Here is a 72,089-nt window from a genome sequence, read left to right on the forward strand (position 1 = left end):
CATGGACGTCAAACGTATTTTTCGATACTTGAAGGGGACTCAGAACTTAGCACTGTGGTATCCTCGTGACTCAGCATTTGAACTTTTTGGATACACTGATTCAGACTATGCAGGATGCAACTTAGACAAGAAGAGTACGTCAGGTGGATGTCATTTCCTTGGAAATCGTCTCATCAGCTGGTCTAGCAAAAAGCAAACATCAGTAGCCATCTCGACTGCAGAAGCTGAGTATGTTGTAGCTGGAAGATGTTGTGCTTAGCTCCTATGGATTCAGAATCAGCTTCTAGACTATGGGATCAAGTTCTCTAAGACTCCCATATACTGTGATAACACCAGTGCCATTCAGATCACACAAAACCCTGTTCAACACTCAAAGACAAAGCATATCGAAATCAGACATCACTTCATCAGAGATAATGTTGAGAAGGGCAAGGTTGTTCTTGAACATGTCAAGACTTCAGAACAACTAGCTGATATCTTCACCAAGGCACTGGATTCTCAATCAAATGCTTACATTATTGGAGAACTTGGAATGATCACTTTGTAATTAATTTTGCTAATGTTTGGTATTGTCTTATAAGCTGATGTACATTTTGCTGATGATGACATGCTGATGATATTTGCATACTAAGTACTTGGTTTGATCTCCTATCTCTATCTTTTCTTCAAATCTTCTAAACTAAAGTTGAATGATTCACTGTATTAAACCATACACTGATAACAACTTGACACTCTTTGCCGATGGTTAGATCAAAACACCAAGATCTATCACACGCAACTATCTCTTCTTACCAATCTTACAACTGATTCCGTGATTCAGTATGACAAAACACACACTGATGAGAATCTAACAATCGTTTCCGATGGTTAGATCAAAACACCAAGATCTATCACACGCAACAATCCTCTCTTTACCTTCTTCTCACTCAGCGTCTAATGATTCAGTAAGATAAACCACTCACTGATAAAGACACAACACTCTGTGCCGATGGTTAGATAATGTAACTAGTATCTATCACATGCACCAACCTCCTTGCTAGCCTAAATCAAGCGAGTTGTATCTTCAATTAACGGAGAACCATTCTCAGCATGTAACTCTTATGACACTGATTTCAGCGCTTCTGCAGACACTAATTGTTGTTTCATCTTCTATCCAACGGCTCTTTTTTTTACCCAACGGTTATTTTTCTGATTTGACAGGTTGTTACGATACGCAGTTATTTTTGAAGATGATAATCATGCCTTTTAAAAGCCCGTTTTATTCCATATTTAAACCTCTTTCCAACCCTATTTCAAGCATTCCTTCCACAATTCAAATTTCCTCCGCTTATTTTCAAAACCCTAGATTCCTAACATTCTTTAATGGCGACATCACTATTCACTTTCTTCTCTACTTCACGAAGGGTAATCCCTGCCCCAAACTCTCCTCCTCTTCCAATATACATCAAAGCCACCAACGTTGTCTTCAATCCTGACATTCCAAATGTTCATCGAGGTCTTGGACTTGATGACTTTGTTAACTTCTTAGCCTCGTGCCGACTCCGATACGCAATCAGCGACGTTCCATCAGAGTTCTTTCCTGAACAAGTCTGTGAGTTCTACTACACTGCAACAGTCAATGATGAAAACAATGTCATCACCGGGACTATTGGCCGTGGAAGACACTCAGTGTTTATTACCGCTGACCTCCTTAGTGCTGCACTCAGGTTACCAATCTTTGAACCTTTCTCTGAACTTCCTCCTATTGAACGCTGTCGACGTCTATTCGATCAACTGGGATATGATCACTCAAAGGCTGGTGCTCGATCAGCTCTTATTCTGCGTCAATGTATGACCCCAGGATGGAAATTCTTCACCGGTGCTCTGTGCAAATGTGTGGGTCATAAGTCTCGAAGTGGTGATCAACTGAGCACTTATGAACAACAAGTCGTATGCTCACTTCTTCTCAATAAAAGACTTGATTATGGAGCTTTCTTCTTTGATCAACTTGTTCAACTTCTTCGTGCGAATGTACGCGCTGATCACGTCCCCTTTCCACGCTGGATTGCTCTTGTGCTCGATAAATTTTTTTGTAGCACCTGGTTTCCGGTATGTGAATTTTATTTGAGCATTGCCCTAATTTAGCCTTAGACTCGGCGAGTCACAGGGTCCGACTCGCCGAGTAGGGACGAGACTCAGGACGCGTTTTAAGTAGGCGACTCGACGAGTCCATATCCTGGACTCGGCGAGTCACCGCTGCGGGATGAAACCCTAAGTTTCAAGGGTTTGCACCCTATTTAAACTCTCATTCCGCCCCAACTCGTCCCCATTCACCCCCAGAACTGCCCCTATATCGTTTTCCCTTGTTTCCTTGAGAGTTTGAGGTGTTCTTGGTGTGCTCTTGAAGGTTGTGAGGAGCAAGAGGAGTAGATCAAGAAGAGGAGAAGGAGATCAGCCATCTTTGTGTCATTTCAACATTTCCTTTGAGGTATAACCCGTTTTCCCCTTGACTCTATGCTTAAAACTTCATTTGGGTCCTTCTTAGTCAATTCCTCAAGTGTGTATGTGCTCATTATGGCGTAATAAGGCGTTTGGCCTTTAGATCTAGGCAATATTAAGCTCCAGGAGCTCAGATCTGTGAGCTTTATGGCCCCATGTGGCTTGTTAGCTCTAGATCTACCCCTTTTGAGACATTTTGAGCCTTATAATCCATTTTGGTGCATATCCACACGTAAAGTTGGAAACTTTACGTGTGATTCGTGTCCTAGAAGCCCAGATCTATGAATGGCATAGACTGGAATCGAGCAAATCGGTATATTTAGGGAGTGCATGGCGACGACTCGGCGAGTCGCATAGGTGACTCGGCGAGTCTGGTCGCGAGTCGTCGATTTGGTCCCTTCTTCATGTGTCGAGTTGAGCCTTGAGTCACAGGGGGTGACTCGGTGAGTTGGGAGCTGAACTCATCTATGTTAGGACTCGGCGAGTCAATGCCCTGACTCGGCGAGTCCAAGGCAATCTTCATAGCTCAAGAACAGGCTCGGCGAGTTGTTCATACAACTCGGCGAGTCGTAGCATAAAGTGTTCTTCGGATGAAGATGAACTCGACGAGTTGTTCATACAACTCGGCGAGTAGGATGAAGGTGTTGAATGACAGTTAGAAGGAGAACTCGTCGAGTCATAGCCCGACTCGACGAGTAGAACCAGGGTCCCAGGTCATTGGTTGGCTAGGGACTCGGCGAGTGGTGATCCACTCGGCGAGTCGGGTCAATTGAAAGTTGACCCTAGCATTGGCTTAGAGCTAAACCAGGGGTAAAATGGTCATTTTACCTAAAGGACAGTTAGCAGTGTTTGATTGAGTATGTCGTGGAAATTGCAGCCGGAGGACTCCCGGAGCAGCAGCAGTCAGTTAGTTCCCGATCAGTTCAGCAGCTACTTTGAGGTGAGTTACCTTCCAGTAGCGGTGGGTCTAAGTCCACAATGCCGGCCCACCAGTAGGAGATGCATGGTAGATGATTGTCTTTGTGATATCATCTAAGTTTGCTATTACCTGATACGTTATATGCTAGCATGATATGTGTATGTGACAGTAGTAGAGTTCGGTTGTTAGGACCGAAGGGTAGTCGGACACCCCAGATACGTCCGACAGTATGTGATGATATGTTTGCATGCTGGCTTGTTATGTTATATGTGATCGTAGTAGTAGGGGGTGAAATAGTCCCCGAGGATCGGTTGTTAGGACCGATGGGTAGTCAGCACCCCAGAATGGCTTGACATGGGTAGTCAGCACCCCAGAATGGCTTGACACGGGTAGTCAGCACCCCAGAATGGCTTGACACGGGTCAGACGGCACCCCGGAATGGCCGTACGGGTAGGTCGGCACCCCAGAATGGCCGCACCGGGTAGTCAGGCACCCCAGAATAGCCTGGCAGTACGTATGTTATGTGTTTGTATGGTATGTGGTACGTTGGGGGAACTCACTAAGCTTTGTGCTTACGTTTACAGTTTTGTTTTCAGGTACCTCTGCATCGAAGGGGAAGGAGCCGGCGCGGTAGCGGCACGTCATACACACACTTTTCGGTTTCCGCATTTATGGGATTTACTGGGACTGTACTCTGATATTTTGATGGGATGTATGGTGTGGCTTTTTAGAACATGGTTGAAATTTGTTATGGTGTGAACAAACAATGTTTTTATTTATTAATGTTTTCTAACGTAATACTCTAAAAATGAAATTTTCGGACGTAAAAATTGGGTCGTTACAAGTTGGTATCAGAGCCCTGGTTTGAGGGATTCGGACACACCTCCGGGAGTGTCTGAACTCAAATCGAGGGATTAAAAGATTTTCTAAAAGAAAATGTTTTCTAAAATTGAGAAAAGAGTTTTGAGAAAGAACGAAGTGTGTGATGTGCGCGACCGGCCGAGCTCAAGTAAGTATTTCCCATAGTACCCATACAAGTTTATGTTATGATTATCAGCTTATTGAATATTGCATGCTAGAGTAGGCTAAGGATCTAGGAGTGATGCCTTATGTGCCTGTTTATTTGCTACAGCTTATTGAATATTGCATGCTAGAATCGCGTAGACAGCAGTAGGATAGCCTGTTTAGGTTATGCCTGATAGTATGAGCTTAGCATCCTATGTTAAGTGTCGTTTCTTGTTCTAAGAACAGTTTTGGCTTGAGTCTGTTTTTCCTTATCCGAATGCTGCTTGCTTCGTGCTTGGTGGGATTCTGAGTAATGGGAGTGGGCCACTAGGTAAACACGTCACACCACATGTAATCAGGGTTGAATAATCCCAGAGTGTTGGAACTGGCCCTATTGCGCAGCTCTTGTTTGAGTCCAACCGTTGTAGGGACGGAACCTTTACTTGAAGGATTATCTAATCCTCATTACATGTGATGGTGTTTAGGTGGTGGCTAACTGGCATTATGAGGAGACCTACAGCAGCTGAGGACCGGTTGTGTTGAACTTGGGTTTCACCTAGGGCGAGCCTAGGATGAGAATAGCAGAGAGTAGCAGTAGTAAAGGGGAGCTGGTGGAGTCGAGGAATTCCTCGGAGACGGTACGGATAGATGTGGAAGGTAGTATGGGCCCGTACTACTGAAAGCAGAGGATCCGTACCCGAGCCGAGGAAGGCCAAGACGAAACCAAGGAACATGTAAGTAGTTGAGATCCCTCAACAAGTAGCAGTACCAGTAATGATTATTATGATGTTTTGCAGAATGGTGGTACTTCGACCGAGACCGACAGATGGCGGGTCAGGAGAGGGGTCAGGTTCGGGATCTGGAACCGAGCCGATTGAGGAGAGGCTACGTGAGTTCATCACGTCGGAGATCACTAGGGGCATCCTTGAGTCGACCCCCATCATCTTTGGGTCGATCAAGGAAGGGATCGTGGAGATGATGGAGGATCGCCTACGGGCATTCAGGAGCGACTTGGCCTCTAGCCAGTCAGGATCTCGCACACTGTCCTTCAAGGACTTCAGGAGCAGTGGTGCGCCGGATTTCCATGGGGTGAAGGACCCCATTGTCGCCAGGCGGTGGATTGCGGATATCGAATCCGCCCAGTTGATCAGCTTCTGCCCCGAGGGGTCGAAGGTAAGGTACGCAGCAGGGTGTTTACGGGACCGGGCCCGAGATTGGTGGGAGTCAGTGGGTGACTCGATGGGAGCCTCGGCTATCGAGGCAATGACCTGGTCGGACTTTGTGGCTAGGTGCAGGGCAGAGTTTGCACCAGCGGTCGAGCTTCAACAGCTGGCCAGGGAGTTCTTAGACATGAGGCAGACGACAGAGACCGTGGCGGAGATCACCGCCAAGTTTCGGGAGAGGGCTTTATTGGTGCCCCAGTATGCAGGTAACGAGGATATGAGGAAGACTCGTTACCATGATATGCTACGAGCTGACATTCGGGAGCATGTTAGTTTTTCGGCTTGCCCTACCCTGGACTCCATGATTGCCAGGGCTAGGGAGAGAGAGATAGATTTGGAGCACATCCGGAAACGGAAACTTGAGGATGGTCAGTCATCGGGGGCTTCGGGGAAGAAGCCCAAGGGATCAGATGGGAGGCCGAAAGGCCAGTCGGGACCGAGCCGCTGCAGGAGGTGCGGCAGGCCGCACGAGGGGGCGTGCAGGATGGGATCGTCAGGCTGCTACAAGTGCGGCAAGTTTGGGCATATCAGCAGGGATTGCACTGCTCCTGCGACCGTTATTCAGACATCGGAGTTGCTGTGTTTCCACTGCAACCAGAGGGGCCACAAGAAGGCCAATTGCCCCATGTTGACAGCTTCAGCGCCAGTGAAGGCGCCAGCTCCAGCGACCCTGCGGATCACGGATGGCCGTCAGGGCAAGGCAGAGGCTCCAGTGGTGAGGAGTCGGGCATTTCAGTTGACTGCCGAGGAGGCACGCGCCGCGCCCGATGTGGTGACGGGTATAATTCCTTCCTTCTATCTTTTATTTTACGTTGTTATGATATTGATATGTGCTCTGTGTGTATACATGTGTATTAGGATCGTTCCATGTGAACGGCATCCCGGTTCAGGTATTGTTCGACTCGGGTGCATCCCGATCGTTCGTTTCTCTTGCTCTTAGCAAGAGATTTCATGAGACTTCAGGCGAGTTAGATTGCCCGTTAGAGGTAGAGATTGCCGATGATCGATCGGTGCGAGCATCGACGGTGTTTCGAGATTGTGTCCTGCGACTGTTTGAGGAGTGTTACCTGGTAGACTTGGTCCCCATTCCATTGCGTGGGAACAAGGTGATTATTGGCATTGATTGGTTGAGCCCTAATGGGGCAGTGATAGATTGCGCACAGCAGCTAGTGCGAGTCAAGACCCCAAGCGGGGGAGAGTTAGTGATTCATGGAGAGCGGCCGCAGTGTGGACCCACTGTATGTTCAGCAGCGAGGGCTAGGCGCTACCTTCAGCAGGGATGCGCGGGCTATGTCGCGTACGTGATGGACACCCGGGAGGCGGGTAAGGCGACCGTGAGCGAGGTCCCGGTGGTTCGAGATTTTACTGATGTTTTTCCGGAGGAACTACCTGGGATACCTCCGGAGCGACAGGTGGAGTTCAGGATTGACCTCGTTCCCGGTGCGGCTCCGATAGCCAAAGCACCGTATCGGTTGGCTCCTCCCGAGATGCAGGAGTTGTCTACGCAGCTGCAGGAGCTGCTGGACAAGGGATTTATTCGGCCGAGCAGTTCGCCCTGGGGAGCCCCGATTCTGTTTGTGAAGAAGAAGGATGGGTCGCATCGGATGTGTATAGATTATCGGGAGCTGAACAAGGTAACGGTGAAGAACCGTTACCCGCTTCCGAGGATTGATGACCTCTTTGACCAGCTTCAGGGCGCATCTTGGTTCTCCAAGATTGATTTGCGTTCGGGTTATCATCAGATGAGGGTTAGGGAGGAGGATATGCAGAAGACCGCGTTTCGGACACGCTATGGCCATTACGAGTTTGTGGTGATGCCGTTTGGGCTCACCAATGCTCCTGCCGCGTTCATGGACCTCATGAACCGTGTATGCAGACCGATGCTGGACCGGTCTGTGATAGTCTTTATCGATGATATCTTGGTTTATTCCAAGACCCGGGAGGAACATGAGGAGCATTTGAGAGAGGTGTTAGAGACCCTGAGGAGGGAGAGCTTGTATGCCAAGTTCTCCAAGTGTGAGTTTTGGTTGCGCGAGGTGCAATTTCTGGGGCACCTCGTCAACCAGAACGAGATTCTGGTCGATCCGGCCAAGGTCGAGGCCGTGATGAGATGGGAGGTTCCGAAGTCCCCATCTGAGATTCGGAGCTTCCTAGGATTGGCAGGCTACTATCGGAGATTTATCCAGGATTTCTCCAAGATAGCCGTGCCCCTGACGCGGCTGACGAAGAAAGCCGTGGTCTTTCGGTGGGGACCCGAGCAGCAGGCTGCATTTGAGACGCTGAGACAGAGATTGTGTGAGGCGCCGATCTTAGCCCTGCCAGAGGGCGTAGAGGATTTCGTGGTTTATTGCGATGCGTCCATTTCTGGGTTGGGCGCGGTGCTGATGCAAAGGGGGCATGTCATTGCCTACGCTTCGAGGCAGCTCAAGCCTCACGAGGCGAACTACCCGACGCACGATTTGGAGTTGGGGGCGGTGGTATTTGCCCTCAAGATTTGGCGACATTACCTCTATGGGGTTCGGTGTACCATCTACACGGACCACAAGAGCTTGAGGTACCTCATGGACCAGCCGAATCTGAACATGAGGCAGCGTCGGTGGTTGGATGTGGTGAAGGATTATGATTGCGAGATCCTTTACCACCCGGGAAAGGCCAATGTGGTGGTCGATGCGCTTAGCCGCAAGACGGCGCCGATCAGAGACGCCTGTTTGAGGATGACTGTGGTGACTCCCCTGTTGGAGCAGATTCGGGAAGCTCAACAGGAGGCTATCAAGGAGGAGCATCGGAAGAACGAGCGCGTAGTAGGTCAGGTTTCCTCCTTCGATTATGATAGCCGAGGGTTATTGACACTACACCATAGGGTGTGGGTGCCGTATCGCGGGGGCGTGCGCCAGATTTTGATGGAGGAGGCGCACAAGTCCCGATTCTCTATTCATCCCGGGGCGACGAAGATGTATAGGGATCTTCGTCTAGACTATTGGTGGCCCTGCATGAAGCGGGATGTGGCATGGTACGTCGAGCGGTGCTTGACCTGCAGGAAGGTCAAGGCCGAACATCAGAGGCCGCATGGCAAGATGCAGCCGTTGGACATTCCACTGTGGAAGTGGGAAGATATCACGATGGATTTTATCACGAAGCTTCCCAGGACCGCGCATGGAGTGGATTCGATTTGGGTCATCGTGGATAGATTGACCAAGAGTGCTCACTTTATTCCGATTCCGGAGAGCATATCGGCCGAGAAATTGGCCGACATCTATATCAGGGAGATTGTGGTACGGCATGGGGTGCCGGTATCGGTGATCTCGGACAGGGACGTGCGTTTTACTTCCAGGTTTTGGAAGAGATTCCATGACGAGTTGGGCACTCGTCTGCATTTCAGCACCGCCTTTCACCCGCAGACCGATGGACAGAGCGAGCGGACCATCCAGACCTTGGAGGACATGTTGCGGGCGTGTGTTCTGGATTTTGGTGGTAGCTGGGATACCTATCTTCCTTTGGCTGAGTTCTCCTACAACAACAGCTATCACGCGAGTATCGACCGCCCTCCCTTCGAGATGTTGTACGGACGGAGGTGTAGGACCCCGATATGCTGGGGTGAGGTTGGTCAGAGGGTTATGGGGAGCACCGAAGTGGTGCTCAAGACGACTGAGAGGATCCAGCAGGTCCGGAGCAGGCTTCAGACTGCTCAGAGTCGGCAGAAAAGTTATGCCGACAAGCGTCGATCTGATTTAGAGTTCCAGGTCGGGGATATGGTCCTCCTGAAGGTGTCGCCGTGGAAAGGCGTCATCCGATTCAGGAAGCGGGGCAAGTTGGGCCCGCGATTCATCGGACCGTTCAGGGTCTTAGCCCGGGTGGGCAAGGTAGCGTATAGGCTGGATCTGCCAGCCGAGCTTAGCCAGATCCACAGCACTTTCCATGTTTCGCAGTTGCGGAAGTGCCTAGTGGACGATTCTGCAGTAGTACCTTTGGAGGATATTCAGGTTGATGACAGCCTGAACTACATCGAGCGCCCAGTCGCAATCCTCGACAGGAAGTCGAAGGATTTAAGGAACAAGAAGGTGGAGCTAGTGAAGGTGCAATGGCAGCACCGCAAGGGTTCAGAGTGGACTTGGGAGCCGGTAGACGAGATGATGGAGCACTACCCCGAGCTGTTTCAGGACCAGGCAGCAGACTTCGAGGACGAACTCTAAAATAAGTGGGGGAGATTTGTAGCACCTGGTTTCCGGTATGTGAATTTTATTTGAGCATTGCCCTAATTTAGCCTTAGACTCGGCGAGTCACAGGGTCCGACTCGCCGAGTAGGGACGAGACTCAGGACGCGTTTTAAGTAGGCGACTCGACGAGTCCATATCCTGGACTCGGCGAGTCACCGCTGCGGGATGAAACCCTAAGTTTCAAGGGTTTGCACCCTATTTAAACTCTCATTCCGCCCCAACTCGTCCCCATTCACCCCCAGAACTGCCCCTATATCGTTTTCCCTTGTTTCCTTGAGAGTTTGAGGTGTTCTTGGTGTGCTCTTGAAGGTTGTGAGGAGCAAGAGGAGTAGATCAAGAAGAGGAGAAGGAGATCAGCCATCTTTGTGTCATTTCAACATTTCCTTTGAGGTATAACCCGTTTTCCCCTTGACTCTATGCTTAAAACTTCATTTGGGTCCTTCTTAGTCAATTCCTCAAGTGTGTATGTGCTCATTATGGCGTAATAAGGCGTTTGGCCTTTAGATCTAGGCAATATTAAGCTCCAGGAGCTCAGATCTGTGAGCTTTATGGCCCCATGTGGCTTGTTAGCTCTAGATCTACCCCTTTTGAGACATTTTGAGCCTTATAATCCATTTTGGTGCATATCCACACGTAAAGTTGGAAACTTTACGTGTGATTCGTGTCCTAGAAGCCCAGATCTATGAATGGCATAGACTGGAATCGAGCAAATCGGTATATTTAGGGAGTGCATGGCGACGACTCGGCGAGTCGCATAGGTGACTCGGCGAGTCTGGTCGCGAGTCGTCGATTTGGTCCCTTCTTCATGTGTCGAGTTGAGCCTTGAGTCACAGGGGGTGACTCGGTGAGTTGGGAGCTGAACTCATCTATGTTAGGACTCGGCGAGTCAATGCCCTGACTCGGCGAGTCCAAGGCAATCTTCATAGCTCAAGAACAGGCTCGGCGAGTTGTTCATACAACTCGGCGAGTCGTAGCATAAAGTGTTCTTCGGATGAAGATGAACTCGACGAGTTGTTCATACAACTCGGCGAGTAGGATGAAGGTGTTGAATGACAGTTAGAAGGAGAACTCGTCGAGTCATAGCCCGACTCGACGAGTAGAACCAGGGTCCCAGGTCATTGGTTGGCTAGGGACTCGGCGAGTGGTGATCCACTCGGCGAGTCGGGTCAATTGAAAGTTGACCCTAGCATTGGCTTAGAGCTAAACCAGGGGTAAAATGGTCATTTTACCTAAAGGACAGTTAGCAGTGTTTGATTGAGTATGTCGTGGAAATTGCAGCCGGAGGACTCCCGGAGCAGCAGCAGTCAGTTAGTTCCCGATCAGTTCAGCAGCTACTTTGAGGTGAGTTACCTTCCAGTAGCGGTGGGTCTAAGGCCACAATGCCGGCCCACCAGTAGGAGATGCATGGTAGATGATTGTCTTTGTGATATCATCTAAGTTTGCTATTACCTGATACGTTATATGCTAGCATGATATGTGTATGTGATAGTAGTAGAGTTCGGTTGTTAGGACCGAAGGGTAGTCGGACACCCCAGATACGTCCGACAGTATGTGATGATATGTTTGCATGCTGGCTTGTTATGTTATATGTGATCGTAGTAGTAGGGGGTGAAATAGTCCCCGAGGATCGGTTGTTAGGACCGATGGGTAGTCAGCACCCCAGAATGGCTTGACATGGGTAGTCAGCACCCCAGAATGGCTTGACACGGGTAGTCAGCACCCCAGAATGGCTTGACACGGGTCAGACGGCACCCCGGAATGGCCGTACGGGTAGGTCGGCACCCCAGAATGGCCGCACCGGGTAGTCAGGCACCCCAGAATAGCCTGGCAGTACGTATGTTATGTGTTTGTATGGTATGTGGTACGTTGGGGGAACTCACTAAGCTTTGTGCTTACGTTTACAGTTTTGTTTTCAGGTACCTCTGCATCGAAGGGGAAGGAGCCGGCGCGGTAGCGGCACGTCATACACACACTTTTCGGTTTCCGCATTTATGGGATTTACTGGGACTGTACTCTGATATTTTGATGGGATGTATGGTGTGGCTTTTTAGAACATGGTTGAAATTTGTTATGGTGTGAACAAACAATGTTTTTATTTATTAATGTTTTCTAACGTAATACTCTAAAAATGAAATTTTCGGACGTAAAAATTGGGTCGTTACATTTTTGCTGCAGATTACTTCTCACACCCTGGAAATCCCATCCAATGCCCTCGCATGTCAATTCGAATGTATCAAGATGATCCGTTGGCAACTGACATCGACATCTCTGATAGGATGAGAGAATGGATTGCAAATCCATACACTGTTCCTTCACTCACCGCTGATACTGATGAAGGAGCTGATGGTAACCATGAAGATCATGCCGATCAAGAAGCTGAACCACAAGATAGTGGTCATTTCTCCCCTCAACTTTCTCATCATACTGTCTCTGTCACTGAGAAAGTTCACTCAGCTCAAGAGGAACCACTGATTCAGGGGGAGCAACCATTTCAGGGGGAGAAACCATCTCAGGGGGAGCATCCCTCCCAGGGGGATAATCTACCCCAGGGGGACCAACCTTCTCCGGGGATGCAACCACACTCACAAGCAGCTCCAGGTACTTCATTCCTTCATATTCCGGCCTCAACATTTAATGAACTTCTAACACTGACTCGGGACATGAGTCAGCGTCTTCTATGCATTGAGGCTGATGTTCATCAGCTAAAGGGAGTTCTCTTGCATACTCCTTCCTCTAGCCCCCAAACTGATGATGCTCAAAAAGGGGGAGATACTGATACTGATGATAATACTGATGATGATTCAAAAGAGAGAGACACTGAATATGTTGACAACACTTTAGTTTAGACTGAGTCACCTAAGCCGATGCACGAGTCTGATTCTACGGAGCCTAATAGTCCAGCAGATACTGAAAAGCTTGTTGAAGATGGTGAGCATGATGATGAACAAGATGATGAATGTCAAATACTAGATATGAACTTCATTGATCCCTTTATTCCAGTCCAAGAAGAAGTTTCAGATGAACTTGATAATGAATGTCAAAGGCCAGACATGAAATTCAGTGATCCCATTATTCCGGTCCAAGGAGAAGATTCAGACGTTGCTAGTGAAGATACTCACCCTCTATCTCGCAAGCGCAAGGCAACAGATACTGACTTGGCTCCTTCACACAATGATACTTCTCTGTCCTGCAAGAAACCCAAGTCCATAGTCAGTATATCAAATTTGGCGGCTGAATGGAACATGTCTCCTGATCAAGTTAAGAAAATTCTTGATGAAGCCAATCAAGCTCAGCTTCTAAAGAATATTGCTCAAGCTGATGAATCTCTCATTCAGCATAAGCTTCAGGCAAAAGGATCTTTTGAAGCTCAGATGCAGAAATTCTTAGAATTTCAGTCCAAATCTCAATCTTCTCAGCCTCCTCCTAGCAGCAGTAAGCCTAAGACTGATAGTGTTCCAGACAGGATTGATCGAAAGAGGTTTCAAGATGTTCTTAGACGACGAATGTGTAGTGATAAAATCATCAAAGTTAAAGCTTCCAAACCACGCAATGAGAAAATTCTTACGTTGCTGATCACTCGTCAAGGTCCACAACATCCATACACTGAAGTTGTCAAGAGGGATGAGCTGATCAAATATGGATATTCTGAATGGATGGAATTACTCGAATTAGCATCCAAGCAAACTTCAGCTCTCTCCTTTGAACTGACATGTGCTCTTCATCTGCTGATCAAGAAAGTTCAGCGTTTGGACCTTGTTCCTAAAGAACGACCACAACATTAAGGCCAAAGTTCATCTGTTCCTAGAATCCGAAGAACCAAATTTCAAGTTGATGATGAAGATGTGTTGGTTCTGAACTTTGGTGCTGGTGGAATAAACAACTCTCTTCCTATCGGTGTTGACCCGGTTCAACATAAATTTATCTCAGTTCCTGAACACGGGATGTTCTATCTCGACAAAAACAGAAAAATGTGTTTTCAGCGAACTGCTGAGATTCCAGGGGCTCCAACCACTCATCTCGTCGGCTTAAGGCAAATGTGCATGAGTCATCAAAATATCTCCAGAGATTTTCACATCTTTATTGCTATGGAGCTACTGAATAGAAGACAAGAGTTGCTGGATAGTCCTTACTGGCCAGTAAAAATAGAAGCTGAAGCTGAGTATGAGGAATTCTTGTCCAGAGGTGTTCTAATTTAGTTGGTTTTGAACATCATCATATTGGGGGAGATTGTAAGGTCAAACCTTGAAATATGATGTTGTTTGAAATTAATCTTTCAGCATCAGCGCATATCTCAGCATTAGCATCAGCATTTCAATAGCTCAGTGTATATAGCTTTATTCAGTGCATTGTAACAGATCTTGTATTTATCTTGTTTCCATAGTTAGCGTATATTAGTTTGCTTTATATCCCTGATTTGTAGGGATTGTCTAGAATAGTATTATATATTCTTTTGTATCAGTTTGTGTAGGTTCGACGCCCTTTACAAACCCTAATAGCCGCTTTGTGCAAACGATAATCTCTTTGTGAGATTATCATTCTTAGTGAAAGTTTTTCTTTGTGAAACCTTATTGTTCTTATTTACAGTCATTGTTTGATAAATAGATTGGTCTAAAGTCTTTTCAAGATCGAGTACACAAAGTTGTGTGTTGATCAAATCCACCACAAGAGTAACAAAGATATTCGTCATGATTTACTAAAGGTTTAGTAAATATGATTATACTTATAAGATTAAGTGTAATTCTGAATTGATTGAAAAGTTTAAATCAATAGTAGAACGAATAAGAAGAATCAAGTAGGCAGAAAAATAAAAGTTTCTCTATTCTAAGAAGAAGGGAGAGTACCTTTTATGCTTTATGATATGTCTTAATGATTAAGAACCATATCTCAATTGATCCTCTAAGTATAAGTCTTAGTACAAGTGTATGTATAAGAAGAGGAATCAAGAATTGAAGAAATTGTTAAATCAAGAAGTCAATCATACTTCATTCCAAAACATGTCTTAGTGTTAAGATTGTGATATTGAGTGATAAGTCTTAATAAGGTTTATAACATTCATCAAATGTAGAATTTGGAAAAAGGCTTTCCTATTCTTGCACATTTGAAATTGGAAAGTTGTGATGTCTTGGATAAGACAAAGACCAACTAGGACCAATTTTATGAAATGTTTTGTCATGATAAAGACTACACTAACTCTTGAATATTTGTTTGTCAAGAAATGTTTATTGACATGAGAATATTATATGTCAAGGAGTCAGTGGGAGTCTTAATGGTCTTGAAAAGCTTCAAGAACAAATCAAGAATAAACCTTATCGATCATCACTAGCACACGAGTAGAGGTTTACAACCTATCGTGTTGACATTACCTTGTTTCTGTGCCGTTCCAATTGAGTCAATTATGCATATGAGCCTATGAGTTCTCATTTGAATGCATAAAAGGCAAGGACCTTGATCAATTGAAAGTACATTGATAGGAAAGGGTGAGCTGCTTAACTACTTGGAAGACATGGGGGGCAGCCGTGTTACCATAAGGCAAGAAATCAAGATTGAGTAGGTTCGGTCCATATGAGTTTGGACTTGTCGCAAACTTTGGTTTTGACAAATTCACATGGATAGGAACACATACACCATTAAAATCTAAGTGTCATAAGATTCCCTCCTTCCTGAAAATGACTGTGAGGAAATGATTTCACTAAGGAAGATTTTAAGAAGATAGTGATTGTGAAAATTGTATTCTCGAATTCGATTATGGTTACGGTATCCCTTTCCATGATTCGAATTATGAAATTTGGAAATTAGTCTAAATTGTTTAAGACACACATATAAACTATCTAAGGCAAAGGTGTATAAGTTTAAGAAGCCTTGATAAAAGATTATCAAAGCATTGGGTATTAGAAATATGAACTTAAAGAAATTCAATAGGCATTGTTTTTCTAAAAGTTAAGCTGTTTCTGAATACATGTCAAAACTAGTGGGAGCATAAGTGTTATGTTTGTAATAATCATCGTGATAGTGGGAGCATAAATTTTATGATTGTATAATTATTAAGGCAAGTATTGCAAGTTAGCAATATTAATTATAGAAAGCAAGAGTCATACTTTGCAAAGTTGTAAGGGTTGAATAGTTGTTTTGCTATAATTAAGGGAGAGAATATTATGCTTCGTTTCAAATCTAAAGGCTTAGGTTGTGGAATGTTAATAAACTTAGTCAAGGATACATAGTGTGTTCTTAAATTTCGATTATGATTACGGCTTTCCTCTTCATAATTCGAATTATAAGAACGTAGCACATAAAATATTATGGCAGAAGATTGATAAAGTATCAAATCTTTATGTAAGACATTATGCGTCGTGTCCCATACGCTTCGGGTATAGGATCGATTGCAAATGCTATAATATTTGACCATTCTAAAATTTTCCAAATGTCTAACGCATTTAGAGGGAAAAGGACAAGAATCGGTTTACCTAAGATAATTAAACAACTATCAAAGGACAATCCAAAGTTCGCCGAGGATTGGTCGCTTGTGAGTAGTTGGAAGTATAGTATTGAATGGAACATATCGACATTATTATGAATAGAAAAGATTCTATTAAGAAATAGTTGTCATATGAAAACTATGGAAATGTTTCCATATTGGGAGTTAGATATTGAGAATCTATGTCTAGATTAGAAACTTTTATGCAAAAGGATGTTCAAAGGAATGTACTTTGAGTGAGAGACATCACATCTATGGAATTGTCTTGTAACAATCTCCGATGGAGGACTTTGTAATTTCATTGGCAATAGTCATTGTGACTTTTGTACTGTGACATTACGAAAGGGTCATTGCATAAAATGTTAGAATCTAGCATATTCCATAAGTGGCAAGAATTTGATGTTCTTTCACTTATGAAAAGGATTAGGAGTTGTGAAATGAGTATGATTGGAAATGTCTTCATTGGATATATTTCACAAAGTAAGAACCATAGGTAAACATTGTGTGCATTCTAAGATCATGGGACAAGTGTTGTAATAATTCAAGTAAGAAGTTGATTACCCGAAACAACAAATAATGAGTAATCGATATGGTGATAAATAAAAGGTGTTTTATTTATACTCAAAGGTTTGAGGCCATATGGGATTAGTATTATTCTTGTGTTTAAATTTGCATGTTTTGACTTCCTGAATAATTAATTATTTTAGAATAATCGAATTATTCGAACGGACCACAGTCGTTAATATGTTGGAAGTAGATATGAATGAAGATTGTCGTGAATTGGTGTGTGGATTCTCTAAAGAGAATTAGACATAAGCAAATGTTTGCTGCAACGTTCATGAGTGCTTATGAATATGATTTGAGCATTGGATTGAACCCTCGCTCACTTGATCACTTCATCGATTGTATCACGAGTGATTGGTGAGACGATAATATCTTATATTCTTGAAACCGAGATGTGTGATTTGTATCTTGCGAGTCGGTTGCACATTGATAATATGTAAACGCACCAGTAACTTGGTGTTATAAAACATATTATTGTGTGTGATTCGGTGAGTGAGTGCAAGCGAGCATTGAGTCAAAGTTTATCCGTTCCTTTTATCCAAAGTAGGATAAAAGCGATATCTGTGGGCCCCTCGATGATTTAGTGATGACACCTAAGTGCTTGGCCAAGCCGGGACTAGATTGATGTGTTCAATTGTAGTCTGTTGTTAGTCATCATAAATCTGAATTCGGGAAACAGCACATAGACAGAGAGAATGATTTAGATCCATGTCTCAGTCTATACGATATCTAGAATGGAGGAATATATGATCCCTTATCTAAAGGACACGCGTCTCTGATAAGATCAGAGTTGACAGTGGCTTTAGAAAGCTATGATTGCAGATCAGGATCTGAAGTCATACGCAGAATAGTTATTAGACTTATCCAAGTGGGAGACTATTGGATTAGTGTCTAAGTCCATAACTATTTTGGTATGTACTTGACCCGATGGTGCATGGTCCTTTTGGGTTGCCTTCACCAAAGCAACTTGATAGGATGAATAATGGAGAGAAAGGATTAAATATGATTTATTAATATATTATGAGAATAATATATTAAAGGAGAAATCATATTGTTTAATTAATATTAGTCAAGAATTAATAATAATTAAGTTTGTGGCTAAAAGAGATTAATTAAATTTAAGGAATTAGAACTGTCAATTGTATGATAGTTAAATATTGAGCTAATGGACTCCATATTAAAGGGGTGGACGAATTCTATGGGGGAAACCCATTAGAAATCGTCCAAGGCCTTTAAGGAAGGAGCCCATGGGTTGCTTAGGGCTTAAGCATCCAAATTAGGGTTTCCTTGTTAGATAACCCTAATAGCCTCACTATTTAAAGAACCCTTATGCCCCAAAACGTGGTGAACTTGTTGTCTAGGGTTTCCACACGTTTTGGGTAGCCTCCTTCTCTTCTCTTCTTCATCCTCTTGCTCTTTGTGTTTGTGAACCATTAGAGGAGTGGCATTTGTGACTCTAAGCTTTCTAAAGTCATTACAAGGAGGGTTTGAGATTGTTATTGCTACATAACAATCAAGGTATGATCTAAAACCTAATTTATATGTTATACTGATTATCATATACTAGATCTAAGGTTTATAGTCTTGGATAACTTGCATGTACAATAGAGAAACCTATATCCAAGCATTAGGGTTTGTATGAGCACATAGGATGTTCTTATGGCTAAAACCCATCAGTTTATACCGGAAATACAGTAAATAAGCGTCAAAAAAGTAGTTGTCGGTCGAAAGAGAGTGCTTTCAGATGTTCTTCCTCTGCGAATTTGAATGAAAACCCTTTAGGGTACGAAAAGACTCTATCACCCTATGCCTACGACAAGTCATCGGTATTGAGTTAACAAAAACGATGTCGTATTGAGTTTCACGCAAATATAATAATAATAATAATAATAATAATAATAATAATAATAATAATAATAATAATAACTATCTGTTTCGATGACATGTCGTCAGGACACCTTTTCACTCGGATATCCATATATTATGCCGACAAAAAGTCGTCAGTATAGCTTTCACAAAAATGACAATGTTTCTTCTTTCTAGACCATGTAATAAAAATAAATGGAAATATAATTTCCACATGCTATACCGATGACAAGTACTCAACATAGGTTTTTAGAGAACTGCGTAAAAAATATATGTTCTCGTCGGAGCTATGGTGATGACACAATGTTAGCATAGATTTTTAGGTCAAAAAAAGTTGGCAAAATTTAGGTGATGTCATAGCTACATTTTTAGCGACGACTTTTGTCATTGACATAAGTGTCTTCGCCCCAGGGTCCATTTCTTGTAATGTGAAGTGGGTGTTTTACAAACAATTTTCTTCCAACGCACAAATCCCAAATCATATTGGTAAATTCTTCCTCGTCTTCTATGGAACTCAATTCACGACTTCATCTGATGGATCTAAACACCCTTACATCGTGTTACAAGATCTTACTTCATCACGCCTAAATCCCACCATCAAGGACATCAAAATCGAGTCAAGAACCTTTGGGCATGAAGCTTCATATGCCTAAATTTCAAAGTGTTTAAAAAGAGATCGGAGACCACTATTCTTCAATTATGGTTTAGGATATCTAGTTTGAAAGTTTACATTAATGACGAATTTGTGTTCTATAGGCCTCTTAGAGATGATAATGTGAGAAGTGGTTTAGACGATGTTATACTTCTTTTTAGGAGATTTGTGTCTAATCCGGTTGTTGTTCCACTAAAGTTAGAAGTGGATGTTGCTTTAGCGTCATACATCTATGGTGACACTTACCAGATTTTGGCATAGTTGTTGGAGCTAAATGCATGGTTTAAGGATCAAACCATGTACCATTTTTGTGCTTGTTCGCTTCTTATTGTGTTTGAGAAGCGATTGGCTTTAAAATGCATGAGTCCAAATAAGCAAGCCAAGATTATTGATTTTGTGCATGTTATAGAATGTGAATGTGTGATTGATCATAACCTTTTGTGTGGATTCTGCTCTTTGATAAAGTTAATATTCGAGGTTTTGGTTTACATAATGGGTAACAGCAATACACAAAGGCTAATGAAAGGATATGTAACACCCGATTCAAGGTACTTTTCATTTTGGCCCTTGGTATGTAAATACTTTGCAGATTTGGTCCCTAGGGGGTAGTTTTTCCATTTTCGGAAAACTCATAATATGTGGGGCGTACTCCTCGTACATGGGGCATACACATGCAGGGGACAAACCCTAAAATTTAGGGTTTGGACCCTAATTAAACAACTTAATGAACCTTGATCCTCTATTTTCTCAGCCTCCATAGCCCTTTTAGTCCCATTTCGAAACCCTAACCCCTCTTGAAGAGATTTGACTCTTTGGTTTGTGTTTTTAGTGTGTGTTAGTGAGATTTGAAGGAGAAGAGCTAGAAAGAAGGAGCCTTGATCAAATGAGAGCTTTTAGATCTAGACTTCTCACACCATTTTCAGCTTCAATGAGGTATAAAGCTTGGAACTTGCTTCTTGTATGCTTAGATATAGTCTTTATGAAGTTTTGGTCCTTTTTTGGTCCTTTGTGGAGATCTAGTGGTTTTCTTCCACTCCAGAAGGCTTATAAGGAGATATAGTGGTTTTCTTCGACTCCAACAGTTATGAGCTGCTTCTCTTGATGTTTCTAAGTTCCCTAGCCCATAAATTTAACATCTTGATGGTTGCGGATCAATCATGCAAGTGTTTAGGTCCATTTGGTGAAAGTAGAATGCTAAAAGTAAGGTTTGGGTTCTCTTGGGCCATATAAAGGCTCCAATTTCACAACTCTATGGATTAAGATGTTCCATAAGACTTAGATGTAAAGTTAGAAGACAAGTTCTTAAGGGAATAAGACCCTAAGTTAAAGTTTGGGACTTTGGCTAGTACATCGGGCGTACTCTATAATACGCTGCGCATACTAGGTCAGCAGGTCGAAGGTCAGGTCAACGCGAATATTCGGTGCGTACGAAGGGTATGCAGGGCGTACGTTGTGGTTGGGCGCTTTTTCGTTTTGAGCCTTCTTTTGGAATTGGACTCCCTTTGGATTTTGGCCCTTAGATGGATTTTGGCCCTTGTATATGTTTGGTCTTAGTTGGACCTTAGGTTTATGGGTTGGGCCATTATTGGGCCTTGGACCATTATAGGGTTATTGGGCCAAGCTAGTTGGGCCCAATAAAGGAAAAGGTAGGATAGTCTTTTTACCATATAGGTTGGGGGTGTTGGGTCAGGGACCCTAGTCATGAAACTGACCTAATTCTTAATTAGGTTATTGTTTGATTGTTTAGCGTAGGGATCTTCCAAATCAACAGTCTGAGCATTTATCTGATTTTCAGTCGTTTGAGGTGAGTCTCCTCATAGTGTTTAGCAGGTAAAAGGCACCAATGCCGACCCATGATTTATTATAATTAGGATGCTAGTTGTATGTGTGACTCTTCCATGTGTAGTATTTGATATGTATAGTAGGCGAGGCCTGATGCCAGGCAGGGCATATGTTGGGTCGTAGATGTTGCGTCATTGGGCTTATAGTAGTTAGTCCATTGTGTACACAGTATTGGTCCTGTCCAACCGTCACATTTATTAGGTTTTATGTATTTATAGTGCATGCATGCACCGTAGGAGGTTAACTCTTCATCTTTGATATAGTTTTGTAAACCCTAATCACGCCTCTATAGTAGCAGTTCTTAATCGAGCTCTTCGGAGGCTGTGAAGCTTTAATCGTTCATCTTATTTTGAATCATTGTCATGTTCTTATTTACTTCGGAGGCTGGATGGTGCCAATTTCTTGATGGCAAAATTGTCAGCTGGCATTCCAAAAAGTAATCATGCGTTTCGTTGTCAACAATCGAAGCTGAGTACATTGCTGCTGCATCTTGTACTTCTAAGGTCATATGGATTCATAATCAATTGTGATACTATGGCCTGAATATGAAGCAAATCCCACTTTATTGTGACTCCGAAAGTGCAATTCGCATTTGTCACAACTCAGTGCAACACTCAAAGACAAAAAACATAGCATTGAGGTATCATTTCATCAAGGATCATTTAGAGGACGGCAATGTTGAGATTCATTTCGTTCAATCAGCAGACCAATTGTCTGATATATTCACAAAAGCATTTCTGGAAGCATCCTTTAATAGAATACTCCAAGGCCTACGAATGATGGAAGCTGAATTATTTCCTAAACCACTTTTGCCTCCGAAGTAGCCCGTTCGCTTTTAGGTTAATTGTTCACTTTCGTTTTTACTTTTTTGACAAGCGAAATAGAGTGAACACTCGCTCTATTTCATTTCTGATATTTTTGGACACAAATTGGGACGAACGTTCGCCCTATCTCGCACCTCATATTATTTTAAAGCAAACACTCATGGTCTAATCCTTTTTTTATTTTGTATATTACGCTCGCTTCATTTTATTTTTCATTAAAGCTTTCAAAAATACAAAAATATTTCCTTGGTTTATGTTTTCCTTTTCCAAATCTAAAATATAAAAATATTTTATTTATGTTTTGTTTCTTTCTTTTTCAGAAACTATCAAAATACAAAAAAATTTCTTTTCTTATTTTTCTTTGAGTATCATTGCAGGTTCCATTGCAAAAATGAATGATGGGGCAGGTATAATTTACATATCTTTATACTAACTAAGTGTCCCTACAAGCATGCTACTGCATGTTGTCCTAAGCCTCAATACACTTAATGTGAAGCCTTAATGAATCGAATCTACCATTCGTTTCTTCCAAACTAGGCTGTTAAATTCACATTAGTCACGAGCTACCTCACTCTTCTCATCTTGAGTTAATAGTTATCTGCTTGGTCACATTCGTGTAGTAGAGGCACATCTACTTCTCTGGTGCCACCTTCTCTTTTCTCCATTTTCCTTCATACTCATACATGTATACCCTTGAGACTCACAACTATACCACTGAGGTTTATGGTTACGAAACATATGAGATAATAACCTTAGCTTCGTTCACCATGAACTAATGGAAACCTAACATTCAACACCCTTACATGAATTGACGATGAACCATTGAAAGTTCTAGATTTTCACATTTATGGATTGTACCACAAAATCTCTTTTTCTTTTTGCGTGATCTTTATGAAATGTTCTAAAACCAAGACTTTTCTACCCATAAGATACAGTTTTTTTTCCTGATATTTTAAAGTTTTGCTTAGTCACTAAAATAATTCCAAGCCTACTCGTTCAACTGACTACACTGGTCACACGAGTAATTCATCCAACACTCGCACTTTTATAAAGTTTGTTGTTTGATTGGAGATTTAGCCATATTTTCAGCCTAACTTTAAAAGATGCCTTTCATTGTTTCTTAACAAACAAATGATCGCACTTCAACGGGAAACCACACAGACACTTCTTCATCTCTCTTGACTTAGAAGGAAGAGATTCGTGCCTGGGATCTACAGTTTCATGTCTTTATTGACATCACTTTAATCCCACTGTTATAATTTGCTTTATTTCCTTATCTTTGGCACACTCTTGCACAAAGATCTTTATGATTTTCCAAAGGTCTAGTTCGTAACACTTATGGCATTTTTCAGTTTTGCAGATTCGCTTTTATATGCACTTATGACGTTCGTTTCTCAAAAGCGAAAGGTGCTTATACATTTAAAAGAACACATGGAATTTGCAACATTGGGGATAAACATTGATGACACAACAAATGAAGATAAGATTTTGAAATAAAAGGTGTGTGGAATTTAAAACAGTTCCAATTCTCACGCCGCCTCATGTCGCCTGACACCCTATCAGCTGCTACAATTATCACATCCCATTTTTCTAGGCGTCCAATTAGGGATTGTCATGCGATCGTCAATTGATTTCTCTCTTTCATTATAAATAGAGCTTTCAATCAACGATTCAACCTTTACCACTCTCAAAGATTTTACGAACCCTAAACGGCGACTTTTCTCTCAACTGTTTATCTTCTTCTCCGACCTGCACCAATGGCTAACTCTTCCTCAATTTAAGAACAGTCTGCTCAGTCATCTCTCCTCACTATCAAACTGAATCAAAACTTGATTCTCAACTTGGCTCCATTCAAATACGACGCGTTCATGTTGCCGATCATAGAATGCTTGAAGTACTCACCTTTGGTCATCGCTCTAACCAAGGTCGAATGTGTTCCGTTGTCGCTACTGTCAAAAGCTTATTCTACAGTAGCCTACGTCAAGGAGGAGGAAAGGATTACCTTTGAGGTATTTGAGAAAAAGACTTCCCTCACGAAGGCTAGATTTTGATCTCTTCTAGGACTTGCCCATGATGATTCAATGGTAAACCCTGATTCGATCTCTATTGCTCAAATCATCGACATGTTCTATCAGATGGGGTACACAGATCTCATCCCCTCCATCACCAAGTTTAAGAAATCTAACCTTCCTCCCCTATGTCTTTACCCTTCTCTTCAAGGCTTTTTCTGAATGGGTAACTGCTTCGGATTGCGTAAGTAAGTCTTTCATGACAATCCTATTTGGCCTCTACCATGGGATCAACCTAGACTATGGTTCCGTTTTATGGGCTCAATTGGTACAAAGCACAAACTCTACTACTCGACATAGCGAAATTTCTTGTGGTCGATTTTGGACCACCGTGGTACAGCGTGCAATCGTGAAGCTCAACATACTAGTCATGGCTGATTCACTGATGTCATCGATTGCCACATTTCACACCACCAAGATAATCATTACTGATAACTTAAAGTTTTCTTTCGTGGGTTCCATTCCTGAATGCATGTATAGGTGCGTGTCTGGGGCAAGCAAAATTATTGGGGAATACAAGAAGCTTCAAGTTTCAGGACCCAGGGTCATTACTCATGAGATAAAGCAAACTCTTGATAAAGCTGATAAGGTCAAGAAAGGGAGAAAATAGAAGCAACCGAAAGAGGGTCCATCTGCCCTCACTCATATTACTAAAAGTAGAAAGACAAAAGGCGATTCTTCCAAGCCAGCTCCCTCTTCCTCAACTTCATTTGAAAGTGAATCTGATGATGCTAATCGAGCCAAAACTGAGGATGATGTCAATCGAAATGACCAGGAGGTAAACTTCGTTATTCCATCCCCTCCACCATTACCTACTTCCACATTTGTTCCTATCACAATTGCTCCTTTCCCACCTCTTGTTACTACTGAACCACCAACTTCTTTTCCTTAAAAACCACCCATTTTCACTGAAACCACTACTAATACCACCACAAGCGAACCTCATGGCCATGTCAACACATATGATGCGGGGGCAAAGACTTTAGGTTTTGCAACTACTTTTTCCACATCGTCCATTATTCCTCAACCTCAACATGGTTCTAAAGACCCTCTCAGTGCTGATGAACTAGACTTTGATACTTTTCACTATAGTCCATTCTCGATCCAAGAAGACATTGATGATGATGCCCCTATCACACAAAGGCATCTCAAAGATCTAAATGCCAAGCTAGATACGCTTATTGCATCTTTTACTTCCTCCTTAAGCCAAGCATATTATGAGGCAGCGGTTAAGAGTATGCTTGATACTCTTGTAAAAGAACATGCAGCCAATCTCGCTAAAGGAAACCAAGCAGTTGAGGACTCCACTCTTTCCATACAACAAGTAACCGAAAAAGTTGATAAACTAATCTAGGAAATGAGGACTTTTATGAAAGAGCTTCATACTGCAGCTGATATGAATGCTTCCAAAGCAAATGATGCCATTTCAAAACTTAGCACTTCGCTTAGAACTAAACGAGATGTAACACTCGTGTTTCTAGCCTAGGCATTTATATTGAGTTGATAGTCTAGGTTAACCTTTGTAACTCATTTTGAAGAAATGAAAAGGAATTATGTGAATTATGTGTTTTATGCTTAATTATTAGGGCTTAATTAATTAAGAATAAAAATAAGCGTCAAAACTAAAGTGTAATATAAGCCCGATATCTTTACACAAAGTTGTAGTGGTCGAAACAAGGATTTCGGGGATATAAAGAATACCAAAATCCGAGTTATAACGAAAAAGTTATGACCTGTCGAAGTTTCGCGACAAAACCGGCACGGTGCTGAATGTCGTAAAAAGTGAGTTTTCGATAAACTACTTTTTAGCCTTAGTAATCTAAAGGAAATTCGTATCATTCGTTAAACCGAGAAGTTCAATAAAAAGAACGCCCAAATCTGACTTCGTATGAGGAAGTTATGATTTTTCGAAGTTTCAGATTAGCAGTAGACAGCGAAAAACTCGAATTTTAGATCGAGCGATTTTTAGCCAACACAACCTAAACAAGAATTTAAGGTCTCATCATTAGGAGCACAACGGTAAAAAGTTTGACGAAAACGGACGTCGGATGAAGAAGTTATGAATTTTTAACGGATTTCCTGTCCTAGTCTGTTAAAAATAATAATAGAAAATTTAAAGTAAAAATTAGCCGACGAAGTCTAAACGAAAGTTGTAGAGAGTAATTTTAGCTACGCGTGCATATAAAGAATGTCAAAAGAAAGTTATGAGTTTTAGAAGTTTTGGCGCGAAAATCGAGAAAATTCGCATAGTCACGAGTTGCCACATCACCCTCGCTGAAAAAGTGCCACATGTCCTGCTGAGTCACCAAGCTGCTGAGTCACCGAAGCTGCTGAGTCATGCGAAGCCACGTGTCGGATCCTGATTCAACCGAGGAGGAGGCCCAATCCGAAGCAGCCAACTCTCCAGCCGAAGCTTCGCCCTGCTGTTGCCTGTTCTGAGCCTCGCATAGCCTAGCTCCGAACCTCGCATGTGCGCTAGTAGACCGCGGTCCAATCAGAAGCTGCCACCGAGCCCCTCGCATGCGCAGACCATGTGCAGCCATGTGCGAGCCCCCCCCCCCCCTGTGAAGCCTCTCAGCCGTCGGATCAGAAGCTTCACAGCCGTTGGATCAGGACTTCGGACCCTATAAATAGAAGGGTACCTGCGAAGGCTCTCGGTTACTTTTGGAGTTTTGCCATATTTAGCCCCTCTCTTCATATTTTCTTCATCTTAGAATCCCCCAAAGCCCCGGTATCGATTGTAAAGCCCAGAATACGCCACAAAGTGCCCGAGAGGCCCGGAAAATTTATTTTTTCGGTTTCGAAGCCCGACTTTTGCAAAGCCCGGTTTCTCAATAAAACTCCCGGTTATATTAGAAACGATCGTTTTAGGAAACGAATTGCTGCCCGATTATCATCAACTCAAGTGAGTGTATAGTCACTTTCATTTTACACATAGATATGAAGTATTTACCTTATAATACGTGCTATGTGTAAATATATTAATTGTTTATTCGAGGTGATTGTTGTGTTGAAGTTTTATACATGTTTTAAATTGTATAAGTATTTTTATCTACAAATATGTTGGGTAGAACATGGGTAGATAGTGATGTGTGATAAAATAAAATTGATGAGAGGCCTCGATGTGTTTTGAGATCCAGTCATCTAGCGGCGTTTGGATGACGACCACGGACTTTCTAGACAGTCCAGTGGGAAACATTAGCAGGTCCACAACCTGTAAGTGTTAATGAACTAAGAGTGTTCATTCGCTGTACTCCATCCCCCTCATGGTTGCCTTTAGGACATGTATGGCTGGGGAAACCCCTTAGCAATGGTGTCTATCCCGATGATATTCTTTAGGCTAGGTCCCTTGTGATAAGTGTTTAGGGACATAAAGTAAGGATAACGGGAACGGGTAATCAGGGTTATTGTTGATTGATGAACTTAGTAAGTTTATTGTTATTGTGGGTTGAAAACCCTATATGCTCACCAGGCTCCCAAGCCTGATCCACTCAGCTTTTTATGTTACAGGAAGTGGACCCCGAGCATAGTCGGAGGACGACGAGAGATTTTTGGATTATAGGCCAGTAGTTGTAAATAACTGTTGAAAGGCTTATAATGTCTTGTTTATGCTTTTGATCTATATCGGAACATGACATCCCGAGGTTTTCATATATATATGGAAAATATATACCTTCTTAATGAAGGATTTTGATAAACTTTTATCATATGTTGTTTGGGGACCAATTCCGCAACATCTTTTAAACATATTTCTCTGATTTTATTTTAAAAAGCATAAATTAAATCTGTCTTTTTTGGCCGAGAAATTAGGGGATGTCACAGTTGGTATCAGAGCATTAGTTTAAGCGAACTAAGAAATTGTAGAATTTCTAGACTTGAACTTAGAATGCTAAGTGATGATTGTGAGATGTGTGTCTACCATATTTTAGACACAAGCACTAGTTTATTTTAGGGAAGATGCCTAAAATGCCCTTATGTGCTAAATACTATGTGTTTGCCATGTCTTCCATTATTTGTTCGGAACTATGGTCTGTTGCTGACCGGATCTGGAAACCTTATGTGTGTAGGATTCTAAGCGTATGATTACGAGATAAGGGAATTGACATGTCTAACAAGGATAAAGACCTAAATTCGCCTTATTCGTTATATAGATTGTAATGGCAAGAACTCGTAGTCGAGCTACAAATGCAAACGGAAACAGGGATCAACAGCCTCAACCTGAAGTAGTTGAGCAAGTACCTGTTGTAGGATGTTAGATCGCCAGATGGATGAGACAAGGTGATTACTACAACAACATAGGGAAGAGACTACGATGCCTGTTGAACAACCCGTATTAAATGAAGGGCAATCAGTAGGAGGAAACTACAGTGGGACTCTTGGTCAAGCCAACCCACCGATAGTTAGTCAAAACAACCAGGATGGAGGAGTTGATGGACGCAGATGCAAATACAAGGATTTCATGGCATCTAAACCGCCGTGTCTATCTGGGATTCTGACACCGGTGAAAGTCATGAATTGGATCTCCGAAATGGAGATGATGTTTGAAAGTTACGAGTGCGGCAACAAACAAAAGACCGCACTTGCGATTCCTCTGTTAAAGTCTGGTGTGTTGAGCTGGTGGAAGTTACTAGCTGATTCGATGCCCAAGGGAGAAGCTAGTAAGATGTCTTGGGAAGATTTTGTGGTACAACTGAAATTGCAGTACTGCTCTGAGTAGGATCTTCTGGAAATCAATAATGAGTTCCAGAATTTAAAGAAAGGAAAGATGAGCGTTACTGAATACGCTGCTAGTTTTATGGAAAAGATGAAGCTAGTTCCTCATCTAGTTCCAACTGAACTCTCTAAGGTCAACAAGTTTGCCCTCGGATTACCAGCGGACTTTGGTCCAATGGTTAAGCAAGCAACCACTTTGAAAGCCGCCATCTGGGCTGCTAAGAATGTTGAGGTTCAGATCAAAGAGAAGGGTCTGGAGAGGGCAGAAGTTGGTGAAAAGAGAAAATTTGAAGGAACTTCGGGTTCCAACAAGAAAAGCAAATTTTCTAAGTCCAAGAAGTTTGGAGGAGGAGGAGGTGAAGTGAAATGATGTGAGAAGTGCAAGAAAAAGCACTCTAGGAGATGTAGTGAGGAGGTGACTTGCTTCAAATGTGGAAAGACTGGGCATTATGCCAATGTGTGTCCGTCCGACAAGAGGGTATGTTTTGAGTGCCATGAAGTAGGGCATGTACTTAAAGACTGTCCAAAGAGGAAGGATGCCGCAAAGCCCAATCTACCACCAAAGTCGAAGGCGAGAGCCTTTCAGATGACACTTGAAGCTGCAAAAGAAGAAGTCGATGTCCCTTCAGGTACCTTTCTCGTAAACGAATTGCCTGCCCAAATTTTGTTTGATTTTGGAGCCAATTACTCCTTTATATCGCATGAATTTGGTAGAAAGCTAGCTTTGCTTGTAGATAGGCTAGTTAATGCCTTATTAGTCGAGATTGCTAGTGGCAAGTTTGTACCTGTTAGCCATCGTATGAAAAACATCCTCATTAACTTGGATGGGAATAAGTTCCACGAGGAGTTATTGTCTATCGAGTTAAATGGATTCGACATAGTTTTAGGAATGGATTGGCTTAGCGCCAACGATGCAGAAATATTATGTAGAAAGAAGATAGTAAAAGTAAACCCACCAAGGAAAGAGTCATTTATGGTGTATGGAGACAAACGCAGAGTAAATTCTGGAATCATTTCCCTAATGAAAGCCAAAAAGTGTTTGGCCAAAGGATGTACATCATATCTAGCATCCGTGATCGATGCTAAGATGGAAAAGAAGGAGGTGCAGAATATTCTGGTGGTGTGTGATTATCCGGAAGTCTTTCCCGAAGATCTTCCCGGATTGCCCCCTGATTGACAAGTAGAATTTCGTATCGACTTGTTACCAGGAACGACGCTGATAGCAAATGCACCATATCGATTAGCACCAACAGAGATGAAAGAACTTATGACACAACTTCAGGAGTTATTGGACAAAGGTTTCATTCGACCTAGTTCATCGCCCTGGGGAGCCCCTATGTTGTTCGTAAAGAAGAAAGATGGGAGCATGAGAATGTGCATCGATTACAGAGAGCTGAACAAAGTGACGATAAAGAACAAGTACCCGTTGCCAAATATCGATGACCTGTTTGACCAGTTATAGGGTTTGAGCTCTTTCTCGAAGATCGATCTTAGGTCGGGATACCATCAACTAAAGGTGAGAGAGCAGGATATCGAAAAGACTGCGTTTAGAATAAGATATGGACACTATGAATTTTTGGTTATGTCGTTCGGACTAACCAATGCCCCAGCAGATTTCATGGATTTGATGAATAGGGTTTGTAAACCATTCTTAGATAAATCCGTGATAGTATTCATAGACGACATCTTGATTTATTTGAAAAGCAAGCAGGAGCATGAAAAACATCTGCGTGAAGTGCTAGAAGTCCTGAAAAAGGAGAAGATGTATGCAAAGTTCTCCAAATGTGAATTTTGGATTCAAGAAGTCCAATTTTTAGGTCATGTGGTTAACCAAGAAGGAATAATGGTTGACCCAACAAAGATTGAAGCTGTGATGAAGTGGGAACAACCAAAAAGTCCTACGGAGATTCGAAGCTTTTTAGGATTAGCTGGATATTACCGAAGGTTTATCCAAGGCTTTTCTTCGATTGATACTCCATTAACATCTTTGACCCACAAAGGAGCTACTTATGCTTGGAATGAGAAGCATAAGGAAGCCTTTGAGAAGTTGAAGAAGAGATTGTGTGAAGCACCGATTCTTTCATTTCTTGAAGGAGTTGATGACTTCGCAGTTTATAGCGATGCGTCTGGAGTTGGGTTAGGTTGTGTTCTGACCCAAAGGGATAAAGTGATAGCGTATGCATCAAGGCAATTGAAGGAACATGAAAATAACTACCCTACTCATGATTTGGAGTTGGCAGCGGTAGTATTTGCCCTAAAGATATGGAGGCATTATCTTTATGGCACAAAGTGTAAACTTTTCATTGATCATAAGAGTCTCCAATATCTCTTTAATCAGAAGGAATTGAACATGAGGCAACGACGCTGGCTAGAGTTACTCAAGGACTACGACTGTGAGATACTTTACCACCCTGGTAAAGCAAATGTTGTTGCTGATGCTCTCAGTCGGAAGGTAAACCTTGAAAAGAAAAGGCCAAGAGCGTTGAGAATTGAAGTTGTCTCGACAATTGTGGAAAGTATAAAGAAAGCTCAAGAGGAAGCTTTGGAGAAAAATGACCGAAAGGAAGAACGTTTGGGCAAAACGTTAGTGTTCGGTACAAACAACCAAGGGTTGAAGATATTCCAAGATAGGATTTGGGTACCTAAGACAAGCGGAGTAAGAGATCTTCTGATGGAAGAAGCTCACAAGACCATGTACTCGATTCATCCCGGCAGTACAAAAATGTATAGGGATTTAAAGCCCTATTATTGGTGGCCGACGATGAAGCTCGATGTGGCTAAGTATGTGGCCGAGTGTGTAACTTGTGCTAGGGTTAAGGCACAACATCAGAAACCGTATGGGAGTTTAGAACCTTTACCCGTACCCATGGGTAAATGGGAAGACATCACCATGGATTTTGTGACTAAACTGCCCAGAACAAGGAACGGTCACGACATGATTTGGGTGGTCGTTGATCGCTTCACTAAGAGTGCACATTTCATAGCAGCCAAAGAGAAATGGTCTATGGATAAACTTGCGAATTCTTATGTGAAGGAAATTGTGAGGCTTCACGGTGTTCCGTTAACGATTGTGTCCGATCGTGACAACCGTTTTACCTCAAGGTTTTGGAGGAGTCTACAAGAGGAATTGGGTACCAAGTTGTGTTTGAGTACAGCTTACCATCCGCAAACCGATGGTCAGAGCGAACGAACGATTCAAACATTGGAGGATATGCTGAGATCATGTACCCTAGAATTCCAAGGTAACTGGGATGAACACTTACCTCTAGTAGAATTTTCCTATAATAATAGTTTCCACTCAAGCATTAAGATGGCACCTTATCACGCTTTGTATGGGGAAAAGTGTCGAACGCCATCATGTTGGCTGGAAGCTGGGGAAAAGCAGTTTATGGGACCTGAAATAGTCCATGAGACTGCTGAAAAGTTGAAAGTGATAAGGGAAAGGATGTTAGCTACTCAAGATCAACAAAAGAGTTATGCTGACAAGAAAAGACAACCGATAACCTTTGAAGTTGGAGATTCGGTTTTACTTAAAGTCTCGCCGTGGAAGGGACTTATAAGATTTGAGAAACGAGGAAAGTTGAGTCCAAGGTTTATTGGACCGATCAAAGTTCTTCAGAAGATTGGGAATCAAGCTTACAAGCTAGAGTTACCGGAAGAACTGGAGGGTATTCATAACACCTTTCATGTGTGTTACTTGAGAAATTTCACGGGAGATGTACCCAACATAATTCCGATTTCTGAGTTAAGTTTGGATGAAAACAAGAGGTTGATCGAAGAACCTGAGGCAATCGTTGACCATAAGACTATGAAGTTATGACGCAAGATGGTCGATTTAGTGCTTGTGCACTGGAAACATACGAATGGACCAAATCTCACTTGGGAAACGGAGAGTGACATGATGAGTCGCTACCCGCAGTTGTTTGGTGATATGTGATTCCGGGGACGGAATCATCCTAAGGGGGAGAGAATTGTAACACTCGTGTTTCTAGCCTAGGCATTTATATTGAGTTTATAGTCTAGGTTAACCTTTGTAACTCATTTTGAAGAAATGAAAAGGAATTATGTGAATATTATGTGAATTATGTGTTTTATGCTTAATTATTAGGGCTTAATTAATTAAGAATAAAAATAAGCTTCAAAATTAAAGTGTAAGATAAGCCCAATATCTTTACATAAATTTTTAGTGGTCGAAACAAGGATTTCGGGGATATAAAGAATACCAAAATCCGAGTTATACCGAAGAAGTTATGACCTGTCGAAGTTTCGCGACAAAACCGGCACGATGCTGAATGTCGTAAAAAGTGAGTTTTCGATAAACTACTTTTTAGCCTTAGTAATCTAAACGAAAGTCGTAGTATTCGTTAAACCGAGAAGTTCAATAAAAAGAACGCCCAAATCTGACTTCGTATGAGGAAGTTATGATTTTTCGAAGTTTTAGCTTAGCAGTAGACAGCAAAAAACTCGAATTTTAGATTGAGCAATTTTTAGCCGACACAACCTAAACGAGAATTGAAGGTCTCGTCATTAGGAGCACAACGGTAAAAAGTCTGACGAAAACAAACGTCGGATGAAGAAGTTATGAATTTTTAACGGATTTCCTGTCCCAGTCTGTTAAAAATAATAATATAAAATGTAAAGTCAAAATTAGCCGACGAAGTCTAAACGGAACTTGTAGAGCGTAATTTTAGCTATGCGTGCATATAAAGAACGTCAAATTCGGAGCTCGTATGCGAAAGTTATGAGTTTTAGAAGTTTTGGCGCGAAAATCGAGAAAATTCGCATAGTCACGAGTTGCCACGTTACCCTCGCTGAAAAAGTGCCACGTGTCCTGCTGAATCACCAAGCTGCTGAGTCACCGAAGCTGCTGAGTCATGCGAAGCCACGTGTCGGATCCTGATTCGACCGAGGAGGAGGCCCAATCCGAAGCAGCCAGCTCTCCGGCCGAAGCTTCGCCCTGCTGCCGCGTGTTCCGAGCCTCACATAGCCTAGCTCCGAACCTCGCATGTGCGCCAGTAGACCACGGTCCAATCAGAAGCTGCCACCAAGCCCCTCGCATGCTCAAACCATGCGCAGCGATGTGCGAGCCACCACCCCTACGAAGCCTCTCAGCCATCGGATCAGAAGCTTCTCAACCGTTGGATAAGGACTTCGGTCCCTATAAATAGAAGGGTACCTGCGAAGGCTCTCGGTTACTTTTGGAGTTTTGCCATATTTAGCCCCACTCTTCATATTTTCTTCATCTTAGAATCCCCCAAAGCCCCGATATCGATTTGTAAAGCCCGGAATACGCCACGAAGTGCCCGAGAAGCCCGGAAAATTTATTTTTTCGGTTTCGAAGCCCGACTTTTGCAAAGCCCGGTTTCTCAATAAAACTCCCGGTTTTATTAGAAACGATCGTTTTAGGAAACGAATTGCTGCCCGATTATCATCAAATCAAGTGAGTGTATAGTCACTTTCATTTTACACATAGATATGAAGTATTTACCTTATAATACGTGCTATGTGTAAATATATTAATTGGTTATTCGAGGTGATTGTTGTGTTGATGTTTTATATAAGTTTTAAACTGTATAAGTATTTTTATCTACAAATATGTTGGGTAGAACATGGGTAGATAGTGATGTGTGATAAAATAAAATTGATGAGAGGCTCGATGTGTTTTGAGATCCAGTCATCTAGTGGAGTTTGGATGACGACCACGGACTTTTTAGACAGTCCAGTTGGAAACATTAGCAGGTGCGCAACCTGTAGGTGTTAATGAGCTTAGAGTGTTCATTCGCTATACTCCATCCCCCTCATGGTTGCCTTTAGGACATGTATGGCTGGGGAAACCCCTTAGCAGTAGTGTCCATCCCGATGATATTCTTTAGGCTAGGTCCCTTGTGATAAGTGTTTAGGAACATAAAGTAAGGATAACGGGAACGGGTAATCAGGGTTATTGTTGATTGATGAACTTAGTAAGTTTATTATTATTGTGGGTTGAAAACCCTATATGCTCACTAGGCTCCCAAGCCTGACCCACTCAGCTTTTTATGTTACAGGAAGTGGACCTCGAGCAATGTCAGAGGACGACGAGAGATTTTTGGATTATAGGCCAGTAGTGGTAAATAACTGTTGAAAGGCTTATAATGTCTTGTTTATGCTTTTGATCTGTATCGGAACATGACATCCCGAGGTTTTGATATATATATGGAAAATATATACCTTCTTAATGAAGGATTTTGATAAACTTTTATCATATGTTGTTTGGGGACCAATTACGACGCTCATTTACGACGCATAATTAGGACGCGCGTTTACGACAAGCAATGCGTATCAAGGAAGGCCCTGTCATAAAGGAAGACGACACGCATTCGCGTGTCGTAACCTTATGACGCGCGTGTTAATGACACGCAATGTGTATTAAGAAAGCCCCTGTCAAGAAAGGCCATGTCATAAATGAAGATGGCACACCTTTTTGCGTATCATAATTTTAAATGTTAAAAAAAATTATTTATAGGTTTACTAATTTTCAAATTAAATTTGTATTTAATGTCTCATAATATAAAATAAATATCATATACAAAAAATACAATCCATTGCATAAAATTTAATGTCATACAAATAAAATACCGTAAATAAGAGGTTTTCCCTAACTATATAACCTAATGCTACAATGCTCTAAAGGGGCACCTTCTTGTTTCAGTAACTCATCATTAAGCGATCTAAAGAAGCTCTGAAACCCTTCATGTATCCAACCAATGATCATGTCTCTTAGCTTCAATATCAATCCCAACTCTTGATCAAAAACAACACGGAAATCCTACACAATAAACATATATGTCATTTGTACAATATCAATATCAACTAATTAATAATACACATGGTATGTATGAGAGTGGAATCAAAATGATCTACCAATAAGTCATGTTTCTATTAAAGGTATCTTTAGCAACTTCAAGTTTCTAGTGATCAAGAATATACAAAATGTCAAGGAAGTATGACTGATTGTAAGACAACTTTGCAGTAATTATATTTGTACTTGAAACACCAAGCAAGGAAATTAGGATACAACATAGCTAAGAAGCTTTACCAGTTCAACTTGACTAGTGATGCGATTCTCAAACTCTTCCATGACCTTACTTAGCACAGATTCTACAAGCTGCATAAGCAGAATAGTATTATAGCAAACACCAAATTACACTTACCATGGGAACCTCATCAGGTTTCTTATCCAATAGAACTGCATGGACAAGTATGTTTAATGAGAAAAACATTTTTGTGATGATTTTTCAACACATACATTTTTGTGATGATTTTGAACAAGCTCTGCATAACATTAAAATAACAAACTGACATACATACCCTTTGCTTCATTTGGAAGGTTTATTCAGTCTAGGAAAAAAAGACTTTATATATGCAACACTTTGTCCAGATATGCAGCATTAAGTCACTATACACATATAGAACTTAATGGGGAAAAAAGAAACAACCCTTAAGTGATTTTAATTTTTACCAGACGATATTCCATGTTAGCATGCTTGGTAATTGCTTCTAGAAGACCAGGAGATATTTCACTATGAACAAGTTGATAGGATGCCCGAGCACACGTTGAAAAAAAAGGCTCACTTGAACATTTCTTGAACATCAGCTTCATGCAAAGTTATAGAAAGCATACGTTGAAGATATCCAACTTCCTAAAAATCAATTACATATTTACCAATAAAGAGGTAACATTATTATAAAAAATGAAATTAAAAAATACATATATATTTATTACCTTGGTGAGTGATTTAGCAAATTGACTAGGTTGTACATCAGTTTCATCTGATCAATTCCATGTTTCAATGATTTGAGGTAATCCACGAAGATGAACTAACAGCCTTTCCCTCATTATTTGGACCAGTTTTGTATGTATCTCATCTCTATGCATTTTATAATCCTAAAAAAAATATTTTTTCACACTTTTTAATTTAATATTTATACTCTCAATAATACCCAAGAATGGGAGAAAATTGGTAAAAGAGTTTATTTATTACTTGTGATACCCGTTCAATTTCTGATAACAACATTACTTTTCATGTCTCAGGTAGTTTCAGGAAAAGAATCCTCCTAATTTCTTACCTACCAGGGATAATAGCATGTACAAAACTGACAACCTGACTTGCCAATGCCAAATGTTTTGATGTAATTGACTTTAAATCAGACACCTAGAAAATGCCAATTAAACAAGATTTAATATATTTTTAACAAAAAAAATTAAAAAAAAAAAAGAGTTACCTGCATGGCACCAGCACCAAGAACAAGTTGACAAGCCCTTGTGTTGAAAAATTTCAACATTTCAAGAACAAAATTTGAGGTTCTAATCCGTATGCCAGATTCCAGTTCTTTCCAAAATATCCTGCAAACCAAACTCCTTAAGTTCATATTTTGTTCAATCTTAAAAGTTTTAAACTGAAGTAAAGCAATTCAAGAACAAGTTAGTTTTTTCAGTCTCCTTTTCTAACGTATTAAAATATAACAAAAGTCAGTCATACATGACATACACATTAATTAATATTCTTCATATGAGGAGTTGCTATTTTAGGAAAAATTGTTATGCCACCAGCTATACAATAAAATTATACATATAAATACATATATATGTAAGAGGAAAGTTCAACAAAGTGTCTTTTGTGTACTGAGTCACCCCTTTTACAATTTTAAACAAATACATGAAAAGCCAGCACACTTAATTTTAAACAAAGTGTCTTTTGTGTACTGAGTCACCCTGTTCTTCCATCCCATTCATCCTGAGAGTCATGAAACAGAGCCAAGGAATGGAATCGGTCACTAAATTGTAATTTAACTTAAATCATGATTCGTTAAAAATTTCATCATTAAAATTACAAAAATAAATTCTAATTTAATTATATCATGAAATTTTTCGTTGCATTGAGAGAAAAAAAAACACCCTCTGGCAAACGAAAGCTAACAAAATGTAAGGAATCACGTTCCAATTCCATTCCATAGAACAAACAAGAATGTGTTTTTCATTCCAATGGAATTTGCTTTCTTGATTCCATCATACCAAAGGAGGGAGGGGGTATAAGTGGCATACCACAGCCTAAAGATTCCAAGCTAAAAAGGGAATCCATTAGGCACATCTACTTCAACCCATGTTTCTTGATCAAGCATTGCTTTCAGTTTTGTCATCTATAACAACAATAATAATATTATTAATCAAACAAATTGTTGTTTACCTTCTCTGTTGCAGTTACAAATTATTGTGACACGTTATATATTTGTAAAAAGTCTTGAAGCCTTAGTCTTGGATGCAAAAGAGCACGGACACCAAGAAGTTTTGCCCATCTTCCATGAGCTGCATCACAATCTGCAAACACTGCTTCTATGTTTTCTCTCAATACAGCAGCTCTACTAAATGACACAGTTGCCCCTGTTAGAAAATTTCTTACAAATAAGCAACATATATATATATATATATATATATATATATATATATATATATATATATATATATATATATAATATAACAGATCACCATTTTCAACCAAGCAAAGTTTGAAGAATAACAAACCTGTAGCTCATTGAATTCTAGATCATACTGAAAGCAGCCTTTTGTACATTAGCCCTTCCTTCCAAATGTTTCCGCTTCTTCATATCTAAAATTAATTATTATAAACTATTAATTAAATTCAATAAAAAAATATTGGGGATTCAATAATAAACTACTTCTCGAGAACTAGTATTGAACAAAATTTTAGGGATCAATGTATAAACAATTTATATATCAAATTACCGTGTAAAAAAATAAAAAATTTCTAAAATTCACAATGTCATGGATCCATTTAGAACAAGTTAAATTAACATACTTGAATAAACATACATTCTCATGGTTGAAAAAAAAACTAAGAAAACGTATTACCATTTCTCATGGTTGAAAATCGAAGAGTTACAAGCAAAAGATAAAATATAACATGGCCAATGGCCACACTAATTCATCATCAAGAATTATTCAAAACACAAAATCACTACAACTCCTTTTAGTGGTGTGCCTTAGCTGTAGCTTTTCTTTGCGAATTTGCCTTTGACTGAAAAATCATTTGCACAAAAAATAGTTAAGTTAAGATTTTTGGTTAATCGTTATACATACAAAGGGGTATTTTGGTCTTTTAAATGATTGCAATGGAACTAAATTCCATCCATTGGTTAAACACAAACCAGATGTGCCCTAAATTTGACAAAATAAAAACATCTTTGGCCATCAACCATTAAATTAACATGAAAAAATGTAACAATGGATTAAAATTTAAAGAATATCTTACAATTGAGTGCAGCAACACCCGCAATTGAATGCATATAGTTAAATCACACATGTAGTCATATAGTGGCACAGAGCACAAATTATTAAAAACATAAAAATACATGTGAATATTATCAAATGAAGCATTTCTCACTTCATAAAACATATGTAATAGGTGCTAAAGACTTAATGATATCTGGGGAATTTAATCCAACACTTGGTGTTCGTCTAAACACCATGGAAAGACAAAGGTAAATTGCAGAAATCAAACACATAAATCACAAAAATAGAGTATAGGAGTTGATAATTCATTGAAATATGAACAAAATCAAAAACAATAGAGATGCACAATGGATTAACATAATAAATCGAGAAGTAAAAAAACAGAAGAACAAAAGTCGATTTAGGGATGGAAGTTACCACTATGAAGGCCTAAACATCTTTATTCCTTTCTCTCTCTCTCTCTCTCTCTCTCTCTCTCTTCTCGTTAAGCTGTTGGCGAGACTTGGCTGGCGACCCCTTTGGCAGAAGATATCGGGCGGTGTTTAGCGCCCTTAGCGACCCATGACGACCTTCCTAACGACGCCCACTCCTTTGAGCCTGATAATCATATCGAGAGTGCTAGATTCAGATTCGCTTTCTATTCAAATATGCCCAATTTTTTTGCAGGATACGGTCCAAATTTTTACATAAGAACCACCAAATCATTCAAAACTAGAAAAAGATATGTGAAGGAATGAAAATTAAATTGATTACCTGGGTCTCTAACGCAGAAGTTTCAAAGGTGATGACAAGATGCAATCGGGAAGCTAATGGAGCAAAGTTACGGTTCTTCATCTGTGTGTTTTTTGATTTATCTGTGGGGAATCTGAAACAAACGAGAATCAAGATTCACATTCCTAATATTGAGACTTGAGAGTATAATCAGGGCTTTTTCTAACAATTTCAACATCGAGTGGGAGATATGGTGGTTCTAGTGGGTAGAAGTGGGGGAAGAAGTAGGCGGCAGTAAGGAAGGAGCGTTCATAATTTGGGCAAGAGGGAAAGGAGAAAAAAAGGAAGGCGGGGTTTTTAATTTTTTCAGAATTTCATTTCCCCCTTTCCCCCACTATTAAAGGATGGAACGCGCGTTCCATTAAAAAATATAAAGCGACATCCTTAGACGACGCGCATTTTATTATAGGTGCCCTCCGTGTTTTTTTAGACACTAATTTAAGGGCGCGCAATAATGCGTGTCTTCTATCCTTAAATTTTTTGAAGAGATGACATTTTTTTAATGTCACTCTCCTTTGCGTAACATAAATCAAAGAGTGTCGTGGTTTGCGTGTCGTAAAAGGGTCTTTTTCTTGTAGTGCATTGTATGTTTGATATGTACGGTATGAGGTATCTTGGAGAACTCAATAAACTTCTTGCTTACGGTTTTCTGTTTATATTTTAGAAACTTCCAGATCGAAGGGGAAGGGCTCCGGATGATTGCATCGCACACACCACATTGTTCCGCATTTTGTTGATTGATTATTGATATACTTTGATTTTCTTTTATGTTTTTATAAATACATTTTGGATGATGGTTTTATTATTATTAAAATGAAATTTTTGGCCTTAAATTTTGGGGCTTTACAAATTGGTATCAAAGCCTTGGTTTGAGGGATTCAGGCACACTCTCGGGTGTATCTAAACTCAAACCGAGGATTTGGTAGATTTAAAAAAAAAGGAATGTTTTATAAAAAGAAATTTCTAACAAAAGAAAGGGATGTGGTGCATGAAATCGACCGAGCTTAAGTAAGTTTTTCCAAAATACCCATCCATGTTTGATGATTATGCTTTAAATTGTGAATATGTGAATCGTATGCTAGATTAGGGCTAAGGATCTAGGAGATATGCCTTTGTATGCCTGTTGTATGAGCTTGTAGACTTGCATGGTAGTATTGACCAGTCAATGATAGGATAGCTTGATTAGGTTATGCTTGTTTCCAATTACTCGATGCTCGAATGCTGATTGCTTTGTGCTTTAGGAGTTCCCATTAACTTCAGCTTACTAGTAAGCAAATATGTTAAGTTACATATTATTGAGACTAAATAATTTTAGAAGGTTAGGTTTTAACTATATTGCACAACTCTTGTTTGATTCCAACCGTTGTAGTGTGAGGCCTTTCATTCGAAGAATTATTTGGTGTCAGTGATATGTAATTGTATTCATGAGCTAGTTAGAGGATGTTAGGGGAGTTCCTTTTGCAACTAACGACGAAGAGTTGTGTAGTGGTTTCCCTAGGAAAAACTAGGAAGAGATTCTATGCTGGGAGCATTGTCCTGTTAAGGGTTGTATGTATACTTAAGGGAGTAACTTGGGGGATTCGGGGCGATCCTTGAGGAAAGTATGGATAAATGTGCAAGGTAGTATGGGCCCGTACTACTGGAAGCAGAGGATCCATACTCGAGTCAAGGAAAGCTGCGATGATACTAGGAAGCCTGTAGAGTATGCGATTCCTATATATATATATATATATATATATATATATATATATATATATATATATATATATATATATATATATATATATATATATATATGTGTGTGTGTGTGTGTGTGTGTTCTGATGGTTGAATGGTCTGTTTTCAGTATGGTGGTCACTCGAGGAGGATCTGGTTGTGGTTCTGGTGCTGGTGAGGGTTCGGGCTCTGGGGCCGGACATATGGATGATCAGATGCGGGAGTTCATTTCATTAGAGATTACTCACAGTATTCTTGAGTAGACTTTTGTTATCTTTGGCACAGTCATGGAGGGTATTCTAGAGATTTTGGATGAGCGCTTGGGCGCTTTTCGTTCTGAAATGGTGGCGATGATAGGAGCTTGCACTTTGACTTTTCGTGAGTTCCAGGCTTGCAAAGCCCCAGAGTTCTTCAAGAAGATGGGCCCAATTGCGAGCAGGAGTTGGATGGAAGATGTCGAGAATGTCTTCCAATCTATCCTTTGTCCTGAGGTGGTGAAGGTCAGACTTGCATCATATCTTCTGAATGACAGAGCTCAAGACTGGTGGGAGGAGGTTGGGCATGCCGTGGGAGGTGAGGTGATGGAGTCGATGACTTGGGAGGATTTTGTGATGAGATTTCAGGCTGAGTTCGTACCTATGATTGAGGTCCAACAGTTGGCGCGGGAGTTCTAGGACCTTTGACAGTCTACTGAGATAGTAGTAGAGATCACTGATATGTTCCGAGAGAGGGCGTTATTGGTTCTGCAATATGTTTTGGATGAAGGGATGAAGAAGGCGAGGTACCACGAGATGTTCAGGAGCGATATCCAGTAGTTTGTGAGCCGATCTAATTGTAGGACACTGGATGATATGATAGCAAGAGCCAGAGAGAGAGAGAGATTGACTTGGAGATGGAGAAGAAGAGGAAAGCGGATCAGGTTCAGGGTTTAGAGGGTTCGGGAAAGAGGCACAAGGTTTTTAAAACGAGATCGAGAGGCTGGCTAGAGGCTAGCTGGTTAAGGATTGTTGTGGCAAGTACGAGATGACACACGATGGGGCGTGCAGGGTGGGTGGTTCTGACTGCTTCAAGTGCGGAAGGAGGGTTCATTTCAGCAGAGTCTGCACTACCGCCACCACCACCACCCATGTATCTGATATGAATTTATTTCATGGAAATCAAAGGGGTTCTAAGAAGGCCAATTACCAGAGTTTAGACACATCGGGACTGGTGGTAGCTGTCACACCCCAAAACCATGAACGGCGGAAACGTTCTGGGGCGGAGGACGTCATGTACAGTATCACAACAATGCAAAGTAGTAAACAAGCAACAACATCATCCATTGCATTAATAATATAATTTCATACAAGTGTGTTCTGTCAAGTTATATAGACACTAAAAATATAAATCAAAATAAGATAGGAGTCTTGAACGAGCTCCATCTTCTCAAAACCTGGCACCTATACCTGTCTACTGGTGACCTGAGAATACAAGTTATTTTGAAAGAGTTTATTAGCTTTAAGCTGGTGAGATCATAAGTGTCACACCCCAAAACCGGAACGGCGGAAACGTTCTGGGGTGGATGACGTCATGTCAAGTATCACAACATATGCAGTATAGTAATCAAAGTACAACAACCATTGCATTAATAGTAATATTTTTACATAGTTTACATTGCATAGAAACATCAAAGTAATACAAGTAATAATATAGGTGCAGCTTGGTACTAAACTGTCTTCACCAAAAGCTCCTGGAATGTACCTGTCTATTTGCTGACCTGAGAATACAAGTTATTTTGAAAGCGAGTATCAGCATTTTTATAAATGTTGGTGAGTTCATAAGTATTTAGTGTCATTTGTGTAAGCAAGAATTTTATTCAAAATAACTTTATAAAAGTAGTAGTTTAGAATCAACGGTGTATTAGAGTCTTTTCCAGAAAATCCTATATTTTCTAAATAAAAGCAGTCTTCTACCAAGACCCGACAGAGTTATGTTTTAAAGAGTAATTTTCCCTGAAATACTATCATTACCAAAATACAGTATTTGATTTTAAAGGAAGTAGAAGAATATCACTAGTGAAAACATTAGGGAAAATAAGATATGCCTCAGCAGGAAAATACTGCTGACTAAGGCAAAAGAAATCATAGACTCCAGGAGAGTATCGAATGAATGATACGCCTGGCTCAGTCTAACAAAAGGAGACACAGACCCTAGACGGTATCAAATGTATGATACAGCTAGCAAGGTCTAAAACAAAGAAACACAGACCCCAGACAGTATCAAATGAAAGATACAGCTAGCAAGGTCTAAAATAGAGAAACATAGACCTCAGACAGTATTAAATGAAGGATACAGCTAGCAAGGTCTAAAACAAAGAGACACAGACCCCAGATAGTATCAAATGAAAGATACAGCTAGCAAGGTCTAAAACAGAGAAACACAGACCTCAGACAGTATCAAATGAAAGATGCAGCTAGCAAGGTCTAAAACAAAGAGTAATTCTAAGAGTGTGTTTCCAGCATACAGTGTTAATTATCGTTACCTTAAGGCCATGAATTATAAGGTAAACATGGAGATACTCGTAACCATACTAATCGACACTAGAGTACTTGACGCCCTGCAAGCGTCGGTGTAAATATGACATTTGTCACTCCTTGGCTTGGTAGGCCGTGGACTGTAGCTAGCAGTCAGGGTGCGGGGGTGTCAGTCCCGTATAGATCTATACACACAATGCCCGCTCTCCCTACAGGAGACTCTGGTTACCAACTCGACGACGGGGAGATCCGTGTCTTGAAGATGCATCTCGAAATTTGAATTCTATTAGAGGCGTTGGACTAACGGTAGAGACTCACAACTGATTGATCGATGTAAACCTTCATGTCTATACATGTATACATGATATATAATTAATGTTTAAACGACCTTCGGACGGATATCCGATACCCACCAGACCACATCCAAACGAGGAAAAGGAAATAGGGCGAACTAGCATTCCTAAGTCCTTTAAACATTATTTATATAACTATACAGGTACAGGCATGCACTTAACGACGTAAAAGCATTTAACTAAGTAGAAGCATTTAACGAAGTAGAAGCGTTAACAAAGTAGAAGTGTTTCACGAAGTAGAAGCGTTTAACGAAGTAGAAGCGTATAACTCAGTAGAAGCGTATAACTAAGTAGGAGCGTTTAACAAAGTAGAAGCGTATAACTAAGTAGAAGCGTTTAATGAAGTAGTAGCATCTAAAGAAGTAGAAACATTTAACGAAGCAGAAGTATAGAAGCATAAAAGAAAATTTTAACTAAAACTTTGGAAAAACCTTTACACTTAAGAAAATTGTGACTTGTTATCCTTTTGTAAAATAAGCTTGAAGACCTTTGGGAATCCTTTGAAACCTTTCATAAAAAGTTTTGAATGTAATTTTGATAAAACAATAAAGTAAAGAAAACCTTTGTTTAAAATACTGTTGTAACTAGATTTGAAGTAAAACATACAGCACGAGAGATAATTTGAGAAAAGATTTAAACAAGTGAAAACATTTAAGAAAACCATTTATAGTATCATACTTGGTAAAACAGTTGACAGTGTAATAAATCCTTGTGCATGCGGGTTATCAATCACATGTGATTGATATGATAACTGGCATGTTTTAACTTGTATTCCTCCCCCCCCCCCATAAAATCATGTAAAAACATTTAAAAGGTTAATTCAGGGATATGAACTCACCTGTTTCAAGCGGATCGCACGAAAGTGCCGGTTGGGTGCTCGATGTCAAGTAAAGACTTGAACACTTTGTTCAAGTGCTAGGAGTGTCCCGGGTAACATCTAAGGGTGTGTATGGCCTAGATAGGGAGTTTACTCTTCAAGAGTAAACTCTTTATAGATTTTACGGCCCTAAGAACTTATCCTCATGAGTTTACGGCCGTAAAATCATGGGTGGTGTGTTCTTTGATGCATTAAGGTCTTATAACACTTGTGGAACTAGGCTAGGTTCAATTCTAGGGCTTATGAAGGGTTTAAGACTTCAAAATGGACCATTTGAGGAGTTTACGGTCCATTGACACTCCTTGAGGATTTTACGGCCATAAACACATGATTTTATGGTCATAAACTCATGCTTGGCCATTTCTTTTGTTGTTTGGTGGTTCTAACTCATGCATGTAAGGTTCTAGTCACTTTTAGGAGCTTAGAAAGGTGTTTAGGGCACTTAAAAACCTTGGAAGGGTGTTTACGGCCTAAGAAGATGTTCTTGGGGAGTTTACTACCTTAAACACATGAGTTTGCGGTAGTAAACTCATTTTGTCCATGAATCCTATGTTTTGGTGTATCAAACGAAGGATTACAAGGCTCTAGGCACTCGTGGAAGCTTTTGGAGGTGTTTGAGGGGTAGTTTAACACCTTAAAAGGTGTTTATGGTCCATGAATATGGGTTTACGGTCTAAGGATGTTCTTAGACCGTAAACTCATGTTTACTCCCCAAAATGCAAGTTTTTGGTGTTCTAAGTCTTTTCGTGTAAGCCTCTAAGTCATTGCTAAGCATTAGAAGTGTTTGGGAGGGTTTTTGGGCATCAAAACCCACTTCGAAGGGGTTTACGGTTTTGGGATGCTCCCAAGACCGTAAACTCATGTTCTTGGGGGGTTTTTTGGATGATTAAGCCATGAATTTGCAAGCTAGATAAGATAAACAACAAGCTAGGAAGGTTAACTTACCGATTTGAAGCTCGAATTGGTGATTTTTGACCAAAACCCGTTTTGTAGAGAGAGAAAGTAGAGAGAGAGTCTAAGGTGGGGAAAAAGGTGGGAATGAAACCCACTCCACCCTTATATAGGGTGGAGTTTATGGCCTGGCTGGGGTTCACCTGACACCAACCGCGAACGGGGTTTTTTTTCACTACTTTCGTTAATCACGACAGATTTTAAAATTATAGTGCCTTAATTTTGGTTCGCTTGACGAATATTATTTAAAATATTCCAATGGGTTTAATTCCAGTCAAAAATATTTTCGGGATAAATTTGGCTAATTTTTGACCTAATTAATTTCGACGTTACAACTAACGGAAAATTTTGGGTTGTCACAATAAGTATATTAGTGTCTGTGTTTGTATGAAAGTCATTTGTAAGATGTTTGAAAGGTGTACTGAATAAGTTTTGTGAAGTTTGTATTTGTTTGAACTCTCCTAGAAAACCCTATGTTTTCTACTAAAAGTAGCCTTCTACCAAGGCATCTAGTGTATGTGTGTGTGTCTCATGTAAGAGTGTGTATTTTCCCAATTCCGACTATGTTTAACCAAAAATATAGTTTTTACATTACCGTGCATCGTGTGCATGTTCACGAAGTGAATGTAATGGGAATAATATTATAGTACTGTAGTGTTGTATTAAGTAACTACTGTTGTGAGCAACAAGGTGTAGGATAGTTAATCCATTATAGATCTATACTCAAACTCATACGCTCCCCAATTAAGGAGATTCTGATACAAAAACAGTCATGGCAGGTAGTGCCATGCCCTGTTTAATGGCTCACATAACTGTGTTAATGTATATGTAATGTATATGTGTGCTAGCTATATTGTGTGTTCTTTCTCTGTCTAGCCTATATGTTTGTTTCTTGTCATAGTGCCTTTTGTTTGTTTCTCATCATAGTGTTAACATGTTTGTATACCCTTGCTACCCAAGGGCATTGTATCCTTTGACTAATGTATGAACTGACTCATTGTAGGTTTGATTGTTCTAGTACTAGTATTAGTATCATTCTAAACTACTCCTATAGTAGCTTACTACCAATGTATGATCATGTTTGAATACCCTTGCTACCCAAGGGCATGGAATGGTTATGAAGGAAATAAACTTTTATATCTATATACATATACATAATATATAACTAGGATTCAAACGACCTTCGGACAACTAACCTTGATACCCTAAGTCCACAACCAAACAAGGAACATGACGCAAGGTAGGCTAGCAGTCCTAAGTCCTTTCAGTCCTACTTATATAACTATATCTATATAGATACACAGAATATAAGTGTAAAAGAGTTTAAGTAAAGTATTTGACAAGTAAAAGAGTTTAAGTAAAGTATTCGACAAGTAAAAGAGTTTAAGTAAAGTATTTGACAAGTAAAAGAGTTTGTAAAACAGTTTTGAAGTAAAGTAGTTTGGTAAACAGTTTGAACAGTAAGAATCCACTAGTTTGGTAGTTATTAATCACATGTGATTGATATAATAACTATAAGTATTCAACTTGTATTCCCCCCCCCCCATAAAAGCATTTAAAAACATTTAAAAGGTTAATTAAGGGGTATGAACGCACCTGTAGTGAGTGGTTTGGATGAACGGATTGTATAGGATGATAGGTGTCAAGTGAAGACTTGAACACACACACGGATCCTATTTAACATATAATGATACATATATGAATATAATTAGTGTTTAAAACAACTAATTATTGAATTGGGACCACCTTAGGGACTAGTAAACACTTATATTGAAGTGTTACAACCATATACGATTGTATGAAGGGGGTATATGGCTTTACAAAGGAGTGTATGGTCAAAATACACACTATATGTGTGTGTGCGGCCACACTTGGTTTGTGCGGTTGGGTGTGCGGCCATACATGGTGTGTGCGGCCGTACACCTAGTGTTCTTGGTGTTCTTGGTGTTCTTGGTGTTCCTGGTGTTCTTGGTGTAAGATGTTACCTTTTATGAAGATCCTCAAGGAGATTTGGGTGATACTTGAGAGGATTTTCGGGTCCTAGCTTTGTAAAAGTGTAGAAAGTGTTCCAAATGGCTAAGTGCTCTATATATAGGGCGAGTGTGCGGTTGGGATGGGTGTGTGGCCGCACACACCTTGTGTTGGTGTGATTGGCTCAAATGCAAGGCGATATGTCACACCCCAAAACCGATAACGGCGGAATACATTCTGGGGTGGAGGACAGATTGGTATCAGAGCATTGTTTATAGTGAATCAAGTATATCAACCTATAAAAGATATACGAACTATAAACACTTCGGGACTAAAACACTCTGACCAAGAATATATACTTCTAAATACTAAAATATTTAATTAAGTATATATATACATTCACTACTACAAAAAGGGTCAGTATCATACTAGAACAAAACAAAAGTATTAAGATTGTTGAACAGCACAATTAAGCTTAGAGACATATAGTAGTCACATCTGGGGGGATGTAGCCTGATCAACTACATTTATCCAGGAGTGACTAGCATGTGCCTAAGAGTGATTGTGGTGTTGCAACAAGTCTAAAAACTTACCAACACTACCACAAGAACGTTAGAACAAGAATACTATAGGAGTATTCTGTATTCTACTAACTACGTATGTGATAACTAAAAGGGTCATTACTGGTAGGACAATAGTTGCTAAGTGGATACACCACGGTTACATGTGACTAGGGCGCTATAGACTCAGAGGCCTTTGCTTCATTTCCTGTTCTTGTTTGATTGGGGATCTGAAGTTAGGGTTGCTTATTCGAAGGACTATCTTGCTTCGGCTATATGTAATCGGTATGCACTACGCAACTATTGGGTCGACTAATAATGATCCATCATATAAGTTTCCTAGATGAGTACGTCTATTAACCTTTCTTTCCCCCTTTCTCGCGTAGATAGCATGGCTGGCTTCCACCATCCTGGCGATCCGTATTATCCAAACCAGGGCAATAGAGGATGGCTCGATGAGGATCCAGAAGATGATCACCCGATCCCTTTGGATGATCATCATGCAAAAGGCGTTTTGGATAGCTCCATCTCCGAGCTAGAAGTTAACAACCTACCCCCTGAAGCTCCAAACCCCAACCCTCGTCCGGCATTTCAAGGTCCCACTCCCATGTGTGCAATAACCTTGAACTGATGGAGCGAGGAGCAGGGTCAGCCCTTACCTTACAATGGAGACCGAAGCTTCTACAACATAAGCGAGGGAGGATCAGCGGACCGAGTTCTACCCATCATGGTCCGCAGGATTGCCAGGAACGTCGAGCAGGGTCAAGCAACCATTGGCCGAGTTGTAGAAGTGGATGCCAACTCAAATCTCAACACTGTTCGCATCCGCCAACTTGAAGAAGCAATGGATAGGAAAAGGAGGACCAACGAGGCTCTGCAGCAACAACTAGCTGCATCCCGAGCCGAAGTTAGGGAACTCCGAGCACGTCAGAGGGCTCATGAACGACATCTTCAGGAAGTTATGCACCAACTAGTTGATCTGAGGGTTCACCCAATGGGGATCCGTCGCTAGTAGAAGATGTCGAAACATCTCACTCTTTTGTTTAAGGATTAGCCTTTTCTTTTCTATGCTCGGTAGAGCACTTGTCTGTAAACATTCCTAACTTTGAAAGAACTCTAATTAGGCCTCTAGACTGCCAACATTTTCCTTATGGTTTGATGTAAAACCTACTATTAGGTCACTTTTCCCGAACTTGTATTACATCATTAATACCAGTAAATTGGCAGTTAACTACTCTATTGCTATGACTCTCTCTCTCTCTGATTTTCGGGCTATATTGATTTAGTCCATGAAACACTCTTATCATGCTTGCAATAGACTCTTACTATTGCTATCATTTCTATGAACTTTCAGTAAAAGATGCCTCCTCGCAAGCGCCCAAACAGAGGCAGACCAGCGACTCAAACCCCACCTCCACCACCTCCTCCTCCGCAGTTCGATCCAGTGCTGTTTCAAATAGCTGTAACCGCAGCTGTGATGGCAGCCATGACCCAAATGAATTCTGACGATGCTAGTGGATCCAGAATGGGCACCAACTCCAGACATGGTGAAATCCCCTCTCGTACACAAGGGTGTACTTATAAAGATTTCATGAACTATAAGCCCACATTTTTCAATGGGACCGGAGGAATCCTTGCTTTGTCCCAATGGATCGAAAGAGTCGAAGCTGTTTTCAAAATGTGCTCATGCCCCGAAGAAAGCAAAATCAAGTTCGCTGCTGCCACCTTCACCGAAAGGGCCCTGACATGGTGGAATGGCCATGTCAACTCACTCTCTTTAGTAACAGCCAATGCCATGGGTTGGGACACACTAAAGGACCTGCTGAGGAAGGAGTACTGCCCAAGAGGATAGGTACAGAAGCTGGAAGAGGAACTCTGGAACCTCAAATTGAAGGGGACAGACATAGTGGCTTATACGGCCAGGTTCTGCGACCTAGTAGCTATGTGCCCTAACATGATTCCTTCTGAGAGTAAGAAAATCGAGCGATACATCTGGGGTTTATTGCCCCTGTATCAAGGAAATGTTCTATCCTCCCATCTTGCAACCTTTGATAGCACCAAGGAGTTGGCTTACAGGTTGGTTGATCATGAAACTCCTTCCACTCCAGCAACAGCAACCACAACTGCCACTGCACCACCCAAATCAACTAACAAAAAGAGGAAGCGTTGGGATCAGCAGAAGGGAAAGAAAACTCAAACCTCCTCCAAAGACCAACAAATCGTGGCTGTCCATGCTGCCACCACTCCTGCTACCCCGGTGCCAGCAAAAACCTATGTTGGGAACCTGCCCTAGTGCCCCAAGTGCCCCTTCCATCAAAACGGCCCCTGTCGTGAATTGCAATGCATCAACTGCGGCCGGAAGGGCCATACTGTCCGGTTTTGCAGATCCCAACCCAAAGCTATCTCCCAAGTCCCCAGTTCGGGAGTGATTCAGGCCTGCTATGGCTACGCGGAAGCTGGCCATTTCAAGAAAAATTGTCCGAAGGCTGGGAATGCGGGAGGAACATGAAGACTACTCGCTATTGGCCACAGCGAAGTAGTAGCAGATCCCGCAATAGTCACGGGTACGTTCCTTCTCAACAACTCTTATGCATGTGTCTTATTCGATAGTGGTGCAGAAAGAAGCTTCATAAACCAAAACTTTAAACACTTACTTAAACAATCCCCACAACCACTAAAAGAAACATTCGTCGTAGAAATGGCTAACGGAAAGACAGAAAGCTCTAACGAAATTTACATAGGTTGTACCCTCACGTTAGACGATCATTCATTCCCAATCGATCTCATACCAGTCTCGATCAAGAGTTTCGATGTCATTGTTGGCATGGACTGGTTGAGTCTTCAGCGCGCCGATATCGTGTGCTTCGACAAAGCCATCTGCCTAAATCCACCGAATAACGAAACTCTGTTGATCTACGGAGACAAACCCGGTACGAGCCTTTGTATCATCTCAAGTATTCAAGCCCAGAAATACTTGAGTAAGGAATATCGCGCCTTCCTTGCACACGTCGTCGACACAAGCCATTAAGCGAGAGATCCAAAAGACATCCCTATTGTATGCGATTTCCCTGATGTCTTTCCAGAAGAGCTTCCAGGTTTACCTCCCAAACGTCATGTTGAGTTTAGAATCGACCTAGTCCCAGGAGCTACCCCCGTAGCTAAGTCGCCCTATCGTTTAGCGCCTGCCGAGATGCAAGAACTATCCGGTTAACTTAACGAGCTACTCAGCAAGGGCTTTATAAGACCGAGCTTCTCACCGTGGGGAGCTTCGGTCTTGTTCGTGAAGAAGAAGGACGGATCGTTCTGTATGTGCATCGATTATAGGGAACTCAACAAACTCACGGTCAAAAACTGCTAACCTTTTCCTCGTATAGACGACCTATTCGACCAACTACAAGGGGCGAGTTACGTTTCCAAGATTGATCTTAGATCCGGGTATCACCAGTTACGAGTGCTTGAGGAGGATGTTCCGAAGACAGCCTTCTGAACTCATTACGGACATTACGAGTTCGTAGTGATGCGCTTTGGACTGACTAACGCACCCACAGTGTGCATGCACTTGATGAATAGGGTGTGTCGTCCATACTTAGATCAGTTCGTCATCGTCTTTATTGATGATATACCCGTCCACTCTCGGAGCGAGGAAGAACACAGGAATCATCTACGACGAGTCCTAGAAACCCTGCGATCGGAGAAGTTATACGCGAAGTTCTCTAATTGCGAGTTTTGGATCCGAAGAGTTGAGTTCCTAGGACACGTGGTTAGTGAGGAAGGAATCCACGTGGACCCATCCAAGATTAAAGCTATCGAGAACTGGTCAGCACCGAAGACGCCTACAGAAATTCGTCAATTTCTGGGCCTCGCTGGCTACTACCGCAGATTAATTCAGAACTTCTCTCGGATTGCGAAACCTCTTACCATGCTGACACAGAAGGGCGTAACATTTAACTGGGAAGAGAAACAGGAGAAGGCATTATAGACCCTGAAGCGAGCTCTATGCACCGCATCGGTATTATCCCTTCCCGAAGGGACATAAGATTTTGTGGTATACTGCGATGCATCGAACCAAGGGCTTGGTTGTGTCTTGATGCAACAGGGAAAGGTCATCGCATATGCCTCAAGGCAGCTGAAGACACATGAGGTTAACTACACCACTCACGACCTCGAGTTAGGGGCGGTTGTATTCGCTCTAAAGATCTGGCGACATTACCTGTATGGAACGAAGAGCATAATATACACTGATCATAAAAGCCTCCAACACATACTGAACCAGAAGGAGCTCAACATGAGACAACGACGGTGGCTCGAACTACACAATGATTATGGCTGCGAGATTCGTTATCACCCGGGGAAGGCCAATGTAGTAGCAGACTCCCTAAGCAGAAAAGAGTCTTCTAGTCGAAGGGTCAAGTCATTAACAATGACTATCCATTCGCATTTATCTGCACAGATTAAGGAGGCTCAGATCGAAGCCTTAAAGCCTGAGAATGTGGCGGGAGAATCCCTGCGTGGAATGGATAAGAACTTGGAGGTCAAGGGTGACGGAGCCTATTATCTCATGGACCGAATCTGGACTCCGCGCCACGGCGGTTTCAGAGACTTGGTCCTGAAGGAAGCACACAACACTCGATACTCCGTTCACCCATGTTCAGATAAGATGTATATGGATCTCAAAAAGCTATACTGGTGGCCTAACATGAAAGCAGAGATTGCTACCTTCGTGAGTAAGTGCCTTACTTGCGCAAAGGTCAAGGTCGAATACCAGAAGCCATCAGGTTTTCTCCAACAACCGAAGATACCAGAGTAGAAGTAGGAGCGGATCACCATGGATTTCATAACTAAGTTACCCAAGAGAACGGGTGGGTTGGACACCATATGGGTCATCGTCGACAGATTGACCAAGTCCGCGCACTTCCTACCCATCAAGGAAACAGACAAGAGGGAGAAACTCACAAGAACATACATTAAGGAAATAGTACGGCTGCATGTCGTCCCTATATCTATTATCTCTGATAGAGATAGTAGGTTTACTTCGAGATTTTGGCAATCCCTGCAAAGCACACTGGGGACGAGGTTGGACATGAGTACAGCCTACCATCCGTAGACTGACGGATATAGTGAAAGGACTATCCAAACCCTGGAGGACATGTTGCGGGCCTATGTGATCGACTTTGGTAAGGCATGGGATACCCACCTACCCCTTGTAGAATTTTCTTACAATAATAGTTACCACACGAGCATCAAGGCAGCTCCATTTGAAGCCCTCTACAGTCGGAAGTGCAGATCCCCTCTGTGCTGGGCTGAGGTGGGTGACACTCATTTAGCTAAAGGACGAGTTCCTTGCAGCACTCTCACGGGTCAGAAGATCATTCGAGAAACGACTGAGAAGATTGTACAGATTCGCGAACGATTCAAAGCCGCTAGGGATCGACAGAAAAGCTACGCAGACAAACGAAGGAAACTTTTGGAATTCCAGGTGGGAGATCGAGTCCTTTTGAAAGTCTCACCCTGGAAGGGCATGATACTCTTTGGAAAGCGCGGAAAGCTGAACCCAAGGTACATAGGGCCTTTCGAGATTCTCGCTAGAATCGGCTCCGTAGCTTACAAACTCAACCTACCCCGCGAGCTAAGTAACATACATCCTACCTTCCATGTCTTAAACTTGAAGAAATGCCTATCTGAGGAGACTCTCTTTATCCCACTCGACGAGATCGAAGTCAACGAGAGTCTCAACTTCGTGGAAGAGCCTGCAGAGATTATGGATCGGGAGGTCAAACGAACGAAGCAAAGCCGCATCCCAATTGTGAAGGTTCGATGGAACGCCAAACGAGGATCGGGATTCACTATCAAATGAAACTCAAATATCCCCATCTCTTTGATTAGTAGTACTGTAATAACTTAACTATTTGAATTCTAAATTTCGGGACGAAATTTCCTTAACGGGGGGATGATGTGACAACCCAAAATTTAGTCCGTCGTTATAACCCGTTTCCGTTAATAAAATATTCTATTTTACAAAAAGTTCTGTTAATCTGGGGTCGACAAATAAATAAATGTTTTATTTTATTTTCATTTTATATCGTCGTAATAAAATAAATAAAAACACGTAAATTATATTTCCATTTTATTGGAAAAAGTTTATTTTTAATTACGACCATTTAACCGGGTAAAAAATTTAACCCTCGTTAAACATAAGTATCGGGTAGTCGTATATCGGGTACAACACCCAAGCCCTATATAAGGGTGGGTGGACACTCCTTAGAACCCTTTTACCACACTAGACACACTTTCTCTCTCTACTCTCTCTCCTCAAGTTCGATTTCACCTCAAAACCGCAAGTTTCCGCCTCCAAAACGTAAGTTCTCTCATCCTAACTTGTTCTACAACCCATTGTATGTCGATTTAGTTCAAAAATCATGCAAGAAGGCCGAGATTAAGGAGTTTACGGCCTAAGAGCCTCCTTAGGCTGTAAACACCTAAAATGGTGCCAAAAATCCCCAAATTCTCCCCTTTAAGCTTAGAAACTAGTTTTGGACTTAACCTAGAAGTGTTTGAACCTTGAATCCTCAAGTTTGAGGGCCTGAAAGAGGTTTTATGGTCCAAGCATATGCTTAGACCGTAAACACCCTCAAAGCATGCAAATCAAGCCCAAAACACTTCCAAACCCCATTTTAGGTTTAGATATGACTTAAGGACTTACTATTTCGGACTTGGAACACCTAAACATCAAAATTTGAAAGGTAAACTAGAGTTTACGGCCCAAGCATATGCTTAGACCGTAAACTCCCTTAAACCATGCCAAATGACCCTTTAAACCCCTAAAAAGCCTTATACCCTCACTAGAACTTGTTAGGAATGAGCCAAGGACCTTGAAAACAAAGAATGGGAGGTGTCCAAGAGTTTACTACCGTAAACCATGGGGTTTACGGCCGTAAACTCCCAAGGAGTGTTCCTTGGACCGTAACCTCCAAGGGAGTACCCTCCTTTAACCTTAAACACCCCTATAGCTTTGTATATTTCCTTAGAATCCCTTCTAGAACCATAAGAGGCTTGAAAACACTCACTTACACTCCTCCCATGAGTTTACGATCGTAAACTCATGGGGGATGTGGTCTCCCAGCTGTAAACTCATCAAGGATGGGTTTATGAGGAGTGTTTAATTAGAGCTTAAATCACTAATTACTTGTAAACATATGTCTTCATATGTTACTAGGGTCTTAAAGGGTGTACAAGTCTTCACTTGACACCAAACGCTCACCCGACACATCCACTCGATCTACTCATTGCAGGTGAGTTCATACCCCTTAATGAACCTTTTCAAATGTTTTTACATGTTTTAGGGGGGGATACAAGTATAATTCTACAAGTTTTATTATCAAATCATATGTGACTCACAAATTATCATCAAAAGGGGGATTTTCTACACTTTTAGCTGCTTACCAATAAAACTGTTTTAGTTGATTATCAAATGCATTTTTAAGATTAAATTGTTGTTAAACTATTTTCAAAACTATGTTTAAATTACTTTTTCATTTAAAATATATCTACACTAATATATTCATATAAGTAAGACTTGAAGGACTTAGGACCGATAACACGCCTTATTTCATGTTCTTGTTTGATGTGGTCTTAGGGTACCTGTTGTCCATCCGACTGTCGTTGATTTCTTAGTTATATATCATATATATTTGTGTTAGATATGAAAGTCTTCATCTTATACACTACCTTTTCTATTCAAATGCATGAAATCATACACTCTAGTTAACTATAATAGGTATAGTTAATACTACTGCTCGTTACCTCTACTACTACTATACTCACTATAACTGCTATTATTACAAGTTAATACATGTATAAGAGAGTGTGGACACTCTACCGCGCTTACACCATGTGACCAGGGCTTTCCGGAAAGAAAGCAACACTACATGTATAGATCTATACGGGGCAGACACTATTACATCCCAACTGTTAACTACAGTCCGAGCCGACTAGGCCCAGGGATGGCACTACATCACTAAACTACGCATGACCGGGAAGGTCATCGGGTTCTCTACTATCATCCAGTCTGGTTACATGAGGGGTTACACCTTTATCCAAATTAATACACTAAGACTTAAGTCTAAGCTAACATCCCGAAGTAAGTAAATATCTATTACTAATGGAAGTTTGCACCTCTACTACTGTCAACAGGCATAACTTTTCTTCATCTATGTTACTCATATGAGAATTATTATTGTACTTTTACAACTGAAGGTTTTCAATGATAATACTTACACACAACTCAAAGGATTTAACTTACAATGTAGTTTTCTGGAAAATATAGGATTTTCTAGGGATTTCTACTACTCATAAACATATATTTCAGTTTTTATACTATAAGTTTGTAAACACCTTTACACAAAAACGACACTAAATTCTTATAAACTCACCAGCTTTATGCTGATACTTGTTTTCAAAATAACTTGTATCCTCAGGTCAAAGATAGACAGGTACAGGTGCAGCTTTTGGAGAAGATGGAGCATATACAAGACCCATCTTTTATTTTGTTATGCTTTTGGTGTCTATTAAACTTTACAGAACACGTTTGTAATTAAATTTACTATATAAATGCAATGGTTGTTGTCGCTTGTTTTTACTATTATGCAATTGTTATGATACTATACATGACATCCTCCACCCCAAAACGTATTTCGCCGTTATCGGTTTTGGGGTGTGACACGATACACCCACAATACTTATCCCACGACTCCTACCCTGTTCATACTAGGCTTTAAACACTCTATTTGACTCCAAACAGTGCTAGAAAATAGCAAAAACGAGTTTAACTTTGATAAGAAATGAAGAATGTAAGCTAGAAATTTTCGGGTTGTCACATCATCCCCCGTTAGAGGGAATTTCATCCCGGAATTAGAGTTTAAGCAACTAAGTTATTACAAATAACTAAGTAAAAAGATGAGGATATTTCAGTTCCATCTGATCCTCTCGCTCCCAAGTGAATTCAGGTCCTCGCTTGGCGTTCCAGCAAACCTTCACTATCGGGATACGACTTTGTTTTGTTTGCTTGACCTCTCGGTCCATGATCTCTACTGGTTCTTCCACGAAGTTGAGGCTCTCGTTGATCTCGATCTCGATGAGTGGAATTACAAGAGTCTCTTCGGACAGAAACTTTTTCAAGTTCGAGACGTGGAAAGTAGAATATACGTTACTAAGTTCACGCGGTAAGTTAAGTTTCTAAGCTACAGGACCGATTCTTGCGAGAATCTCAAAAGGTCCTATGTACCTTGGATTTCGCTTTCTACGCTTTCCAAAGTGTATCAAGCCTTTCCAGGGTGAGACCTTCAATAAAACACGGTCGTCCACCTAGAATTCCAAAGGTTTCCTTCGTTTATCAGCGTAGCTTTTTTGTCGGTCTCTTGAGGCTTTCAATCGTTCACGGATCTGAACGATCTTCTCCATCATTTCCCGTATGATCTCCGGACCTGTGGGAGTGTTGTCAGGGACTCGCCCTTTAGCTCACTAGGTATCACCCACCTCAGCCCAGCACAGAGGGGATCTGCACTTTCGGCCATAGAGGACTTCAAATGGAGCAGCCTTTATGCTTGTGTGATAGCTATTGTTGTAGGAAAATTCGACAAGGGGTAAATGAGCATCCCATGCTTTCCCAAAGTCTATCACGCAGGCTCGTAACATATCCTCTAAGGTTTGGATAGTCCTCTCACTTTTTCTGTCGGTCTGTGGATGGTAGGCTGTACTCATGTCTAGCCTAGTTCCTAAGGAACTTTGTAGCGACTGCCAGAACCAAGAAGTGAACCTACTATCTCTGTCCGAGATAATGGATAAGGGAACACCGTGCAGTCGTACAATCTCCCTAACGTAAGTTCTTGTAAGTTTCTCCATCTTGTATGTTTCCTTGATCGGTAGGAAGTGTGCGGACTTGGTCAATCTGTCGACGATGACCCATATGGTATCAAGTCCACCCGTTGTCTTGGGCAACTTGGTTATGAAGTCCATAATGATCCGCTCCCACTTCCATTCCGGGATCTCAGGTTGTTGTAGTAGACCAGAGGGTTTCTGGTATTCGACCTTGACCTTTGCGCAAGTAAGGCATTTACTCACGAAGGTAGCAATCTCTGCTTTCATGTTAGGCCACCAGTATAACTTTTTAAGATCTAGATACATCTTATCTGATCCCGGGTGCACGGAATAACGAGTGTTGTGCGCCTCGTTCATGACCAAGTCTCTGAAACCACCGAGTTCCGGGGTCCAGATCCGGTCCATGAAATAATAAGCTCCGCCACCCTTAACCTCCAAGTTCTTATCCATCCCTCTCAGGGATTCACCCGTCACATTTTCAGGCTTCAAAGTGTCGATCTGAGCCGCCTTAATTTGTGTGGACAAGTGTAAATGGATAGTCATAGTCAATGATTTGACTCTACGTATTCTTTCCGACTTAGGGCGTCAGCTACTACATTGGCTTTACCCGGATGATAACGAATTTCACATTCGTAATCACTGAGTAGTTCGACCCACTGTCGTTGTCTCATGTTGAGCACCTTCTGGTCGAATATGTGTTGTAAGCTTTTGTGGTCTGTGAAGATAGTGTTTTTCGTACCGCACAGGTAATGTCTCCAGATCTTCAGAGCAAACACAACTGTTCCTAATTCAAGATCGTGGGTCATGTAATTGACCTCATGTGTCTTCAGCTGTCTCCAGGCATAGGCGATGACCTTACCTCTTTGCATTAGCACACATCCGAGCCCTTGATTTGACGCATCGCAATAGACAATGAAGTCTTCAATCCCTTCAGGGAGGGATAGTATTTGTATGGTGCACAAGGCTCGTTTGAGCGTTTGGAATGCTCTATCCTACTTCTCTTCCCAGTCAAAGGCCACGCCTTTCTGGGTCCATGTTATCAGAGGCTTCGCAATGCGGGAGAAGTTCTGAATGAACCTGCGATAGTAGCCAATGACGCCTAGAAATTGATGAATTTATGTAGGCGTCTTCGGTGCTGACTAGTGCTCAATGTCTTTAATTTTGGATGGGTCCACGTGTATTCCCTCTTTGCTAACCACGTGCCCTAAGAATTCGACTCTTCGGATCCAAAATTTACATTTCGAGAACTTCGCATAAAGCTTCTCCGCACGCAGGGTTTCTAAGACTTGTCGTAGATGATGACTATGCTCTTCCTTACTACGAGAGTAGATAAGTATGTCATCGATGAAGACGATGACGAACTGATCCAAGTAAGGATGACACACCCTATTCATTAAATCCATGAATACAACGGGCGCGTTTGTTAATCCGAACGGCATCACTATGAATTCGTAGTGCCCATAACAAGTTTGGAAGGCTGTCTTTGGAACATCCTCCCCTAGCACTTGTAGTTGGTGATATCCGGATCTCAATTCTATTTTTGAAAAGAAGTTCGCCCCTTGAAGTTGGTCAAATAAATTGTCGATACGAGGCAACGGATAACAATTTTTGACGATCAGTTTGTTGAGCTCCCTGTAGTCGATGCATATACGAAACGATACGTCTTTCTTCTTGACGAACAAGACTGGAGCTCCCCAGGGTGAGAAGCTTGGTCTTATAAAGCCCTTGCTGAGCAGTTCGTTAAGTTGATCAGACAGTTCTTGCATCTCTGCAGGTGCTAGACGATATGGAGATTTGGCTACTGGGGTAGCCCTTGGAACTAAGCCGATTCAGAACTCGACTTGACGTTGTGGACGTAATCCTGGGAGTTCCTCTGGAAAGATGTTGGGAAATTCGCGTACTACTGGAATGTTCTGAATGTCCTTCGTTTCTTGGCTCACATCGACCACATGAGCAAGGAATGCTCGACATTCCTTTCGCAAGAATTTTTGAGCTTGAATGCTCGAGATGATGCGAAGGTTCGTGTCGGGTTTGTCGTCATAAACTACTAGGGTTTTGCCAGACACCAGATTAAGGCGAACTGCCTTTTTGTAACACATGATATCGGCACGATGTAAACTCAACCAATCCATGCCGATAATGACGTCAAAACTTTTAATTGAAACCGGCATGAGATCGATTGAAAATGAATGGCTATCTAAAGTTAGGATACACCTTATGAATATACTGCTAGTGCTCTCTGTTTTTCCATTAGCCATTTCTATAGTGAACAGTTCTTTGAGTGCTCGTGATTTTTGCTTAAATAATTGAGCAAACTTTTGGTTCACGAAGCTCCTCTCCGCTCCACTATCAAATAGTATACAAGCATAAGAGTTATCAAGGAGAAACGTACCAGTGACCACTGTGGGGTCAGCAACTACCTCCTCATGGCTTATGGCCAGAACTCTTCCTACTCCACCGACATTTCCTGCCTTCGGGCAGTTCCTCTTGAAATGGCCCACCTCGCCGTAGTTGTAGCAAGTTTGGCCCACTCCAACGCCGGGGACCTGGGTGATTGGCCTCGCTAGAGATTTGCAGAAACGGGCAGTGTGCCCTTTTCTATTGCAGTTTACACACTGCATTTCCAGGCAGGCTCCCACGTGGTGGAAGTTACATTTGTTGCACAGGGGCAAACTTCCAGAATACTGCTTGATCGGAACAGCAGCGGTAGGTGCTATCGCAGCATGCACTACCACGACCTGCTGCTTTTTGGTAGCCTTAGCCTTCTTTTTGTCATCCCAAAACTTCCGCTTGGAATCAGCGTTTCTTGCGGGTTCTGATATGGCCAAGGTAGTTGTTGTTGCGGCCGGGGTACGGACCCCATGGTCAATTAGCCGTTGTGCCAATCGCTTGGCACTATCAAATGTAGTGGGGCGGGATGCCAATACATTTCCATGGTATGCTGGCATTAGTCCCCATATATATATTTCGATCTTTTTCCCCTCTGTATGCACCATGTTGGGACAGTGGGCCACCAGTTTACAAACCCTGGCAGTGTAGGTGACTACGTTGGAGCCCTTCATGGTTAGGCTCCACAGTTCTTCCTCTAGCTTCTGGATCTCGCCCCTCGGGCAGTACTCCTCAATCATGAGGTCCTTCAAAGTTTCCCAGCCCATAGCATTAGCCACTATGAGAGATAGTGACTTAACATGGATATTCCACCATGTTAGAGCTTTTGTTTCAAAGGTGCAAGCGGCAAACCTGACCTTACTCTCCTCTGGGTAGGAGCAGATTTCGAAAACCGATTCGGTTTTCTCGAACCATTGCGAGAGGGAAATGACTCCGCCAGTCCATTTGAAGGATAATGGCTCGCAGTTTGTGAAGTCCTTATAGGAGCACTCTCTTGAGCGCATAGGAGCTTCAACCTGAATAGACTGAACATGGTTTCCTCCTCCAGTGGAACCAGATGAATGATATTTAGCCATGGATGTAGCCACGGCTGCAGCTACAGTAGCATTTAAGGCTGTCGTGTCGAACTGAGGAGTAGGTGGTTGAGGTGGTGGTATCGGTGTTTCGTTATTAAGGTTTCTCCTTGGGTTTCTGCGAGGCGGCATCTTTGATCTATAAGTTTATGAAGATGAAAACATTGATAAGAATTTGATAGGAAAATCGATGAGAATGAATCATGGACTAACTCTCCATAGTCCAACAACATAATTGAATGAAATACTTGACTGAAGATGGAAGCATTTGGATAATAATTTCCATTAGATTAGATATCTGTCAAAGGTGCTGGGATTACCAATGTAATAAGTTCGGGAAAAATGACCTAGAAGTAGGTCTTACATCAACCAATATGGAAAATTTTTACAGAACTATGACCAAATCAAGACCTAACATTTCCAAGATTTACAAGGACAGGAAATTAGACTAGAGTTTTTACATAACTAAGTTATATCCAAAAGAGAAGTTGATGAGAATCTATCGGTGACGAGAACTACCAGAGTGAGTTCTTGACTCCGACAGAAGACGTTCTATGTCCCTCATGCGCCTATCAGCTCTTGCTTGCTGAGCTCGAAGTTCTCTGACTTCAGCTTGGGTTTCAGCGAGTTCCCTCTGGATCATTGCATTGCTGACCTGAGCCCTTTCATGAGCGGACTCCAGTTGGCGAATGTGGACAGTGTTAACGCCAGAATTGGCATCAACCTCCATTACTTGGTCGATAGCTGCTCGACCTTTCTTGGTGTTCCGAGCAATCCTACGAACCATAATGGGTAGGACTCTGTCAGCTGAACCTCCCTCAATGAGGTTGTAGAAGCTTCTGTCTCCATTGTAGGGAATGGGTTGTCCTTGTTCCTGACTCCATCTATTCAAGTTTGTGGCCCACAGAGGTGTGGGTCCTTGAAATGCTAGACGAGGGTTTGGGTTTAGAACAGCCGGGGGTTGGTTGTTGACTTCTGGCTCTGAGTCAGAACCATCAGAGAAGCCTTCAGCTTCATGATCATCCAAAGGGATTGGGTGATAGTCTCCTAGTTCTTCTTCCAGCCATCCTGCATTGTTGTGGTTGGGGAAGTACGGGTCTCCGGGGATATGGAATCCATCCATTTAATCTATGCGAGAATAGGGATAAGGAAATAATTAATAGATGAACTAACTAGATAATTATAAGATGATCTTTATCAGTTACTTTAACATTTGCGTAGTGCCTACAAGTCATATGTAACCAAGACAGGATAGACCGTTGAATAAGTGACCCTAACTCTAAGCCCACAACCAAACAAGGAACATGAAGTACAACAAAGATCACAAATTCTAAGTCTATGACATCCTAGCCACATATAACCCTAGCGTATCCACTCAGCAACTATTGACATACTTAATAGAGACCTTTAGTTCTTAGATAAGTAATTATCGTAACACAAAATACTCCTATAGTATTTTAAGTTTAATGTTTTGTTCTATTATTCTCGTTGTAGTAGTGTTGGTAAGTTTTTAGACTTGTTGCAACCTCACAACCACACTTAGGCACATGCTAGTCAACCCTCGGATAATATAGTTGATCCGGCTATATCTTCCCAGTTTTGACTGTATGTCTCTAAGTCTACTTGTGCTGCCCAACAATCGTAATACTTCTGTTCTGTCCTAGTGACACTGATTTTAGTATGAATGCAGGTATGTATACTTGGTTAAATATTTTATTATTTAAAAGTATAACTCTTCATCAAAGTATTTTAATCCCGCTTGTGTTTATAGTTCGTATATCTTTTATGGGTTGATACACTCGATTCACTATAAACAATGCTCTGATACCAATCTGTCACACCCCAAAACCATGAACGGCGGAACCGTTCTGGGGCGGAGGACGTCATGTACAGTATCACAACAATGCAAAGTAGTAAACAAGCAACAACATCTTCCATTTCATTAATAATATAATTTCATACAAGTGTGTCCTGTCAAGTTATATAGACACCAAAAATATAAATCAAAATAAGATAGGAGTCTTGAACGAGCTCCATCTTCTCAAAACCTGGCTGTCTACTGGTGACCTGAGAATACAAGTTATTTTGAAAGAGTTTATCAGCTTTAAGCTGGTGAGATCATAAGTATATTAGTGTCTGTGTTTGTATAAAAGTCATTTGTAAGATGTTTGAAAGGTGTACTGAATAAGTTTTGTGAAGTTTATATTTGTTTGAACTCTCCTAGAAAACCCTATGTTTTCTACTAAAAGTAGCCTTCTACCAAGGCATCTAGTGTATGTGTGTGTCTCATGTAAGAGTGTGTATTTTCCCAATTCCGACTATCATTAACCAAAAATATAGTTTTTACATTGTCGTGCATCGGGTGCATGTTCACGAAGTGAATGTAATAGGAATAATATTATAGTACTATAGTGTTGTATTAAGTAACTACTGTTGTACTAACTACCTTAAGCAAATGTAATTTTTTAGGTAACATGTGATCGGCCTGTATCTTGCTACCGACTCAATAGTAAAACGACAATGTAAGATGTCGTAAAAACGAAGTTTGGCACCCATAGACTTGCAAGTCCTACTGTAGCGAGCAATAAGGTGTAGGATAGTCAATCCAGTGTAGATCTATACTCAAACTCATACGCTCCCAATTAAGGAGATTTTGATACAAAAACAGTCATGGCAGGTAGTGCCATGCCCTGTTTAATGGCTCACATGATTGTGTTAATGTATATGTGTGCTAGTTGTATTGTGTGTTCTTTCTCTGTCTAGCCTGTATGTTTCTTTCTCGTCATGGTGCCTTTTGTTTGTTTCTCATCATATTGTTAACATGTTTGTATACCCTTGCTACCCAAGGGCATTGTATCCTTTGACTCATGTATGAACTGACTCATTGTAGGTTTCATTGTTCTAGTACTAGTATTAGTATCATTCTAAACTACTCCTATAGTAGTTTACTAGCAATGTATGATCATGTTTGAATACCCTTGCTACCCAAGGGCATGGAATGGTTATGAAGGAAATAACCTTTTATATCTATATACATATACATAATATATAACTAGGATTCAAACGACCTTCGGACAACTAACCTTGATACCCTAAGTCCACAACCAAACAAGGAACAGGAAGCAGGGTAGGCTAGCAGTCCTAAGTCCTTTCAGTCCTACTTATATAACTATGTCTATATACATACACAGAATATAAGTGTAAAAGAGTTTAAGTAAAGTATTTGACAAGTAAAATAGTTTAAGTAAAGTATTTGACAAGTAAAAGAGTTTGTAAAACAGTTTTGAAGTAAAGTAGTTTGGTAAACAATTTGAACAGTAAGAATCCACTAGTTTGGTAGTTATTAATCACATGTGATTGATATAATAACTATAAGTATTCAACTTGTATTCCCCCCCCCCCCTAAAAGCATTTAAAAACATTTAAAAGGTTAATTAAGGGGTATGAACTCACCTGTAGTGAGTGGTTTGGATGAACGGATTGTATAGGATGATAGGTGTCAAGTGAAGACTTGAACACACACGCGGATCCTATTTAACATGTAATGATACATATATGAATATAATTAGTGTTTAAAACAACTAATTATTGAATTAGGACCACCTTAGGGACTAGTAAACACTTATATTGAAGTGTTACAACCATATATGATTGTATGAAGGGGGTATATGGCTTTACAAAGGAGTGTATGGTCAAAATACACACTATATGTGTGTGTGCGTCCAGGTGTGTGCGGCCACACTTGGTGTGTGCGGCCATACATGGTGTGTGCGGCCGTACACCTAGTTTTCTTGGTGTTCTTGGTGTTCTAGGTGTTCCTGGTGTTCTTGGTGTAAGATGTTACCTTATATGAAGATCCTCAAGGAGATTTGGATGATACTTGAGAGGATTTTCAGGTCCTAGCTTTGTAGAAGTGTAGAAAGTGTTCCAAATGGCTAAGTGTTCTATATATAGGATGGGTGTGTGGCCGCACACTCTTGTGTGCGACCGCACACACCTTGTGTTGGTGTGATTGGCTCAAATGCAAGGTGATACACCCACAATACTTATCCCATGACTCCTACCCTGCTTATACTAGGCTTTAAACACTCTATTTGACTCCAAACAGTGCTAGAAAATAGCAAAAACGAGTTTAACTTTGACAAGAAATGAATAATTCAAGCTAGAAATTTTCGGGTTGTCACAGTAGCACCCGCTCTAACAACTTTGAGGGTCACAGATGGACGCCAGGGCAAGGTAGATATGCTTGTTGTGAGGAGCAGGGCTTTCCAGCTGACAGCCAACGATGCTCGTGCAACACCAGATGTGGTGACACGTATGTGTCTTCTCCATCACTTTTATTTATGTTGATTTTCTTCTTATATCTATGCCTTTTGTTTTAGGATCGTTCCTTGTGAATGCTATCTCTATCTTGGTATTTTTTGATTCGGGGGCTAACCGATATTTTGTATCTCTAGCGCTCAGCATGAGGATTTCCGATGCTCCGGAGAGCTGGATTGTCCATTATAGGTTGAGATTGTTGATGATCGTTTTGTCCGGGTATTGAGGGTTCATCGAGGATGTGTACTGGAGATGTTTAGCGAGTGGTAACCGATTGATTTGGTTCCTATTCCTTTGCGTGGGAACAAGTTTATTATGGGTATGGATTGGTTGAGCCCCAATGGGGAAATGATTGATTGTGAGCATCAGATTGTACGTGCTTGGACCCCAAGTAGGGGAAAGTTAGTGGTCCACGTATTGGAGACCTTGATGAGGGAAAGACTGTATGCGAAGTTCTCCAAGTGTGAGTTCTGGTTGCACGAGGTGCAATTTCTGGGGCACATTGTCAACCATAATGATATTTTGGTCGATCCGGCCAAGGTAAAGGCGGTGATGAGATAGGAGGTTCCAAAGTCTTCATCTCAGATTCGGAGTTTCCTTGGTTTAGCAAGTTACTATTGGAGATTTATTCAGGATTTCTCCAAGATAGCAGTTCCTTTGACCCGGTTGACGAAGAAGTCTGTCACGTTTCATTAAGGGCCTGAGCAGCAGACAACTTTTTAGAACTTGAGGTAGAAATTGTGTGAGGCACCAAATTTTGACCCTCCCAGAGGGTATGAGGATTTTATGGTTTACTGTGATGCTTCGATCACAGGTTTGGGTGCAGTTCTGACGTAGAGGTGTCACATTATCGCTTACCCTTTGAGGCAGTTGAAGCCTCGTGAGGCAAAACATCCTTCTCATGATTTTGGAGCTGGGATTTGTGGTGTTCATCCTCAAGATTTAGTGGTATTGCCTCTATGGGGTCCGTTGTACTATCTACACGGATCACAATAGCCTGAGGTATTTGATAGATCAGCCAAATTAGAACATGAGGCAACATAGGTGGCTGGATGTGGTAAAGGATTATGATTGTGAGATCCTTTATTATTTCGGGAAGACCAACGTGATGGCCGATGCTCTCAGCCACAAGGCTGTCATGGCTCCAATCATAGATATGTGTTTGAGGATGACAGTTATTACTCCACTCTTGAAGCAAACCCGAGATGCTCAGATTGAGGCTATGAAGGAAGAGCACCAAAAGAGTGAGCATATTATGGGTCAGGTGGCTTCCTACGATTATGATAGTTGGGGGGTTTTGACCTTTCATCGGAGAGTGTGGGTTCCGTACTGGGGTGGTGCACGACAGGTTTTGATGGAAGAGGCGCACAAGTTAAGATTCATTATTCATCCCAGATTGAAAAGATGTATAGAGATCTCCGTCCTGAATACTAGTGGCCATGTCTGAAGCGGGATGTAGCTTGGTATGTAGAGATGTGCTTGACTTGCAGGAAATTCAAGGCTGAACATCAGTGACCTCATGAAAAGATGCGGTTGTTAGACATTCCTATTTGGAAAATGGGAAGAGATTATTATGGATTTCATCACGAAGTTGTCACGGAAAGCGCGCAGAGTGTATTCAATATGGGTCATCATGGATCGATTGAACAAGAACGCACATTTCATTCCAATCCTGGAGATTATTTCGACGGAGAAGTTGGCCGACATTTACATCAGGGTGGTTGTGGCACGGCATGGGGTGCTGGTTTTAATGGTTTCAGACAAGGATGTCTGGTTTACTTCCAAGTTCCGGAATAGGTTTCACGAGGACTTGGTTACTCGTCTACATTTCAACACGACTTTCCACCCACAAACTAACAAAAATAATGAGCGGATTATCCAGACCTTGGAGGATATGCTTCAGGCATATGTATTGGATTTTGGTGGGAGTTGGGATATGTATCTCCCTTTGGTGGAGTTTTTGTACAACAACAGTTATCACATCAGCATTGATCAACCTCCATTTGAGATGCTCTATGGGAGGAAATGCATGACCCTGATATGTTGGGGTGAGGTCGGGCAGCGATTCATGAGGGGGGGGGGCTACTAAAGTCGTACTCTAGACCACCAATTTGATTTAACAGGTTCGGAGTAGACTTTAGACAGCTTAGAGTCAGCAGCAGAGTTATGCCAACAAGCGCTGATCTGACCTAGAGTTTTAGGTTGAGGATATGGTTCTCAATAAGGTGTCTCCTTGGAAAGGTGTCATTCAATTCAGGAAGAGGGGCAAGTTGGGCCCCAGGTACATCAGTTCTTTCAGGGTTTTGGCCCAGGTTGCTTATCGTTTGGATCTTCCCGAGGAGATTAGTCAGATCCATAGCACGTTTAACATTTCTCAGCTGCGGAAATGTTTGGTTGATGATTCTGCGATGGTTCCATTAGAGGATCTTCAGGTGGATGATCACATGTAATATATTAAGGACAAAACTGTAAAATTGGTCCTTGTGATTTGTAAAAAACTTTGGATAGGGTCCAAAAGTTTTTAACTTGCATGGAAGGTCCAAAATCAAGAAATTCCTGCGATTTTAGTCCAAAAAAAACTTAAAAAGACGGTTGTACCCTTATTTATTTACTTTTACATTTTTTACATTTTATTAACATTTCAATAACAATAATATTAATAATAATAAAAAGAAAATAGGTAAAACTTTCCTTCTCTCACACACAAACACATACTCACAGGCGATCAAACCGAAAAGGCTAGAACATCTCCAACGTATCCCATCCTCCGATGTATGTTATCGTTCACCCCTCCTTTTTCTCTTCAAAACCCACAGACATATTTCACACACAGACACTTGTTTCTTCGTTTTTTATATTTGTGATTGTATATAAAACCCAGTTTCAAATTTCAATCTGAAACTTGAAAATTACACATACATACGCACCGTTGGTAACTCTCAAAACTTGAGGTTTCTCCAATAATCTTGCATCTGGTCTCATCCTAATTTATCTCTCCCTCATCAGCAAAAGAATGAAGGAACATTAACTCCATAACCTCTACTCGATTGACTTGTGTGGTATTAGAATATAGTGGGTGGTGGTTTTTTGACACCAGTGAACATAACCCACCATTGGTAACTCCTCAAAACTCGAGCACCATTGACCAACCTGATATTTGCTTCCCTCTCTCCTCACCATTCAATCACCCTACCTAGAATCTACTTTCTAGTTCCAAAATTGGAATCCGCAAAACCCAAAACACATTGCATCTGATTTCAAATCGAAACTTACCTCTTTTTCTCTGTTACACACATCAAATTTCTTTTTCTTTTGATCTAATGTGATCATCTTATTTCTCTATGCAAATTAGATTTTCACCGAACCTGAAAAACTTCTCCAGAAAGGCGATACATAGTTCAAAGTTTAATTTGACCTCCTGAAGGGGAAGGGGTTTCATCGGAGCTGTGTTTAGGAAACCTGTAGTGGGGTTCACTCATCAGGAGGCTGCACAATTGATAGGAGGATGTCGACAATGGGGTTGGGAGGTAGATTCTTGAAGAAGAAATGACAGAAAACTTGCAGATGTATGACAATGGGGTTTTACCATCGAGGTTTCGTGATGGCAGGTTTCAATCATCAAGACGTGAATCCATTGGTTCAAGAAGGAGATGGGGAAGGGCGGCGGGAAATTTGGGCGGTCGACGGCGACATTAGGGCGGCAACGTTAGGGCTTCTAGACGGGAAAAGTGAGTGAGAATGGAGAGCAATTTTGACGTCGATGACTTTTTGATGAGTGAAAGAGGGAGAAAGAAATGAGTCAGGGTGTTGTAGCTTGTAGGGCTCATTTCTTTTTTTTACTATTATAAAACAATTAAAATAAATAAAGAAAATTTTAAAAAGAAATTAAAAGGGCTTAAAAGTCATTTTAAGTCTTTAAGGGACTAAAACCAAAGAAAGTTTTTGATTTTGGACCTTCGATGCAACTTGAAAACTTTTTGGACCCTATCCAAAGTTTTTAGAAGACCACAGGGACCAATTTTATAGTTTTTTCTATATTGAGAGACCAATTTCCATCCTTGACAAGAAAATGAAAACCTTGAGGAACAAGGTTGTAGAGTTAGTGAATGTGCAGTGGCAGCACCGGAAGGGGTCTGAATGGACATGAGAGCCTGAGGACGAGATGAGGGAACATTAACCAAAGTTATTTGTGGCAGCGGACTTCGAGGACGAAGTCTGATTCAAGTGGGAGAGAATTGTAAAAATCGATTGAAGTTAATTTTCATTTTGACCCTTGTTATGTAAATACTTTGCAGATTTGGTTCCTAGGGGGCATTTTTTCCATTTCCGGAAAACTCATAGTATGCGGGGGGTACTCCTCGTATGCGGGGCTTACGCATGCAGGGGACAAACCCTAAAATTTTGGTTTTGGACCCTATTTCAACAACTTAATGAACCTTGATCCTCTCATTTCTTAGCCTCCATAGCCCTTTGAGTCCCATTTCAAAACCCTAACCCCTCTTGAGAGAATTGACCCCATTGTATGTGTTTTTAGTGTGTTGGTAAGATTTAAAGGAGAGGAGCTTGGAAGAAGGAGCCTTGATAAAAGGAGACCTTGTAGATCCAGTATTCTCACACCATTTCTAGCTTCATTGAGGTATAAATCATGGAACTTGCTTTTTGTATGCTTAGATCTACTCTATGAGGTTTTGGTCCCTTTTTGGTCCTATGAGGAGATCTAGTACTTTCCTTCCACTCCAAAAGTTAGGAGTTGCATCTCTCGATGTTTCTAAGGTCCCTAATCCATAAAGTTATCATCTTGATGGTTGTGGATCAATCATGCAAGTGTTTAGGTCCATTTGGTGAAAATAGAATTCTAAAATTAAGGTTTGGGTTCCTTTGAGCCATGAAAAGGCTCCAAGTTCACGACTTTATGGATCAAGACGTTCCACAAGACTTAGTTATGAAGTTATACAAGACGGTATTAAGGGAATAAGACCCTAAGTTGGAGTTTGGGACTTTGTCCAATTCATCAAGAGTACTCCATTTTACGATGCGCGTACTGGGTTAGCAGGCCAAAGCTCGAGTCAACATGAGTATGTGGTGCGTACGAAGGGTACGCAGGGCATACGTTGTGGTTGGGTTCTTTTCGTTTTGGGCCTTCTTTTGGACTTGGACTTCCTTTGGAATTCGATCCTTAACTGGATTTTAGGCCTCTTATCTGTTGGGTCATATTGGACTTTAGGATTATGGGTTGGGCCAGTATTGGGCCTTGGACCACTAAAGGGTTATTGGGCCAAGCAAGTTAGGCCAAATAAGGGAAAAGGTAGGATACTCTTTTTACCCTATAGGTTGAGGGTGTTGGGTTAGGGACCACGGTTATGAAATTGACCTAATTCTTAATTAGGGTATTGTTTGACTGTTTAGCGCAGAGACTTTCTAAATCAACAGTCCTAGCATTTATCTATTTTCCAGTAGTTTGAGGTGTGTTAGCTCATAGTGTTTAGCGGGACGAAGGCAACAATTATGACCCATGATTTATTATCATTAGGATGCTAGTTGTCTGTGTGGCTCTTGCATGTGTAGTATGTGATATGTATATCGGGTGGGGCCCA

The sequence above is a fragment of the Lactuca sativa genome, chromosome 1 (assembly GCF_002870075.4).
Source record: "Lactuca sativa cultivar Salinas chromosome 1, Lsat_Salinas_v11, whole genome shotgun sequence".
Taxonomy (NCBI): Eukaryota; Viridiplantae; Streptophyta; class Magnoliopsida; order Asterales; family Asteraceae; genus Lactuca; species Lactuca sativa.